Genomic DNA, 72,089 nt, shown 5'->3' with positions numbered 1-72,089 from the left:
GGTCGAGCAGAGGAACTCTGTGTTGTTTTTTTTATTACAATTGCATCCAATCTGTATTTCTGCACGTGCTGCATTTCAGACACTGAAATGCTGACCAGCTTACTTTGTTTTTGGATGCCAGACTGCTGTGACAATGCTGCTTTTGTTGCAGTTTCCTTCATAAACGGGCACCATATTCCATCTACATGTTCTGCAAGAAGTTGAGCAGTGATTTTGTTTTAAGCACGTCATTTCTTTTTACCTTCTTAACACCTTTTTTATCTCATCATTGTAATACTTTATCCATGTGTCCACGCTACTTCAGCAAGACAAAGAACGCAGTTCTTGTGGCTTATCAAGTGAAGCAAGGGCACCACCATTAGGTAGCACACAGTCGCTGTTGCTGTTTCCCTTCATGCCGATGGGGCTGTGGCTACGCTACAGCAAAATTGTGACTCAAGATCTGATTATACTGCAGAAACAAGCAAGCTGTTGTTGGCAAATGTATGTATTTTGAGCATTCCAATGCTCTTGCTAAGTACTTCAGCACAATAACTGGATTTTACTAGTAAATGTTACCAAGAATGGAAATAATGTACCAGTTCTCTGTGTCCTTCAGCTCAAAGGCCTAAAGCTGGTTTGAACTTCTAGTACTGCCAATGTAATCAAGTTTACCACTACATAACAGGCCAGTGGAGTTGCATCACAGTATGTAATGAACAAATCTGCGTATTGAAATAGTTGTGGAGATGCTAGTATCAGAAACAGAGATCAAGAGCCAGTTTATAAAGATACAGCAGACCTGTGTTCTTGTAGTGAGAAGTACCAAAATCTATTACAGTAGCAGTGAAGCAAAAGGTTCAACAGAAAAACCACACGGCTAACAGAACCATTATTGGCCTGAACTTCTGAAAACTGGGCGGGATTTGATTTCCTCGGAAACTTTTCATTTAACTTTGGATTCCTCAACATAGCCCTTAGGCTGTATTATTTACTGCTTTACCATCTATAGTTCTGCATAAAGATTAACACAGGAGATGCTGGTGGTGGGATGTTGGGGAGAATCCTTCTAGTGCATCTTTGCAGCCCAGGTTCCAACAGCACTTGAAATGGTCACATCCTTTCCCTGACCCAACTCAAGAGAAATTTGACTTAGTGCATGGAGGTGGGGAAGCAAAGTGAAGATAGAATTAAGACATTTCAACAGCAATAGATACCAGCATGCTTTTTGGATTAATTTAGTTCCTTCCACTAAAGAAAACCCACTCCCACTTCACAAAAGAAAACCCTCACTATTAGCAGACACTTTACAAACTTTTCTCAATCTGTAATAATCTGGAGTAGGCAGTTGTTTACAGAACTGCTTATCTCTTCCATTAAAACCTTACAGTAATAGCACAGGAAAAAGAGACATCAGGAGATCCAAAATTGATGGTTTATTTTAATTATTATCCTGCACAGTGACTTCAGAAAAATTGAAAGCATTTTCTGAATAAATTTTTTGTTTCAAAAACTCAACTGCATCTTCATTTGTCATTTCCTGAAACTTCTTGTTCAGGACCTGGAAGAAAGGAAAAGGAAAAGGTATTATATTAGTTCTGTTGTCTTCAGCAAACTACCCTGTCCCACAAACCAAGCACTTAGTGATGGGAAGGCCATAGGGAGTTGTATTTTGAAAACAAGCTGACTTGAACCACTCATTCTATAAAAATCTGGGAAATCAGCCCAAGTCACATAGGTTTTTTTAAGTAGAAAGCAATTCAGTAGCTTCTTTTTATTTGCTTACCAGAATCACATGATAGCCCAGTTTATTTAGATGCCGCCTCTTCATTGCCAGCTTCCCTTGGGGGTGCATCGTACCCACACAGAAGGCAGACAGAGGAACAAAGAGAAAAGCCAATCTGCAACCAAGAAAAGTAGGGAAGACTCCATTGTACAAATGCAGAATAAGCACTTTTAGGACAATGATTCAATGATGTCCTTTAACACTGCAGAATATACAGCTGTCTTTCTGCTGGTAAAATATTAGGAGTGCACAAATTTCATTATCCTTTTCCAGACTGAAGTAATTTAGAGCCTCTCTTCTTCTATGAACTTCACACAAGTATCAGCATCTACCCAAATTCCTCCAGCAGAATGAAATCCTTAGATCTCCACTTTTCCCACAATGAAAAGGAAATAGAGCATTCAAAATTCTACATTATTTTGACAGCTTCTGCATTTACTTTGATCCTTTACTAATATTCAGAATCAGTTACTTCCTGCCATAAAAACCTACTTGGAAAGGAGAGGAAAGCTGAAAGCTTTGGACGCCTGACAGTGAGTTTGTTACACAATTCACTAGCTCTCCTTCTCCCAAAAAGCAAAGTATACAACATACATTGCTGTGCAGTGATCCAGCACACAAATGTTAAGTATTACCTAATTCTATTTAAGTGTTACTTAAATGATGTATGTCCCACTTCAGTTACTGAGAGGTCATTCTTCTACACAAGATTAATTTAATCACCTAAACTGTGGATATGATGATCCTTTCTATTCAAATTATATTTCAGCAGCTGAATTAATTGCCATAACATTAGGAGAATAACTGAAACTTTAGTTGGACACAGAAATACTTGGAATTTTAAAACCATAATGCAGCAATTTTTTGGAAGGGATTTCAGTCATACTTCAAAACCTGTCTCCATTAAGAGAGCATCAGATTACTGGGATGTTTCCTGCCTCTTTCTCTGGAATGTTAAGTTTTAGGAGGTGGTAGTGAACTGGATGAGTTGTTGCTCTGAACCAGCATGGCAACTTTTGTACATTTCAGTGAGCACAAATATCTACTTTGCTTCTGCAAATCCATGAATCAAAGAAGTAACTGGATGGAACACATATAAATCAAACTAGCCTGCTAGAAAAAATATGCAGTCAAAAAAGACACCTTTGAACACTTGAGTCAGCACCATCATCTGTTGCAGTTATTGGAAGCACTTGCTTTCTGACTGAATCCATTCTGATTTCAAAATCTGAAAATAAAGCAACAAAACATTCAGCATTGCAAGAGGTTACAATTAATGTTCTCGTTTGAACATTAATTGTTCAAATTGTTTTCAAATGTCCAGCTCATCTGAAAAGGTAACAGATACCGTCACTGCTCTAGTTGCTGTTCCCTAATCATTTATATGTTACTGATGCCTTTTTCCTCCCTGCAACCAGTGCAGACAGCTATAACTTGCACATCTCCAGAAAAAACAAAACCAAAAATACATTTGTTTTTCAAAACTGTAGGTCTAACTTTATGGGAAATCATAGTTTAGCAGTTGGCCATATTGGATTTATATACAATTAACATCTGCCCGCTGAAGCTTAACAAAAAGTGCAAAGCAGTTTTGTAAACAGAAGTAATCATAATGTTTTAGTAAATTGACTTAAAAAGTTTAACAGAAGCATCCTAGAAGGTAGATTCACCAAGCAAGTCCATCACTAGTTACAAGGTTGTGTCTTCAAGGTGTTGCACTTTTAAGCACTTGTACTCTACGCAAATTTCTAACCTCCTTATTATTTTAGGGATTATAAACCTACATTAAAACCAATATGACAGTAATTTGGCTTCATACCGATATGATATTTGTATGGTAGCTGAACATTTTGCCGAAACATGTTCTCATCTCCCAGAAGTTCTATCAGTGCATCCCGAGCCTTTCTGAGATTAACAGATACTAATGAGGAGCCATTCTCAGTCGGTACGAATGCAGGCTTTGTGAAGGAAGGGCTGTCAAGTTCCATACATGTTTTCACACAGCGAAGCATCATTTCCTTTTGTTCTTTGTAAAGATCATCTGAAAAAGGACACAAACAAAAAATTACATCCAATGTATCATCTTGAGGGTCTCTTCCAACCAAAATGATTCTAGAATTCTGTGATCTCACAGAATTTTTCATTTTACTATCACTTATAGTCTATTCTGGCAAATTAATTTCAATCCAGAAATCAAAACTCAATTGTTTTTTTACTGAATATTATTGAGTATCTTCAATATATTGTTAAATATACACCATCAATTCACTAATTATAATATTAAAGACCATGGCTAGAACGTGCCCATTCATTCAGTCTTTCCCCCCTACTGTACACAGCTCTGCGCATGGTATTGGTTATTCCAGGAAACCTAAGGAGAACATGGAATGGGAGAGCATGTATAAAAACCATTTATAAAACCCAGACAAGCAGAAGGGTATTTATAAAACAAAGAAGGGATATCAGACTTGGCCATAATTTTGAAATGGTACTTTCAGAGTACTAAGCTGCACAAACTCTAAGCAGTTACAGCTTTGCAGCTTTCAGGTTCAGTTCCAGCAGGCCGTGTTTTACTGTACACTGCAGCTGTGCTCTGCTCAACTACCCGACTGGCTGTACAGAACTGTAATACGGAAACCAAATTCTCCTACAAACCATTTCAAGTTCCTCATTGTAACTTGAAACAGTCGAAAAATCCCTTTTACTCATGATTCCAGGTACTAAGGTTGGTTTACAAAGGTTCAGACTTCCTGTGTTTTTAAAAATTCCTGAACATCTGTCAAAGATAGAACCCCTGGCTCTTACACATTTCTACCGTTTTCACAAATCTCATATTCACCTCTCTCCATGTACACATCTACTATCAAACTACTGCCACCAGGGGACCCAAGACAATAAGTTGGATGCCCTAGCACAGAAACAGGTCACTTAGTTCACCTACATTAGCTTTGTCTTAAGGACTTCAACTTGAATATAAATCATTCTTTAAGTTCTAAATTTTTAAAACAATTACAACAAATTATGTACGGAGGCAGACTATCCTTTTTCAAACAAGAACATGACAAAGTAAGGCCTGACCTGATTGCAGAAGTTCGTTCCTGCTGTCCTTTTGCAGCAGCTCATCAAGTGCCTGATTAGGAAGATACCCTAAGATGCAAAGTGAATACGCTGCCTTCAGCAGTTCTGTGTTGGAAATCTGAGGTAGGTACTTAATCAAGCAGCTATGAAGAGTCTCAAAAAACCTTTTCCAAAAGCAGAAGAAAAGTATCTAAGTACACAAACAAGGCTATAGAAAATACAGATTTCAAACAAAAACACAAGTCAGAAATCTTTATTCTATTGTATAATTATATGTTGTGTAATCTAACACTAGCTTTTGATTCTTCAAGGACACAGCTGCCTACCAACAGATTTAGTAGCCTGGTCAGTCTAGAACCAAGGTCCCAATTTTCAATTACAGAGGAAAATTCCTATGTAGAAAAAAATTTACCTTACAGATTAATAAAACAGGATTATGAACTCTTTCACAACTTAGTTGCCATACATGACTGTATACTGACTACATAACGTATTATCAGGCATTCTAAATGAAAACCTACAGATTCTTTTGGCCTCTGGGAACATAGTAGAGTCTTGAATAAGCTCGGAGAACAATCAAAAGGCTTTTCAAGTTGAGGAATTCAGGGTCTTCTGTCACCTTCTCAGCAAAAACACCCATCAGCTCATGAGGCTGAAAGGTGAGTGTCTCAAAGGCAGAAAGGAGAAGGACAATCTAAAAGAAAAGATAGAATTATAAGGTCAAGAAAGCCAGTGGATCCTATCTGTTGATTTTGTAACAGGTATTTTTAATGAAAGCAATTTTTTCAAACTGTAACACCTCTTTTATTTCTTGTTTATTTATTCATCAATAAATAGAAGAGCATTTTAAAAAATTAACTCTATCAGCTTCATCAGATTGGTGTTCATAAAAAATGTGTTCTCTAAAGATCAAACACAAACTTGAAGTAAGGTAAAATGGAAAGCACCAGAAATGTCTTATGCTACTTGTACCACTCTAAACTATTTGGTCTGAAACTCACTTGTCTTTTGTCCCAAAGGCAGGCAGCAGAATGAACATAGTCTGCTAACGCTGAGAACAGTTTTACATTACGGTACTGGAGATTGTAACAAGTTTCCAGAATGAGGATTAATGTCCGAAATGGAACATCATGAACATTCTCTGCAACGAAAGAGCAAAAAAGGACAAATGATACAAAGCAATGAGAGTTGTAGGTTGGGAGATACTGTGGGAACAGTTTGGCTGAAGGATGGAGAAGGGGAAAAAAACCCCAACAAACAACAAGGAACTGTGGAACAGACTGAGGCTGGCTAGGCAAAATCAACTGAGCTAAATCACATGGAAGAAACAGAGGCAGAAGAAAACAAACCGAGTCAGGACCAAGCTAGAAAGCGATAAATCACCAAAAGGAGACAAATCAACAACAGAAGCAAGAAGACTGTGTTCCCAGAAGATCTTCTGTTCCAGGATTCATATTGCTGGACACTTTGACCTTAACTTCTCTCTTCTGCAGAATTAGAGAACTAGTATCATCACTAGGTCACTCCCTTGCTGCTGCAAAAATTAGCTCCATAAGTACCCATGAAATACACAGTTACAAGAATTCTGGTCAGGTCCCCAGCTATGGAAGAGAGGGCTGCGTTCTTAAGAGCCCCAGCACAGGATGTGAAGAACCTGCTGGAGAATTCCTTTGCCCCATGGTCCCCAAAGCGTGCCTCTCCCTCCTCTTCCAAATCCATCTCCAGCCTCTGACAGGGGTCATTTCTGTCCAGAAATTAATTGCACCGTCCCCAGAGCATAATTTACATGATGTGCAGCATGTAAGACCTGAAAACATGCACTAAAAAATGCAAAACAAATAGAGTAGCTGCTCACTCTGTGTATGCCATCTAGTCTGTGTACTCAGTGTGGAATACCCCAAATATGTTATTAAAGACAGTGTCCTAACACCTACAACAAACAGTAGCTGTACAGGCAGCCCAAACACTCCTGCTTCATTTCTGTTAAGAATGCTATTTTGCTATCTTACTGGTTTTTTACACACAAATTCACATGTATTTCAAGTCTGAATCAATACATACTGACCACATATACTTAAGAAATGTACTCTAAAGGTATGGAGAGAGGTGAAAGCATTAGTTTAACTTTTTTTTTTTTTTCTGGGCTGCAGCATGAGGTCAATTAAGCAGCATTCAATAATGAAATCCAGTTCACAGGGAAACACTGTTCCCTTTAGTTTATCAACTAATCACACTAAGCCACCAATCCGTCCTGTAAGATGTCCATTTCCAATTCAGATTTGTTTTAAAAGTTTATCTGAAATCTACTTTTTCTTTCTAGAATTCAACTCTTTTTCCTAAAAAGTAAAGAAAAAGATACAGTTCAGGTAAATGTTAAGAAGGCCAGAGATGACAAGAATTATTTGCTTTCATTATCAATAAGTAATTTTCTGTCTTGCTGCTTGTCAAATGGCTCTGCATTACTGTAATATCTTGTAAGGCAAAGATGTTTCCTGAGTTTTAAAGGAAATCAGAAAAGGGAGATGATACAATAATTAGGAAGAATTTGGTATAAGGAAAGGAAATGTAATAAACATGTTTTTTCTTACCCTGGATCTTTTTACTGCAGGCATTCAGGATTGGAATGGAACAATAATTCATTGCAGCAAGAGCCAAAAACAAACGCAGAGCATTCGAGAAAGTCAGACGGTCTATCTCTTTCAGAACTGCCATCTAAAGTGAATTAGAGTTTATGAATCCTTCACTCTTCAGGTATATTATCACTGCTTTCTTAGCCTGCTCAGACTTATATGAAAGAAAAAGGAGCAACAAACAGCAAAAGCATAAAGTGACTACTCTCAATTTCTTACTACACAATTATAGCAGATCAAGTGTTCTATAGCCATGTCACCATGCAAGTTCCCAGAAATTTGCCTTTATATGGATTTTTTAAAAGAAATCTCAGTAGAGCTTATTTCCAAATACTGCAAATATGTATCTTCTACCAACTCTTAAAAATGTAGCAAAAATATAATTGGCATAGTTGACTTATTTAATAGTGCTCCAATTACTGTTTTGGATGCACATGAAAGCTGCAAAGCCTTCAAAGTGATCCACCAGCACACTGAGTGCTGTACCTTTAATACAAACACCCAGCTACAAATGCAGACTGAGGCACAGAAGGTCAGCTCTGATGCCACAGAAGAGACTTCATTTATCAAAGCAGTAATTAGATTGAAATAAATGACAGTAAAAATGAGACTACAAAGTATATTGACTATTAAAACACAATATTCTTACTGCATGCCTATCAAAGGTTAAACATAAAACGCATCTACAATAGAAATTACACAGTATTAAAAATGGCACCCTGTAGGCTCACAAAATTAAGAGCTCCCTTCAGTTAACAAGTGGAAAGGTTACTTTCCTCTTGGTTCCACATTCCACCATATCTTCAGCCAGTTTCTCATCATCTTCTAAGTGGTACCTTGTCCAAGGTTTCCTGATTTACTTAAGTCAAACACATTGCGTGAGCCCCCTGCACTGCTCTATTCTTGCCCAGTTTCCCATCACTGGTATCTTCCCTCACTTCCCCACAAATACTACTATAAACTCTGACATCAGAGCCCTTTGCTACGTGATGAAAACCTTAGCAGACCCTGTTTGAAAGAAGGTTTCAAAAAGTGTCTATAATCAGGGGACGAAACCCACTACACTCTACCATAAAACCTTCTCCCAGCCACTATATTTCCCAGGGGACCTTTCAGACACAGAGAAAAGAGAAGGCCGTGAGCTAGGCGAATTCTCCTGGCATCTCACTCCCATCGGTCCTCTAGTCTGCTGTCTTCTGGTCTTCCAGCCACAAGCTGGGCAAGGGAATAGGGTAACAGCCTGTAAATGCTTCTATGAAATACCATGTAGCCAACCCAAACAAGAGGTGAGGGTGCTGATATTTTACTGGCTCGATTCCTTTTGTACCATCTCCATTGCTTTCTGCCCCCTTTCATGGTGGGATATCCCCAGTGTCCAAATTTAAGTTCCTCCTGCAGATATAACTGGACTATGACTCATACAGCAAATGCTATTAAGATCTATTAGATTTTCTCTTGGAGTGTCTGGAAAGAAACATACACAATTTATAAATGATGCAAGAGCACAGGCTTTGTGGAAGTAAAAATGAGCCTCCAACTAAATTTACCTCTAATTTCTTTTTCAGAAAGACTGGAGCATCTTTTCCCACGCATTTCATCAGGTTTTGCAGCATAAAGATGTCTCTGATACTTGGAATGCGCTGCTCCACTAGTAATCTGATGAAGAAACACACACAAAGCCTTCAGCTAGAGAGTTAACTGTTTGATAGAGTTTTCCTCATTTCAGCAGAAACAGGTAGGTAGCCCCACTCTGCCTCACTGATGGACTCCCAAGTTAAAGCTGTAATTCTCTGCTCCTCTCCCACTTCCTTTTATGCAAGGCTGGCATAACTCTACATATATAGCTGCAGCATGGATATTTTCCCATACAGAAATAGTTATTTATGCTTTCTTAATGTTATCTTGATAGATGAGTGTTTTTGCTGATACATTAACAGCAGTGGCACCTGTCCAGTCTGCACATGTGACTCTGCAGATGTGAGTGCTGTTAAGCCTCAAGGAATTAACTCTATTCTGCAGGAAGTCATCTATGTGCAGGCAAGTTCTGAAACTTGGGGACAGACACTGACAACAACTTGGTGCAACTGAGGGAAAAAAACACACAAGCAGTGCTGTGGGCTGCAGGAACAGAAGGGGTTATTGTAACACTGAGGGATGATAAGCACAAGATGAAGGAGTTCTGCATTCCCAGCACCTCCTGTTCTGGCTCAGCTGGAGGTAATTGTTATGTGTGAATCACCCTTAAATAACCCAGCTACAAAAATACGAAGTGTTACTTTCTAAGGCAGTGCACTTGCTCTGAAGTTCATCCCTGCAGATGTGGCTTCCTCCAAATGGGTAAGAGCTCCAGACATCAAGAGAGAGAAAAAGCTGTAGTTTGATCTCCTGCTTTCTATCAACTTACAAGAACTGTCTACCTGAGCTTCCAGGAGAACCTGATTTTTGCCTAACACATCCACCTTCTCAAAGTAGGACCTGACACAGGACCAGAAGCACTAATCCACGGCAAATTTTGTGACAACCTAAGTAAAAATCCCAGGAGTAAGCAGACTGGTTACCCATATAAAACCCATTAGCCCACAAAAAAAAATCACTACAGCCAAAGAAGTTGTTCTGATAAAGCACTACACAGGCAGCCTTGCTGGACACAAAGTCTAAATTTGTCTTAATCTTAATTTTAATTTACTAAATTAAAAGACTATATTCCCTTGCTGTTAAACAGCACTTTTCATCATGACAAATCAAAACACCTCACAAAACAAGCTAGTACCATTACCTCCTTTCTACACACAGGTAAAACAGCAGCATAGATATGCGAAGTAATTTGATTGGCATCACAAAAAAAACACAGTAGCATATGTAGCAGTCAGCATATGAATCCCCTGCAGAGCAGTCTAGTACCCTATGCAGTCGTAGCCTTTCAGTTTGAAACTGCAAAGACAACGCCAAAAATCAGTCTTGTACAGCTGCTATCTCAAGATCATTTAACTACTAAAACCACAACATGTGTTTTATGCACAGGCATTCCCCCAGGATTTCTAAAAGACATATATATTCAAACAATATTGAAATACGAAGAACATGCAAAAGATGTATTTTTCTCACTGTAATCCAGCTTGAAGAGCGCTCACATTCTTGTCTTTTTCCAGCACTGCTAAAGTAGTTGCCAAAACTGAGATACATCGGTTATCAAGTTGATTGAGCTTCTCCTGTTAAAGAGTTTTCACAATGTCAGATTACTTCAGACCAGTAAAAGTTTCAGATAAGCAAGTGACCACTCTTAATCTGTACCCACTGTCTTCTGTTTTCCCCCAGAAATCAATTCATAAGCTTTAATTCTGCAGTGACCTCCAAGGTCCACATCAGTCAAATTGAGTTGATTTGGAAAGGGTAATGATTTTTGAGATTTCTCCTGTATGTTAAATTTGCCTGAAATCAGGCAGTGGTTTCAAAGATGAAGGAAATTAGAAGTATACACAAATTAACTACGGGAGTCCTGTTTCCATGGAACATCAGACTAAGTGAGGCCTGCACCCCAACTCTCTCTGATGTTGCAGAGCCTTCCAGGATGAGCCCTGAGGTTTCATCCCAAGTTTTGGAGAATTTTGCTACTTACTTGGCACACCCTCACCAAAGTCTGGACTAAGAGAGTGTTCTGAGGAACGCCCAGTTTCACCGCAGCATGCAGACTGAACACCAGGTCACCCCGCATCATCTTTCGGGAGTCCCGCAGCAGCTGCTGACAAAGCTTGACGAAAGCTGGGTGCTCAAAGATCAGCTGCTTCTCGTAGCGCTGCTGCTCTTCCGACAGGTTTTTCAAGAGCCTCCATAGTGTCGTTAAACAGTTTGTGAAGTGCTTAATAGAAACAGCAGACTCTGAAGCCAAGTCCAGTACATCAGATGGGCAGGTGCAGTTCTGGAGGCTATTAAAGAATGGTTCACTCCGATCCATTGTGTGCTTCCCTTTGAAGCTCCCAGAATCATCCAGCTTTTCAAGTTCCACGGAGCTTTGGGGAGCCCCCTCACTCATCAAAGCCTCTGTGCTCTTCTCTGGTTGTGTTTTAGCATCCATGCTAAAAACATCTATCTTTTGAGACAGAAATCGCAGAGGTGATCCATGCAGAGAAGGAAATATATTTAAAAATAATTTCCTGAAGTTCACATTTTCCAGGGGATCCCTGTATGTGCCAATCCATAAAATGTGTTTTCTTGTTATAGCTGAAGATTTTGGATTGAGCACCAAATTGCATCTATGCATGCATCGGGCAGTATTTAACAAATAACTTATTTTATTATTCATTTTTGCTAGTGTCTCATGCACAGAATTGAAATGCCAACTCAAAGTGAGGGGTTCAGGGAAATTCTACTGGTGGAAACAGTCGCAGAGAAACCGCATAAGATCAGTTATCTGTAAAGACAATTGAAAATTACAGATTAGTTACCAGACTTTCCTAAAGCAAACCGCCAAATCTATGCACAGCATTTGCAAGAAAAAAGAAATATCTGCAAAGTGGTTTGTAGAAGGACTTTTATTGTGTCTCATTTAAGTCAAACATCTTCACACAAATCTAACTCATCCTGGGTATCAGCTTTGTTTTGTTTTAACCAAAAGCTACACTGGGATGAAGAGTCTCTTCCCAAATGATATTTCTCCGAGGAGACATAACTCCTGACAGGGCAACAAAGATGCTGAAGGGAGTGGAGCATCTCCCGTGTGAGGAAAGGCTGAGGGAGCTGGGGCTCTGGAGCTGGACAAGAGAAGACTGAGGGGTGACCTCATTAACGTTTACAAATATGTAAAGGGTGAGTGTCAGGAGGATGGAGCCAGGCTCTTCTCAGTGACAATCAATGATAGGACAAGGGGTAATGGGTTCAAACTGGAACACTAGAGGTTCCACTTAAATTTGAGAAGAAACTTCTTCTCAGTGAGGGTGGCAGAGCCTGGCCCAGGCTGCCCAGGGAGGTTGTGGAGTCTCCTTCTCTGCAGACATTCCAACTCGCCTGGACACCTTCCTGTGTAACCTCATCTGGGTGTTTCTGCTCCATGGGGGGATTGCACTGGATGAGCTTTCCAGGTCCCTTCCAGCCCCTGACATTCTGTGATTCTGTGAACCCCGCCGGGGCTGGGAGAGCTGCCCGGGCTTAGGGTAGGGTAGGGTAGCGGTGCCGCAGGCCGGCGGCCCGGCCCCAAGGAGACCGAGGCCCTTTGCGCGGCTCCACACGGGACTCGAACCCGCGGCCCCCGCAGCCCGCGCCGCGCGCCGCCCGCCTCAGCCGTGCGGGAAGGGGAAGGGAGAGGACGGGCGGGTCGCGCGCGCCTGGTCCCCGCGCGCCCGGTAGCCGTTACCTCGCACGCGACAGCGGCGCCATGACAGCGGGGCCCCGAGAGCCCGCGCGCTCTCGGCGGGCCTCGCGAGAGGTGACGGCGCGAGCCGAGGGTCAAACCGCCGCGGCGCGCGGCGCGTTGCCGGGCAACGACGAGGCGGCCGTTGCGGGGCGGCGCGCGCATGGCCAAGCTCGTGCTGGCGGGTGAGGCGCCGTTAAAAGACGTTTGGACCGTTAAGCGCTTTTACCGGTCGGTTGTCACCAAATGTTCTATAGACCGTGTTGTCGCTGTGTTCACAGGTAAGGCGAACTGCCCTCACTATGCCAAGGCTGAGCTCCTGGCTGACTACCTGCAGGCGAACCTGCCGCACTTCAGGGTCCACAAGATCACTCAGCACCCTGACAAATGGGAGGTAAGGGATGGTAGATGTCCCAGTGCTCTACAAAGCAAGTAAAGCGCTTACCTCTAGTATACCTCTTCTTGTTCTGTTTTGGTGTTTTGATATGTGTATAGAGTCTGATGAGGAGCAGCTGAGGGAGCTGGGGCTGTTTATCCCGGAGAACAGGAGCTGAGGGGGAGGCCTTATCACTGTCCACAACTGCCTGAAAGGAGGTTGGAGCATGGATGGGGTTGGTCTCATCTCCCAAGTAACAAGTGATGGGACAAGAGGAAATGGCCTCAAGTTGCGCCAGGGGAGGTTTAGATTGGATATTAAGAAAAAATTCTTCACGGAAAGGGCTGTCAGGCATTGGAACAGGCTGCCCAGGGAAGCGCTGGAGTCACCATCCCTGGAGGGGTTTAAAAGGTGTTTAGACGAGGTTCTTAGGGAAATGGTTTAGTGCTAGAGTTGGTTAGGTTATGGCGGGACTTGATGATCCCGAAGGTCTCTTCCAACTGAAATGATTCTATGATAGAAGTGCTGCGGGAGCAGCTTTGGCTATGAGCGCCAGCCAGAGGGAAGGTTTGAATGTTGTGAGGGACCGGAATTCTCGTGAGTCGTCCCACAGAAGAGGGGCACAAAATGAGCACCGGCCTAAACCCATTTTGCTAGTAAGAAGTTCAAGTTCATTATTTTTTATTATGTATAAGTGACTGCTCAGCCTATAAATCTTTAGCACCCTGTGACTGCATATGCCTCAGAGTTGTTACTTGTCAAGAACATTTCTGGCATTCAAGGGCTTTGAATTACAATAGAAGCCTGGAATTAAATCTGATGTATTTATTTACAAGGTGGATGGGCCTTTCTGAGTACTTTTGTTGTAGACCTGTTGCCTTGACACCTTAGTTCCTATAAGAAATGGAAAAACATGCAGTATTACTTCATGAGATAGACAGTACTATGATGTTTATTACCTCTTAACATTTTAGAATAGAATCATAGAACCATTTCAGCTGGAAGAGACCCTCAGGATCATCGAGTCCAACCATAACCTAACTCTAGCACTAAACCATGTCCAAAGAGTCTCATCTAAATGTCTTTTATACCCCTGCAGGGATGGTGACTCCACCACTGCCCTGGGCAACCTGTTCCAATGTCCGACAGCCCTTTCTGGGAATAATTTTTTCCTAATATCCATTTTGCTTGGTATCTGAGCCAAGTAACTTAGTTAAGGGAATAGCAATTAACCTCTGCAGCTTATGTTCCTTCTGCAGCTAAATAGCAATCCTCAGATTACTGGATGCTTCACAACATTGCTATCTTTAGTACTGCTAAGACAACTGAGCAAAATTACAGCAGCAAAATCAGGCTCTTTCACTGAGGTATCACAGTGTATCACTATACCTTGCTTTATGTTATTCCTTCATTTTGTGCACACTGGTACATAAGTGGTGAAGCACCTTGTAATTATGAAGTAATATTTATAGCTGTAACATTTAAGTGTTATCAAATGTGAAAAACTATTAAAACCTTTTGTTGGGAATGTTTACATTAGCAGTGGCTTCATGACATTTGTGAAACGAATGGATGGAAACACAGCCGCTCTCCTATCATTTGGAGAGAGCTGTTGGACCGTGGAGGGAAGGGCCTGCTTCTGGGAGGCATTAATGATTTTCTGGAATATGCTCAGGTAATGACTGTAAACTCGTATTTTCTTAGAAGATTGTTGTTCTACGTGCCTCCTTCAAATGTAAAATAAAGCTCCTCTTTCTAATGTTATCTGTGTTTGGGTTGTCATTTGATGAGAGAGAATTTTTTTTGTTCTTAGCACTATTACGGTGTCACCTCAACAATGTTGAGCGACGAAATGTTAGCCATTGCTGAGGAGAACCTGCAGGCGCATATTGAAATTGAAAAAGAGGAGGAAGAAATTAGAAGTCTTATCAAGCCTTTGCAGATCTGGATCACCAGGTGAGAGAAAAAGAATATCTATGAAGTTTCACTCAACTTCAGAAGAATGCACTTTTTCCTAGCGCATATAACAGGTGTAACCATCTGAAATTATACACGAATCCCCGTAATTAGCTGATTTGAATTAGGTTCTGGACCCCTCACTATGAGCATTCAGTGTATAATTTAGAAATTATTTCTACTTTTGTTACATTTTGTACCAGTTTAACTGAGGGATGTGAACAGGCAACATTTAGGCTGAAGATCGCCTTAGGAAAAAGCAAGTATTTACAAAATAAGCTAGCAATTTTGTAGTGCAATTATCTTGCATTAAATGTTTTGGACATATTTAAATACGTAAAGAGTATCGTGCAGTTTTTATTTGAGAAATTTCTGTATTTCTGGTAGTCCTAACAGAGCACCTTTAAAAAAGTGTGGTTTTTAAAGACACCAATTTTTAAGTGATAGTATTGACTGAAATGGGTAGGATGGAAAAACCCTCAAATAAAAGGAGGACCCAACTGTTTTAATTTTTAACCTGTTAAAATGACAGAAAGAGCAGTAAAGGATCCAAGCTAATGGTCTATTTAAACATAATCAAACACAAAAGAAATGTCTTCGTGTTTATTTATGTAATCCTTCCAAACAAGCAGTGGTTAGTTATTAACTATAATTTTTCTATATCCTTCTCTTATCAGTGCATCAGTTCCCATCTGTTACCAGCTGATCCCTCTGTTGGCAAATGGAGAAGTGTTTGGGATGACCACCGAAATCAGTATCCATTTGCTTGATACTGCCCAGTTTAAGGAAGTTCTTTGTGGTATTGTGATGGAAGCTGAAGACATGGGATTCCCACTCCTCCGCAGTATTTCACAGCACACAGAAATAGATAAGGCTTTTATTCAAGCCGATGTTGTCATTGTTCTTGATGATGTCCTCTTAAACTGTGAAGACCAGCCCCTTGAGTACTACATGAGAGAAGTTAGTGAGATCTGTCAAGTGTATGCTCACCTGATTGAGAAGAATGCAAAGAGTGATGTCAGAGTAATTTCATCCGGAAAAACCTTTGTAAACCTTAAGGCGATGATGATGATGACATATGGCTCATCCATTAAGCCTGAAAATGTCATTGCAGTTGCAACATCCTTGGAAAGTGCAGCTAAAGCCATGCTGGCCAGGAAGCTGAATATGAATGCAACAGGTAAATATTTATGTGTTTGGGTAGCATTTGGGGAATTCAGCAGATGGACATGTTTGAGACTATCTGTTTCATTGCAGAACACAGTTGATGTGTGTGCAGAAGTGCAAGCACAGCAGTGCACCCACTGAAGTGCATGGCAGTACAGAATGCCAGGTTGTGACTAGCAGGTGCTGCCATTCGCTGTGCCTACTGCTTTCTGGATCTGTGCCTGATCCCATGAAATTCTTTTTCTAACTCTTGGACACAGCCCTGCTATTCTGGTGTGTATTTCAGGCTGAAAACACACTAAGGACTGAGCTGTGTGGCAGATCAGGAATAGGACTTCGAGATTGCATTTGTGTTCTGCAGCACGTTGTTGATTTGGAGATACGCAAACTAGCTGTGAATAAACATGACAACATTCTACTGTGCAGATAATTAGAGTATAGTACAACTGTGTTGTCATATTATTTCTAGGTTAATTAGCTTTGTTTCTCAGGTCAGTTGTTATAGCTTGGTTGTATTTGCACAGTTCTGCACTGCACAGCAAACGTGTGCTCCAACAGCCTGCACAGCACTAGGATCCTTTCAGTGTTGCAGGGATAGGAACTGGTCATCAATTACAGGTCTAGATATTCTGGAGCCTAATAAAATAGAACAGTTAATAGGCTGAAGAGCCTGTCAGCAGGTTATCTGAGAAATTACTTTTGAACCAAAGCAGGTAGATTTATTAAATTATTATTTTTTTACTGTCAGGCATTCTATATTTACATGTACAGGATTTTAAAAGAAATGTTGCAGTATGTTTGCAATATGATTTGTTTTGGTTTTTAACAACTAAGTATTTACTAGGTTTTATCTGTTATGTACAATAATATTATATGAATTAATATTCATTTTTCAGCTTATGATGAGGTTTCATGTGTTATGGAGAACATGGTTGCATTTTTCAGATGCAGTCATTTCTGCTGTCAAGGCAGGACACAATCGAAGAGTAATTCATCTTGAAAGTGACTTCTGAAGGTCACCTAATCAAGCCTACATTGTGAAAATATTTTTCTTTTTATTAATCTATGTATTTTCCTGTGTTACAGGAGTTAAAGACGTGATTGTTTGGGGTAATATTACTGGCTGTAACTACATTGATTTGTCACATGCAAAAGTTTATGGATATGAGTCTGCTATTTGGGGCCCAGCTAATTTTTCACGTCCTGTGTTGAATATGATTTATGATAGGTACAGTACAGATTTGGTTTTGTTTGGTTTGTTGTTTTTTTGGTTTTTTTTGTTTTTTTTTTTTTTAAGTAGAACTAAAGAACTGCTTTTAATCCATGTTTATCTGAACTGTTTAATAAACATCAGGAAAGGTTTCTGTTTTCAAGATTCATCTTTACTGAGTAGTGCTGCACGTGAAGGAAAACTCAAGTTGAATTACTCAGTCTGCAAAAGAAGTTGAGTGGTTTCTAGTGCTAAATATAGTTCTGATTCTCCTGCCAACTTTGTTTATAACTATATTTTGCTACATATTAAGCATGTTTCCCATCTGTGGTATCCTGAGCAACCTGTAAAAGTAATACAATGTTGATAGATAAGTAGTGCTTGTTGTTAGCTTTTGAGCCCCTTGTTAGACCCTCTTTTTTTTCTGTCTTTAAGTGCTTTGCCTTCAGCAGTGAAGTTTGAGTAAGTTTTGACTATTTTCCTCCTTCAGGTTTAGTTTTTTTCCCTCTAGAAAACTATCCTTCCTGCAGTCATCTTATTTTTTTCTGTCTTCTTTTTTTTTTTTCTCTTTCTCTTTTTTTTTTTTTTTTTTTTTTTTTGATAGTGAATGGATCCATTCAGAATTTCTATCTGCACAGAGTTCACTGAATTCCCAGGTCTCTCATTGTGCAGGAATGTTACACGCTCATGCGGTAGCCACTGTACTGAGATACTGGTATCATGGCTCTCCCCCTGGGGAAATCGTTTCTGTGGGAGTACTTACTGCAGGTAAATATACTTTTCCTTCTCATATCCTCTTGTAGCTTTCCCCAGGAGGTATAACGTTATTTGTTAAAAAAACATGTAAAATTGTTACAGAAATTGTGTTGTAGCACAGGCAAGACATAGACCTGTTGGAGTGGATCCAGAGGAATGCCACGAAAATGCTCAGAGAGGTGGAACACCTTTCCTATGAGGACAGACTGAGAGAGTTGGGGTTTTCAGCCTGGAGAAGAGAAGCTCCAGGGAGACCTTATTGTGGCCTTTCAGTACTTAAAAGGGGCCTATAAAGAAAGATGGGCCTGTTGTGATAGGACAAGGAATAATGGTTTTAAACTAAAAGAGAGGAAATTCAGACTAGATATCAGGAAGAAATTTTTTACGAGTGTGGTGAAACGCTGGAACAGGTTGCCTAGAGAGGGGGCAGATGCCTCATCCCTGGAGATAGTTAAAGTCAGGTTGAATGGGGCTCTGAGCAACCTGATCTGGTTAAAGATGTCCCTGCTCATTGCAAGGAGGCTGGACTATTCTACAATTTTATGGTTCATGTACATCTAACTAAAATACAAAGTTACAGTAAAAGGGTAATTCTTTGGTCTTTGAACTGTACATTGAAAAGGCAGTCTCCATTTATACTAAGATCTTACAGCTGCAGACTTTTGCGAGTCTGTAGGACTTAATTTTGATGCTGATGAAGATGTGTTTTTTATGCAGAAATAATGAGTCGTTTTTTTCCTCTTCTTCAGGTCAATTTTGCGTTCCTGAAGGAATTGTCTTCTCTATGCCAGTGAGGTTCCAGAATGGTACCTGGGAAGTCATGACAGAATTAGAAATTAATGAAACGACCCAAGAAGTTCTGGACCGCTTAGCCCATGATCTGATTCAGGTAAGGATCTCTTCTATCCAATAGTATGCCCAATCTGCCACCTATGGGTACATTGCAATATAACAGTGAATACTGAGACATTGACTCCAAGTGTTAGATGTACAAACTGCACACAGGCACTTATGCATGATAGATACCAGATATTTATAAGTGTAAGGTACTATTTGTATATTGAAATGAACAGACAACTGTTCTGTTGCCCAAAAAGGAGATGATAAAATAAGTTTAGCCTTGTAATTGTAGAATTTGCACCTCCAAGTTCTGCAGGCTTTATGCAAAACAGAAATATTAGCTTTAATTTAATATTTCTGTGTTCTGTGCTGCTGATGTAGATTTTGTTTGTGTAGTATACAAAGTTGTTCTATGCCAGGAGACATCTTTTGGGATCCTTGTGGCTGTGATTCTGCACTGATGAAGGGTAAATTTTACTAGAATTAGGGATTTTTCAGGAAATACAGAAACAGCGAGCAGTAATTTCATCATGAACTTCTTGTCACTTAGTGAGACAAAAATAATTTAATTTCACTAAATATTAAAATACTAAAAAGACTGGTCCCAAAATCTACATTCTAGTTTCAGTCAGATTGTGTGATCTTCAGTTATATTAGTAACATGTAAGGATTATTTTAATTTAACTTCTATTAAGTTTGTGCTAGGAATGACAGTGGGTGAAAAGAATGGGTGATGTTAAAATTGCCTTTTTTTCTTTTTTTCCTCCATTCAGGAAAAGCTTGTTGCACTAAAGGAAATAAGAGAAATGCTTCCATATGGAGCTGATAAAATCACTAGTAAAGAATATTTGCGGCAAGGTGCGTTTTTCTCCCCATGAAAGATGAGATCAAGTTTTAAATGAGAATTTGAGTAAAGGATTCTTATTTTATGACCCTTTCATTTAAAATTGATATAAAATCCTTCAGGAAGGAATAGAAATAACAAGTGCTTGTCTGATGTATCCTGACCATTCGTGGGGCATGGTGATAGGAATAGCATACCTGCATGGTAGCAACCTTGTTTTCATAAGTTTCTACTCACAGATCATGAATATAAAAGCTGAGCATAAATAATACATTTAGCGTGACATGTTTTATCTTAGGTTATGAGTAAATATTTTTTTAAACTCAAGTAACTATTATTAGAAAAGCACTTTCACCATGTCCTACTACTGTATGTTTTGGAAGTTATTCTTTACTATACTCTAATATTCTTTACTAACTAGTTATGAGTTTAATTTCTAACAGAGAAGAAAAATACTGTAAATTGGAACTCAAACTTCTCGTTGTTCTATTTGTTACAGCACTAAACAGTTCATTCAATATCTTTAGTCTATAAGTCAGTCAGAAAAAGAAAAGGTTGAGACACCCAAAGACAGTTGGCTAAAAAAAGAGACATTCCTGCTTTCTGTAGAGGTGGCAATCTTGGTAAGAGGCAGCCACATCTGCCACTTCTTGCAATTACAATAGATGAAAGATCTTTTAGAGATTCCCTACATTATAAATTATTAAGCCGTTTCACTTTGTTAATGACACACCAAGTTTATCATTACTTTGATTTTTTAAATGCACAATGATATGAGAAATTTCAACTAAAAATCTATAGAACAACTCCAATGTCCCTTCCTAATATCCAGAAGCATGTGGGAATGCTCTAGACTACCTGATACTGCCATGGCAAAACTCCCTTCAATCCACAGTCTGCTTTTTCCTTGCAGAATAAAACCTCATCTTCCCCAAGTCTCTCTGTGCTACTTTTCCTACATATTTTGCTTTCCAAGTTCTCTGTCCTCTTAAGATTATATAAAGGAAAGAAGAATCATTCATCAAATTAAGAACAGATGAACTTTAAGTGTGCTTTATTTTTTCTCACATTTTCCTTATTCTCAGGTTCCCAAATCCCTGCACTTTCCCAGCCATTCCTTTCTAATTTTAGGTCTTATAGGCCTTTTTCCTAGTTAGTTTTCTTTCTTCCTTCCTTCAAATTCTTTCCAGTACTTTTATATCAGCACTTACCATACTATGAGCTTTTCTTCTGCATTAAGGTCAGGCTGAAGAATGGGGAAACTATTTGGAGCTTAATGCCCAGGGCCTTTAGTGAGCACATAAGCCTTTTGGTTATCTGTGCTTATTTCTCAGGAAAGGACTACAGGCACAATAATATTTTATTGATAAATACAGAGTTTAATTATTCTACTAATCATGACCTTGATTAACCCAAACAGAAGATTCCCAATTAGATAGGAGTGTTCTTCCCTGCCTGCTCTTTTCTTGTGTGGCACTACTTTTCTGTAGAGCTGTCCCGTTCTTGTAGCTGCTTTAAACACTAAGCAGACAGACTTTCCACTGCTAGCAGCCAACTGCTTAGTTGTGGCCTGCTCTTGTGACCTTAGGTGCTATACTGTTCAAGTATTATCTAAGTGCCCTGTTTATCTCCTTGCATGTATAAGTGTTTTAGGAGGTTAGCAAAAATATGTGCTTTTTGTTCTTTTTTTTACAGAGATGGAAGTCTTGCCTTCTGGCTCACATTAACCAGAGTTCTCTGGAGGAGAGAATGCTGAAAATTCCCATACTAAAACAATGTGCCATTGCTCAAAAGAGCAAATTACAAAGAAAGGCTAAGCATTGTCATAGCTTTTACAGTAACTTCTTCATCAAAAACCTGGAAATCTGTAGACAGAAAAATATTTCAAAATGAGTGTGAATATAGTATTCTTAATCTGGAGACTAAAGCAAAATTCCTACTGACTTTAACGAATCTCGAATTTCATTAACATCCAACAACTTATTTCTTTGGACCAATAAACTGTTTCAAAAACATCATTTAATGTCTAAAACGTTCATATTAAGATAATTTTGAGCAAGATTGTCACACATAGAGTAGCTGTTTTATAGCTCTGAATTCTTGTTTCAGATGGAATGAAATACAGTATATGTGTAAGAATGGATATTCTCAGGCAAAAATTATTTTTAACCAAAAAAATTGACTCTATACATCATTTTTATCTCTATCTTTTTATTTATTTCTTGAGTTTCATAGGGACTACTCATATGTGTTAAGGCAAACATGCAATTAATTAAGTCATTGTCTAAACAAGGTTGTTGAGGAACCACTCTCACTTGCATGTGTTTGGTGTCTTAAAAGATGGAGACTGTGTTAAACGAAGTATTATTGTACTACCTAATTTTTTATCCAAAATGAGTGTTTAAGCAAAACAAAAAGTTTCCTGTTCAGTTGGAATAAATTCGTTATTCAAGAGGAGGTTCAAACTCTGAACAGAGATAGACTTCATCTTACGTGAGGAAACCAAGAGGATTTTGTTTGTTATTTATCAGCTGGTATGGACAGAATGAGGAGGGGGGGGTCTCACTTGTCTTAGAAAGAGGAGCGCAGGAAACTGAGATATCACAAGGGAGTTGGAAGAGTCTCGTTTCTTATGTGAAATGTTTAAGGGAGAAGCAACATTTACAGGAACTGAGATATCATTGTTACAAGTATGTCCGTAGGAGAGTTTGTCATAGGAGCTGTAGAGGCAGGTGTTGTAAAAAGTCTTGAGGAAAGTGGTAAGGAATCATTCCTTTCATGAGGAAGTGGTCTCCAGGGCATTCGTTTCTAGTACTGTATGCACAGAAAATTGGCTGAGTCTCTGAGGAGCATCCACAGGCAGATGTCTCAGGAGAGCATAGTAGGGAAGGATGCTACCAGTAGTCTTGACAAACTACCTGGTTTGTTCCATAGCTCCTTGAAGAGAGAAGAAGAAAAGTTAGCTTCTCTAATGTGTATTTACATTTGTTTTCTTCTATATGGGATATGATTTGACAGTCTTTTACTCTTCAAATTCTTTTATTCTATCTGTGGAGACAGTAGTTCAGACTGCAGTTGCAGCACCAACACTGCACTGCTTTTAACGAGAAGGAAATCAACTGTTTCTGCAATATATAAGCAGGCTTACCGGATTCTGAGTCACCACCTGAAAACCACAAAGAATTTCTTCTCAGAGACTGGGAGGAGAAAGACAAAACTAATGTCTTGGATGTCTCTTCTATCCTAAATTATTCAAATTAGATTTGCCTAATGGCCTGCAGGTAAATTCAGGTCTTTCCTTATGAAAGCATAATAGCATGCAAAGGTTTCTTTTCCTAGCTTTTACTTTGGAGAGAAAGAATAAAAATAATAGGAAAGCTAAAATATGGTAACATATTCAAAGCTGGTTACAGTTGTAACACACTGATCACTAAGTTTGGGTTTTCTATAAGTAGTAATTTCTGGTACACATTTTCTCACAAGTTACTGAGTAATGCTATGTATGCGGGATATTCATAACACTGATGAATCCTACTACCTGGATGTTAGAGTAACTGTGGAAAAAAATAGAAAAAGGGCTTTAAGATAAATATTTGTGTCTTACAAATGTTATATATGTTCTGCATAAACCTTAGCATCTGGATGTACTGTAGAGTGTGTAAGCTTTCTGGTTGGCCGGAACAATTCTCATTCTAGGACATTACCACTAGACTTACTATTTTTCCCCTTTGTTTAGTTGCACCAACTGTTTGTTACAGCACAGTGTGCTTTCTGCTTTACTGTGCCAGCTTCCACCTCATTTTCAGTCTCTATAGCAACAGTTTCTCAGCAGCTAGGAGATACTTAGTAAAGGTCCCTCAATTTAGAAATATTGCACTCCAACCATAAGAAAAAATTGCTTTGAAACAAAGATCAAAGAAATTTTCTCTTTAATAATTCAGGATATTTATTACTAATTAATTAGTGTTCTCTGTTTTGACTGCTTAGACAATTACCTGATACTTTGATCTGGGCCTTTGCCAGGCATTTGTTGTGAACAGCATTCATTTAAAAGCAGAACCTTTAAAACTGTGTCTTGAAGTCAACTTTTAAGTGCTATAGAACTACTGGACTTCTCTGGTGGTATCATCTGCCTTCTGGGCTTTTAGTAAGTAGCTGAGAGGAAGGTAAGTGTCATTATTGTATTTAAGAAGAGACAGTAGTTTTGGACTTGAACACAACACAGAATATTTTCACCCCTCATAGGGAACAAAAGTAATTGTAGTTTATTTTATGCGTATTTAAAATGCTGATGAAATGTTGTCTGATTTCAAAAGAAGGAAGACCTCTGTGATCAAGTGAATTGATCTGTCGGGAGATTTCTGCCTTATTTGATCTGTTTGTCTTTCTCTCTACTTTAACTTAATTATGTAGCATCTTTAAAAATGCATTTTATTTACTAAAGTACAGATTCTGAGAATCTGTATAGGCAAACAAAACACATGTAAGTAATCAAACATTACTTTTCTTGCACATTCCAATAGGATTAAAGAATAAGGCTACTCTTGTTCTGCACATAACAGATCAGAGTTCTTAATTGTAAAAATTTATTTCCTTTACATTTGTTGTTTGGTTGGGTTTTTTCGTTTTTGTTTGGTTGGTTGGTTGGTTGTTTTGGTGGGTATTTTTTTTTTTTTGTTTGGTTTGAATTTTTTTGTTGGTTTTTTTTTTGGTTTTGGCTTTGGTTATTGGTGGTGGTGGTAGTGGGGTTTTTTGGTTTGTTTGTGGGTTTTGGGGGGTTTCTTTGTGTTTTTTTTTTTTTGTGTAAGTATTTTTAATCATAAATAAAAGGCACGTGTAACTGAAATACAACACGCTGACTGAAATAGTCTATCAATGAGCAGAGTTAGTTCAGATTTGAAGTTTTGGCAGGCAGATGCTGCTTCTACTTTCATATGGTTTTCAATATAAAGTAGACGTGCTAACACCAAAGTACATCCTGCTCATTTCACCCAAGCACTCCTGCTACAGTCAAGATCTAGACCCTCCATAGAGTTTTGTGTATAAAAACATGGACTGTACATATGTTAATAATGCCTCACATAACTTTATGGAGGGAGGGTTCATAGATATGATGTTATGATATTGCACAATGACAGCCAGTTCAGTAAAACACATACATACATAACTTTGGGGCCACGAATAGCCTAGTACAAGAGTATAGTGTGCTTATCCACATGGATAATTTAAAGGTTAGATATTGCACTGTGCTGGATAGAGAGCTTGTTGTCTTACAGTAAGTATCAGGTGCAAATAGATTATGCATGCTGTATAACTCAGTGATGTCAGTGGATCTGTTCTTATTTGAATGAGCAAATTCTAATGAATGAGTTCTAATTTAAGTGAGTTTCAACTCATATTTTTACATTCATTCTCTTGCTTTGCGTTTATGTACCTTTGGTGAAGAGAAAAAAAGGAGGAAGACATGAGGCAAGCTGCAAGTTTGTAAGTCTATCTTTTAGTTTGCTGCATGTAGCTTTCAGTAAACACTTATGTTTAATTCATTGCTTAGAATCTTCTGATTTCATTGATATCCCTACATTGACTTTTCTGTCAAGCTATGCAGAGGCATACACTGTTGCACCCATTCTAGGAGTAATTGTATAAGCAAATTTACATGCCTATGTAGAAGTTGGGCAGAACTGCAGTCTTGCAGAACCCAGGGTTAAGTCCAAGCTCTAAACCTTAGTAAGGAAGAAAATAAAAGAATAGTGAAAAACAAGCATAGTGGTATTTTTTCAAAGAAGGACTTTAATGAAAACTGTGGCATTGTAGTCTTTAACAAGTTATTACAGCAAATCTGTATCCCATCATTTAAAATATTTATAGGTTATTTAGAGACAGAAACACAAAGTTGCAGCTTTCACCAATTAAAATGATGAGCAGCACATTTATGGTAGACTCAATAATTATAGGTCATTGAATATTTATGCTTCATAATTGTCCAGTATCCTGTCATGTTTATGATAGGCAATTAATGAATCTCACTGGAAATATGTAATAAAGTGAAAGTTTGGGTAAATTTAGATTTAATAACAAATTTATTGTTTAAGTTTTAGATAGTTTCCAACTATTTTTTATTTATTCTAGCAAATTACATTTTTTCCCCCACTAAAAGTCATATATGAGACCTTTGGAGTCTCATGTAACTTAGATCTGTTTTACCTAGTCATTTTCAAATGTAATATTAACTGAAAGATAGTTACTTTATTGAATTGATGTTTAGATTTTTACATTTAAAAAGATAGTGTAGTTTAGAGCATTAATGAAATAAATCCTGAGAGGAGACATTCAGTTTCTGTTATTATCTGGGACATGAAGACTTTTGCTTTCAGGGTTGTGTAAAGAAATAGATTCATGGTTATGCTTCCTTTTTCCCTTCTCAGCTCAAAAAGAAATGTCAGCTCAACTGAAAACTTTAGTTCAGTTTGAAAATTATAGAAAAGAGACTTGTGAGCAATTGCAATCAACAAATTTGGGAAGAGTCTGGTGTAAAGGTATTCTCTCTCTCTGACCTGAAATTATACACTATGGACTGTGTAGTAACCCTGTATGTAAACACTGCACTCTGCAATAGTGAAATATCCCATTTCCTGTACTTGAAAGTGTTTTGGGGACTTTTTTCACCTGATGCAATTCTGCGTTTACTAGAGTTACTCCTACTTTATTGTGAGCAGAGACCATGCAGAGCATGCAATTTTCTGGAGTTTCTCTACACCTGGCATCAAAACTATTATGTTGTTTTATGTCATTATGTTTAATTTCATCTCTGAAATGCGTCCACTAAATTGTTCAGATTAAAAGGTTTGATTTGAATGATCTGATATGTCTCTATCTAGAAAATGTAGTTTTACACTTCGGTTTGTTTCATTATAGAACGCCTAATGCCATCTGTTCATTTCAAATGGATCCAGATTTGCAGGGTAAGGATTTTTCTCATTTTTTTGCAGCTTTTCTCAAGAGACATTTCTGTGTCAGTTTGGACAGAAACTAATGAATTGTAGTGAAGCCATACCACTTGCAGAATCTCTGTGCCATAACACATAAATGACAAATTACACAGCTGTGCCGTCCTACCTTTATTTTTTCATTTGTCCTGGTGCCTTCTCTGCCGCTATCACCTTGGCTCACAGAGTGGTCAGGCACACAAGGGCCACATTCCCTAATTTATAATACAGGAGATGGGTTTTTTTCTCATATTGTAGGATGGGCACAAAGGATGGCCATATGCTCCCTTTTTAAATGGAAAATCTTAATGGATACTTCAGCTGCAAAATAACAAGTAGTGCAAATGCAGAACTAGCAGGTATCTATCTGGAGATGTCAGGAAACAAGGGTCTCCTATCTGTGTAGTAATTCCTTCATCAGCTTCTAAACGAAGGGCATTTATGAGTCTTGAAGTGAAATTTGACCCACTGCAGAATGATTACATGCTGGTTTTGTGTACAAAGGTGAAGCTCCATTCCTATGAGAAATGAGAGAGTTTAGTGCCCCTAAATAGCCTCTTCATAAATAATATTCCTAAAACATATTGTATTTTATTGGGGCTTTTGTTCTTTGTCTGCTGTTTTACTTGTGTAATCTTGCAAGTTAATTCTGGAACTGTTGCCTGACAGGCACATAATGCTGCACTTTGAGACCACATTTTTTGTAAGGATGGCCTTGAAGTGAGGAGCAGATGGTTACTAGAACAGATTCCTTTCACTTAGAAAGTCATCTTGCACATAGAGGGTGTTTGAGTGGGATCATGTGTATGTTTCCAGCATTTGTATTTGAAAATACGCATTTGGAATTTAATCCATAGACTAGTGAAAACTGTGGGAGTCTCTCTGTTACTTTCAGAAGAGATTTGGATCTTTTTATTGAAGAGAGTAAACTGATGATGCATGGAAGTCAAAACTCATTTTTCACGTTGTATGGCATGCTACACTACATCTCCAAATAATATCACAAAACATAGTATGACAAGAGCAGGACTAAACAGATGGTATAGCAGATATTGGCTTATTTCAGGCAGCATCTGGGAACCAGCAGGGCCCATAATTTGCTGACTATTAACATTAGTCTGGTACATTTGTGGGAAACCAATGCACACAGATTGGCTTATTTCCAGACTAAATAGGTAGAGAGTTTTGTGAGTTATTTCTACTCAGTTACTCATATTTGTTGCTTATCTTTGACCTGAATCAGCTGTAACTCTTCCTCTCTGAAGTACAGGGAGAAAGAGGACAGAAGGATAACTGATAAATTCCTTTCTAGTTTCTAAAGCTGTTGTGAAGAAGCCTTTTTTTTTTTTGTCTTGAAGTTCTAGGTGTGTGTGTAAAGTACCAGGTATAGGTCATATTCGGAAGCCCTTACTTCCCACTCAGGAAAAGATTCTTTAGCGATGTGAAAGCAATGAGCTGAAGTCATATAAGGGTATAGGATTTAGTTGAGCAGCTTGAGTGGGATTACTAAGGAGAGATGCCAAAAGCCAGTTGCTCTGGTAAATTGCTTATCTTCTTCTGAGAGAGTCCCAGATGTTGATCTTGACAGTAAATTTGTTTAATGCTTGAAACACTATGCATCCCAAACAATAACCCTGCTGTGCAGACTGACAAACTGTTCCTTGTAGAAGAGTCACGTCCGATTAGGAAACTGTTTTGCCTGAAGAAGTGTTATTTTATTATGACCTTGACTAAAAGTATGCACAGTGCATATCCCTTTTTCTGGTCTATGAGTAGACTTGATTCCCAAAGAAGCAGGTGTGCTCTCTGTGATAAATACCATTTTTATGACTCATCATATCACTGGTCGTAAGAAGACCATTTTCCCCACAAAGATATTGGAAAAAAAAGAAAATGTTGTAATTTTTTTTTTCATTTTCTTCAGAATTTTCCTTCAAAGTGCTGTGGGTTTTGATTAAGTCCAAATTTGGTTATTTTACCCTTTAGTTAAACAATTTGGTTTTCTTTATTTATTGTAATGTGTGTTTGTTTTCTTCCACAGAGGCTTTCAATGATGTTCAGAGCTCTGTCTACAGAACAGCCCTAAAACTACGCTCAGTACAAAGTCTGTGCCAATGTTAGTAGATGGAGAGACAGGGAGAAGTACCTGTAAAAATGTTGTGGTGTTGTCACTATGAGTTATTATGCTATTTTGCTCTCTAATTTTCCACCTGAGAATCTCAGAATGCATTATGAACACTTAAGAGCTAGACAGTACTTCCTATATAGACTGTTTTCCCCTCTTTTGAATGTCAGTGGAAATACATTAGTAAAAGTCTAAAGGCATGGGAGAATCAAGTTATTATTACAATCTGCAACACTGGTATGTAGACATCACTGGCAATTATGGATCTTTATATTGTTATTCTCATTTAATGTCAAATTCTCATGTGTTTCTTAAGAGATGATTTATTGGAAATAATTGTGGATCATCGAAAATGCATTGATAGGCATTATTATTAATACTATAAGTATTAATGAGAACAAAATAAAATATGATAGATGCCTCTTTGGTACTGAATGTGACTTTTAAGAAGTTGTAGTTCTCTCTTCCCACCAGATATTAGTTATTCCATGGTACATATATAATACAGCCTGTTTGCCCCTTTCTCGGTCATAGCATCCCCCTTTTCTTTGTGCATGAGGAGGAAGCCCATATTAAAGCACAAATTGTTTCCACAGTCCCAGGTGAGCCTTATTTTGAAGTACTGAATGGCGCACAGTTTTATAGTATCTATATGTAGAATTAACGTTAGGTTTATAATTTGGATGCAGTTCATCATGCTATTTTCCTTCCCTTCTTATCTATCCCAAAATCACATCCAGGGAATTTTAGTTGAGCTGTTCTGTCTTTGTAGCCTTACAAGTTTTGCTACATCCTTAAACGCAGTAAGACCTTTCCCAGGTTATTTCCTTTTTATCTTGCATGATGTTTTAAACATAATTTTAAAGACTTAGCTAGGCACTACTAGTAAAAAATGTTGAGCTTCTATTCATGAAAAGGTAAGGATCCTCATTCATTTCTCCCTTCATTTTCCCACAGTGGATTTGATTGATGTTTCTCTGATTCAGCACATTCTATCAAGTGAACAGAGCCAGAAGGAAAAGCAGAGTTCTCTGAAAGTGCAGCAGCTGTTTGGAATGCTGACAGAACTGTTCCAAAGGGCAAGATTAGAAAAACCAGGCCAGGTAGATCCAAGAGCCGCTGAATTCACGTTGGGCCTGCTAACTGCGATCTATGACAGGTGAGAGGAAGCAAAATGTAAATCAGTCCTGAAGTACTGCTAGACCAAGTCTGTTTATATTGCTCTTACACCATTTCTGTGTGAAACTCTCCCATTTTTATGTTATCTTGCTTGGTATACACCATGGAGGTAATTCAGCTGTAAAGATAAGAGGCACAAGGTTTTATCAGAGAATCAGTGGTCAGATGTTTCCAAAATTATCTGGAGGTCCAGGATGTCTGCCTGTCCATGCTAACTTCTGTGGACAGCTTTACAGAGAGTATCTCTTCTTTTGACTGCCAAGATATTTTGATGCACTCCCGGAAAAGAATCCATCTTTGCCTTTCAATGACAGTATCCACGCACAGGTCAAAAACTTGCCAGTCACTTGGTATTGTTCATTTTTCTCCAGCTTAAAAAGTTCATCAACTAGTTATGAAACAAAGCCACTGTCTCATAACTAAGCTGATCAGATAGCTCCTGTGAATAGCAAGTACTTTCTGGGAATAATAACGAAGCAGCTCACAGAGTGTATTTTTCTCATGTATTGTTTGTGCATAATGAATTAATTCAGTAAAGGCAGAATGAGTTTGTGATTGTATCAGATTTAAAAGACAAGTTCATTGTACAATTTATTCATTACAGGTGAATTCTTTTTCCCTTCAGAAAAAAGTTTTTTACTGGAAGTGAGTGAGATTTAAGTGGTTTGCAAGACTTTTTCTTGATACGCTCTTCAGTAATAATATGATCGCTACTGCTTAAGGTCCCATCTTATGAATTTTTTTGTATTTAAAACCATCAATTAAGGCTAGGAACAAACTGGTGTATTACAAAAAAAAGACAGAAACATCGAGAGTATTTTGCAATTTGTGTGCAGTGTAGGGGAATAATTTAGAAGATTTTTCTTAATAGGACTATCTTGGACTTTTCTTCTCTTTTCTTAAGACGATGTGTCATTTCTTTTTGCTGTAATTTCTGTTTTTTAAAAAGTTCACAAGTTTCTTGCCATGTATATTGGACAGAAGAAACTTCTTACAATTTTCTTCTAATAGTGTTTTCTCCGTACAGTGCTGTTCTCCATTATCAACAATGGAAAGTTTTTCATTGCAAGAGCAGATTATGGCTTTTCCATGTTTGTGTGGTAGCTTACTTAACAACTTTGCATAAAATGTCATAAGGGTTTTTGATTGTATACTTTAGCTTTAATCTTGGCCTTTATTTTCAATGAAAGTTATGGACAAACTGAAAAACCTTGCAACTTTTGACCAGTGATTTCCCATGCAGCTCATACTTTAGAGACTATATTGCAGCTTTATGCAGTATGGTCTGTAAATATGCAGTTTATCTAAAGACTCTTGAAGACAATTTTATGTAATGATATTTTGAAGTACAATACTGCTTTGATATCTTAAATATGGAATTCCAGGCTTTCATGATTTTTGGTTTCTGATTGATGTCTGCTTTGTCTTCATATAAAGAAATGTTTCTTCATCAGGTGTCTATGTCACAAACTTGGGTTCTAAATTAAGCTACATTCTTTATGATCTAATGGTCAAAACTGAAGTCTTAGCCCTGCATTTATCCTTTTGATTAAATTGAGCTGCAGCAGAATTAAAGGGAATCAGCCGAAGAGGAGCTCAGTGCATGTTTGGGGACACAGTAAAGCTGCCCGATGATATAATGCAAAAACCAGGTTCTAACCCTGCTTGTTCTTCCATATTTGGGAAGGCTTTCCACAAATGAAGAGCAGAAAGTTTTTAGGACATATATTGTAAATGTAAAATTACATTTTACTTGGAATGTGAGGTCTTTGAAGGAGGTGCTGTGGATTTTTTTAAATTTATGATTGCATGGTATCTTGAACAGTTAACTCTGTAGTTATGTTCAGTGGCTAAGCCTCCTAGGTGTAAAATATCACTAAAATGTGACATCAGTTATATACATATCAAAGGACACAAGTTTTTAAATTATCTTCCGACACAGCATGTTTTTTTCTTTAGAGGTTTCAGTTTTTACATCCTCAGTGAAGATAATGTAACTTGCTTTATTTTCCTAGATCTGGAACAGGTTGTATCAAACCTAGATCTGCTGCAGCTGCCTTAATTGCCCTTTCAGGAGACACACTACTAGCTAAATACAGAGGTGGGAAATGCATGATTTTATACACTGCCTAAAATACTGAATGTTGAGAAAACTCTCCATTGGAATTTTTTTACTTTAAAACAGAATATAGTTCTGCCATGCAAAAAGGCAATTTTCTTGACTTCTTAGTTGTAGAGAGAGGCTAATGCAGAAGAATACTTTTCCTTCAATGTCCATAACCGTATTTGCATAAACAGTCTCAGACGAAGTCACAGTAAAGTTTAAGATAAGTAGAGCTTAAAAATGAAGGCTGAGTTCCATTTGCCTGGCAGAAAATAACAGATTACCCCTAGTTTTAAACTCAATTGGATTAGGAAACAGTTTTATATTGGATCCAGGAAGCTTTTAGAGGCATTTTAACATTAGACAAAAATGCTTAAAGAACTAAGTATAACAGATAAAGGTAGCCCAGTGAATTGTGCAGCACAAAGATTTCTGCCTGAATTGAAGGCTCAAAATGGAGAACAAATGGACCACAAGTGGCATATTGGCCTCGTACATTCCCATTGCACTTTGTATATTTCCTTCCACATTATTATTTGGAAGTAAGAATTCACAATTTAAATAGGGCATATCTTGTAGAAATGTATTTAAATATGTCGAGGGTTAAGATTGCGGGGTGACAATAAAACCCTGGCAGATGTATTGTTAACTCCCTCTTCCCCCCCCCACTCCCCCCTTTTGCCCCTCCCTCTCCCCCCTTCCACTCAGGACAGGTGATCGGGAGAGAAAAAGAAGGACAGAGAGAAGAGACTTAAAAAAATTAAAGATGTTTTACTAATGCTACTAATAAGAATAGAGAAAATAATACAAAATATACAAAACCAATCTTGAAAGTCTCAGCAACTGCAGAACCAGCACCCAAAGTCCTGGATTCAACTCCACAGCCAACCAGAGCTGGATTCAGTCTCTCACTAGGCCTGAGTTCACAGGGATGACTAGCAAGGTCCGCTCCTAATGTCGGCCATAGGGAAAAGGGAAAAGAAGGGCCGAGATCCTCGTGATCTCCCATTTTATATGAAGTATTCACGTGAATGGAATGTTATACACAGTTGGTCAGTCGTTTCTCGTCGCCCCTCTCGCGAGATGTCCATCCATGCTTATCATTAAGTTTGCATTCCATTGCTAGGTTTTACCAAAACATGTGTCTGGTTCTCCAGGAAAATGCAGTTAATATGAAGGCTTTAGCTGACAGGAAAAAATTCACTGAAAGAGAAACTTGTTTTTAACAAAACCAGGACATTCCACTCCTTATAATATGCCATTCACTGAATGCTTAAACCTTATCAATGCAATCTATCAACACAATCTAATTAATCACTACTACTATATATATATATATATATGTACATATATACCCAGGAGTAATTAATCTTAATCAGTGGACCATCCTTTAAAAAGTTCATTAAGTTCATTTTGTCACAACAGTCTCCCAGGGCAGGAAAAATGGTACAAGTGCATTTCATGACCACTGTTTGTGGGTTAAAGACATCAACTTCGAAGAAGTTGTCAGGCGCCACTCAAAGAAGGCTAGCTCTTGTTTCATTATCACTGTCTTGACCTGAAAGACACTTATTAAATACTGTTAGTACGACAATTCACATCATGCAGTTCAGTATTGAATATTTTCACCTAAACTCAAATCCCCTTGAGGTACACACCGAACTTCTCCATCCTTAAGCATCACCCACCAGGTGCTGCCAGGTCCCTGGGCAAAAACAATCCCACGAATGGGCTTGCCTTTGCCTGAGGCAGGAGTAACCCAGACTGCCTTTCCTAACATATTTTTCATGTGTACTACAGGGACTTTATCTCCTTCTACAGTCCGTAGAATTTCTGATTGGGCAGGCCCGGCTCGATTGGTTGATCCCCTGGTGTTGACCAACCAAGTGGCTTTTGCTAAATGTGAATCCCAGTTTTTAAAGGTTCCACCACCAAGTGCCTTTAGTGTAGTTTTTAGCAAACCATTGTACCTTTCAATTTTCCCAGAGGCTGGTGCATGATATGGAATATGATATACCCACTCAATACCATGTTCTTTGGCCCAATTGTCTATAATACTGTTTTTGAAATGAGTACCATTGTCTGATTCAATTCTTTCTGGCGTACCATGTCGCCAAAGGACTTGCTTTTCAAGGCCCAAGATAGTATTTCGGGCTGTAGCATGAGGTACGGCATATGTTTCCAACCATCCTGTGGTTGCTTCCACCATTGTAAGTACATAACGCTTACCTTGACGTGTTTGTGGAAGTGTAATATAATCAATCTGCCAAGCTTCTCCATACTTATACTTTAACCATCGCCCCCCATACCATACAGGCTTTAACCGTTTCGCTTGTTTGATTTCGGCGCAAGTTTCACATTCATGAATAACCTGTGAAATAGTGTCCATAGTTAAATCCACCCCTCGATCGCGAGCCCATTTATATGTTGCATCTCTACCTTGATGCCCTGAAGCATCATGGGCCCACCGGGCTAGGAAAAGTTCACCTTTATGTTGCCAGTTCAAGTCCACCTCAGCTACTTTAATCTTAGCAGCTTGATCTGCTTGTTGGTTGTTTAGATGTTCCTCGGTGGCTCGACTTTTAGGCACATGAGCATCTACATGACGAACTTTCACAGACAGGCTCTCTAGCCGAGCAGCAATGTCTTGCCACAGTGTGGCAGCCCAAATGGGTTTACCTCTGCGCTGCCAGTTACTTTTCTTCCATTGCTGTAGCCACCCCTACAAGGCATTTGCTACCATCCATGAGTCAGTATAAAGTATTGGCCACTTTTCTCGTTCAGCAATGTCCAAAGCCAGCTGGATGGCTTTCACTTCTGCAAATTGACTAGATTCACCTTGTCCTTCAGTGGCTTCTGTAACTTGTCGTGTGGGACTCCACACAGCAGCTTTCCACCTTCGATGTTTTCCTACAAGACGACAGGATCCATCTGTGAACAGTGCATACTGCTTATCAGTCTCTGAAAGTGTATTATACGGTGGTGCTTCTTCAGCACGTTTTACTTCCTCCTCATCTGGAGACATCCCAAAGTCTTTGCTTTCTGGCCAATCTGTAATCACTTCTAAGATTCCTGGACGGTTGGGACTTCCAATTCGAGCTCGTTGCGTGATCAATGCAATCCATTTACTCCACGTAACTTCGGTTGCATGATGTGGAGAGGGAACCGTCCCTTTGAACATCCAGCTCAGCACCGGCAGTCGAGGTGCCAGGAGGAGCTGTGCTTCAGTACCGATCACTTCCGAAGCAGCTCGAACTCCTTCATATGCTGCTAGTATCTCTTTTTCAGTTGGAGTATAGTTGGCCTCAGATCCTTTGTATCCTCGACTCCAAAAACCTAAGGGTCGACCTCGGGTTTCTCCTGGTGCTTTCTGCCAGAGGCTCCAGGTAAGTCCATTATCTCCGGCTGCAGTGTAGAGCACATTTTTAACATCTAGTCCAGTCCGAACTGGTCCGAGGGCCACCGCATGAGTTATCTCACGCTTAATTTGTTCAAAGGCTTGTCGTTGTTCAGGGCCCCACTCAAATTGGTTCTTTTTACGAGTCACTCGATAGAGAGGGCTCACAATCTGGCTGTAGTCAGGAATATGCATTCTCCAAAAACCTACAACGCCCAAGAAAGTCTGTGTCTCCTTTTTATTAGTAGGTGGAGACATTGCAGCAATTTTGTTGACCACATCCATTGGGATCTGACGACGGCCATCTTGCCATTTTATTCCTAAAAATTGGATCTCTCGTGCAGGTCCCTTGACCTTGCTCCGTTTTATGGCAAAACCAGCATCCAAAAGAATCTGAATTATTCTCTCACCTTTCTCGAAGACTTCTTTCGCTGTGTCGCCCCATACGATGATGTCATCAATATACTGCAAGTGTTCTGGAGCTTTACCTTGCTCCAAGGTGGTCTGGATCAGTCCATGGCAGATGGTAGGACTGTGTTTCCACCCCTGGGGCAAGCGATTCCACGTGTACTGGATGCCTCTCCAGGTGAAAGCAAATTGCGGCCTGCACTCTGCTGCTACAGGAATAGAGAAAAATGCATTAGCAATGTCAATTGTAGCATACCACTTAGCTGCCTTTGACTCCAGTTCAAATTGCAGTTCTAGCATGTCAGGCACAGCAGCACTCAGTGGTGGCGTAACTTCATTCAGGCCACGATAGTCCACAGTTAGTCTCCACTCATCACTAGACTTACGCACTGGCCAGATTGGGCTGTTAAAAGGTGAGCGAGTCTTACTGATCACACCCTGGCTTTCCAATTGACGGATCAACTTCTGGATAGGAATCAAAGAGTCTCGATTGGTGCGATATTGCCGGCGATGCACTGTCGTGCTAGCAGTTGGCACCTGCTGATCGTCAACCATCAGCAGTCCTACAACAGAAGGATCATCTGAAAGACCAGGCAAATCAGACAGCTGTTCAATTTTCTCAGTGTCCACAGCTGCTATACCAAATGCCCACCTATACCCTTTTGGGTCCTTAAAATACCCTCTCTTGAGGTAGTCTATGCCAAGGATGCATGGAGCATCTGGACCAGTCACAATGGGATGCTTTTCCCAGTTTTTTCCAGTTAGGCTCATTTCAGCCTCTACAACAGTCAGTTCCTGGGATCCCCCAGTCACTCCAACAATATTGATGGATTGCGTTCCTTTATAATTAGAAGGAATTATTGTGCACTGTGCACCAGTGTCCACTAAAGCTTTGTACTCCTGGGGGTGTGTTGTACCAGGCCATCGTATTTGTACGGTCCAATAAACTCTGTTATCCCTTTCCTCCACCTGGTTGGAGGCAGGGCACCTCTAATTTCTGTTTTGCACAGTCTCTGGGTGTGAATTAGAGGTTCCTTCAAGAGCATCAGAATCTCTTCTGCTCCTTTTGTAAACTGGAGCAGCCACCTTCCTAGGAGTTTTTCCTTTGATCTCATGTACTCGTTCTTGAAGTTCTGAGGTAGGCCTCCCATGCCACTTATTCATGTTTTCTCCCTGCTCATGTAGGAAGAACCACAGTGAACCTCTTTTTGTGGGCTGCCTTTGTCCTCTCTCTCGAGATTGGAAACGCCTTTTCCTAACAGCTGAAACATAGGTTTGTGCAGGTCGTGAATGGTATGTGTCTTCTCTGAGTTCTTTGATTTCTTGCAATAGCTTTTCAAACCGGTCATCAGATTTTTCACACAGTCTCTCTACAGCAGAGACACAAGCCCGTAGAGAACCAGCAAGGCTGTCCTCAAATTCACGGAGCTGCTCAATCACTTCAGTAATATCTTGTCCGCCTCTAGATGACCAGAGCATTCCTGCCAATGACTTAGCATATGCAGGTGATGCACTTTGTACAAATCTGCGCCACAGAGGTCGTGTACAATTGATTCTATCTGGGTCTGTTCCCTCTTGGCTGTTTGGCCCAAAATAGATGATCTCTCGCACAGCTAATTCTCTCAGGAACTGAATACCTTTCTCCATAGTATTCCATTTCCCTAACCTGGATATACAATCTTCCTTGTAGGGAAATCTTACTTTCATAGCTGCCAGGAGTCGGGTCCAGAGAGTAGTGGCGTTAGACTCTCTTGAAATTGCCCTATCAATGGTGGAATCTCTTGACAGAGATCCCAGCTGCCTGGCTTCACCACCTTCCAGTTCAATTGTATCTGCCCCATTGTCCCAGCATCGGAGCAGCCAGGTTAAAATATTCTCGCCTTCACGACGACTAAAGTCTTTTCGCAGATCTCTCAGCTCACCTGGAGAAAAGGACCGAGTGGTGGTCACTTCATCTCCTCCCTGTCCTGATGGTGCCCCTTGAGTTGATGTTGGCCCTGTGCCATCATCTGCTGCACGGGTAGTCTTTCTAGTGACTTTCTTACAACCAGCAACTGATGCTGATATGGGTTTACCATCATTTGATTCATTTCCAGAGTCTGAATGACTGTCACAGTGATCGCTATGGTTACAGCAGCAACAGTGCCCAGTGTGTGAAGAAGGGGGGGCTGCCTTTAAGGCTGCAGAATTAGTGTTATCAGAAGTGACCTTGGCACTCTGTGTAGGAGCTGTACCTTCAGCCTGCGAAGGCTCCGTGGCGGAGGCAGCAGCTGCAATGGCAGCTTTCCCTGTTTTGCTCTTTCTCGAGCGGCCAGGAGTGCTTTTTACTAAAATTTCGGAAGACGCACCACAAATCTCAGGACAACAAAGAGACGCAAACCTCCTGTTGAACGCCATTTCTCTTAACAGAAGCACAAATTGACACACATTCAGCAAACCAGATAACACCATCACAGTTCTATCAAAACTCCAAGGATATTCAAAGCTCTCTAAAACATTTGCGAACTGTCCTAGCGAAAAAACGAAAGTATTGTTAGTCAGCCTTTCTAAAGGTTCACTTGACCAATTAGCAAACACAGAGCCGTACGGCTCTTTAATCTCTCCTGGAGGCTTTTCAAGGTAAAGCAGAAGCGAGTAGAAATTCATTAGCGGCTGCAGTATAATGAAATAAACCAGTGACAAACCACACAGTATCATCATGAGCATTGTCCAGTTTCTTGTTGTTATATAATGAATACTTCGATTTAAAAAGAAAGCCCAACACAGATATGGAATCAGTGAGCACAATGCAGAAAATAACTGATACAACTTAAGCCATAACATCTTTAAATCAGTGTAATTCACTTTGCCTTAATACCACTAAATAATATCCGAAGCAAACAGACGCGTGAATATCACAACTCTATGAGTTGGCACCGTGCCAAGAAAATTGAAAGGTACGTCAGAGCAGTAGAAAAGCCAAAAATCTCCAAATTTACCCCTTTCTCTGGCCCCACGTTGGGCGCCAATTTATCTGTCGAGGGTTAAGATTGCGGGGTGACAATAAAACCCTGGCAGATGTATTGTTAACCCCCTCTTCCCCCCCCCACTCCCCCCTTTTGCCCCTCCCTCTCCCCCCTTCCACTCAGGACAGGTGATCGGGAGAGAAAAAGAAGGACAGAGAGAAGAGACTTAAAAAAATTAAAGATGTTTTACTAATGCTACTAATAAGAATAGAGAAAATAATACAAAATATACAAAACCAATCTTGAAAGTCTCAGCAACTGCAGAACCAGCACCCAAAGTCCTGGATTCAACTCCACAGCCAACCAGAGCTGGATTCAGTCTCTCACTAGGCCTGAGTTCGCAGGGATGACTAGCAAGGTCCGCTCCTAATGTCGGCCATAGGGAAAAGGGAAAAGAAGGGCCGAGATCCTCGTGATCTCCCATTTTATATGAAGTATTCACGTGAATGGAATGTTATACACAGTTGGTCAGTCGTTTCTCGTCGCCCCTCTCGCGAGATGTCCATCCATGCTTATCATTAAGTTTGCATTCCATTGCTAGGTTTTACCAAAACATGTGTCTGGTTCTCCAGGAAAATGCAGTTAATATGAAGGCTTTAGCTGACAGGAAAAAATTCACTGAAAGAGAAACTTGTTTTTAACAAAACCAGGACAAAATATTTTCATTACAGCCATGAAAATGAGCTCATTGTTTCCTTCATCCTTACCTGCCTTAAGTGCCAGGAATAAGGAACTGCCATAATTTTCTTGCTTTCCTTCTCTTTCCCCCCCAGTCTGTAGGAAGAAACTATTTTCACAGCAGTCAGTCACTGAGTGCCTGTTAGATAGACAAACCTTCTTGAAAGGTTTATTTGGTAGGCTGCAATCATGTAGATAGTATGAGAATAAGTAGCCAGAAGACACTTCAAGCTCTGACAGGATTCCAATTTCTTTCCTCTGGTTGTTTTCAGCTTTCTTTCAATTTTATGCTGTCCCTGATGGGAAGGTGGCCTTGATTACCCGTAGTAACCTGAGAAGCCTCCTAACAGACTTAAATCAGGTAATGCCACTGCAGTGCTGTTACACTTGTAGGAGTACCCTAATTTAGAAGAAAAAAAATACATAGTTGATATATTTTATGTTTGATTACCCTGTGGGCCTGAAGTCAGTAGGGCACCCTGTGGACATAGGGAGCTACCATGCAAAGTAGATAAAAGAATCAAATTCTGTAGCTTTTCTCAGACAGAATAACCCCTCCAATCAGTGCCTCTGTGCATTTTTTTTTTGCCTGAGCTTACAGGTCGTGGGAACAGCTGCATACAGCTATTCCTAAAGCGACTCTAAACTTCAGCTGTCTGTACGCACTAGAATAGCTTGCAATTGCAGCAAAATGTCTTAGCGTACAGGTCTTTCCAGCTGAACTGGCACTGAAAACGGGATCTCAAAACAAACCCTGAGGTTCAAACCTGCTATCCTTCAGTATTCTAGTATGGCAACATACTATGTTAATCCATTTCAGTAACTGAGCTGGAAGCAAATAATTCTGACACATACTGAGCTATGAAATTGCATACTGATGGTATGAATATGAACATGTTTTCCTCAGAACAGTATGTGAAATGGCATTTCTAGAGATGCTTCACCATCTGTGTGCTGTCACCATCTCAGCAGAGCATGATGGGAACATCTGGTTTTTATTGAGGTGTTTCTGAGCCTTTCTTCCTGGTACAGATCCCAGCCATTGTTGGAGAAAGCTGCACTCTGTCTTGTGTGGAAATTGCGATACACAACTGTTTCCATGGGGTGAGTGAAATTCTGATGTCCTGGGAAATTATGTTGAAGGTTGCTTGTTGATTAAAATTGCAAGTGTATCACCATATAACATCCACCAGTATCTACTTTTTAAGGGGCAGGCCTGTTCATTAATCTCATAGTATAGGAGGATTTATACCTATAGAAAAGATGCTCAGTAAGATACTACTAAAGATTCTTGCATGTATTCCAAAACCTTTGTAAACCAGTAACATTTTACATAAATGGAAAAAACCTATGCTAGCAGAGTCTGATACCAGAGCTTTTATTAGGAATTGTAGGTGAGACACTAGTTCTTTTCAAGTAAATGGCTGAACTTTAGATGTATTTTTTCCAGGTTCTGAATTCAGCAATTGTTGAAGAAAAATTCCTGTCTTGGCTGAGATCAGAGCCTGCTGTTCTCCTGTGGCTCCCTACATGTTACAGATTATCAGCCACAGAAATGGTTTCTCACCAAGCTAGATGTAGAGTCTGCAAAATTTTCCCCATTACAGGCCTCAGGTGCGTCAGTAACTCCTATAGTCCACATCAATAACTCTGTAGCATCCACATAAATAGTTCTTACCACTGTTTGCATACTTTACAGGCTCCAACTGCTGTATTAAGCAACCAACTTTGGACATAATCTCATTTAACAAGTAAGATAAGGAGAGAGCCATCACAGGCCAGTGCTCGGGCCTGCATCCTGTTTCTCTTTAGTTCACTAGCAGAGACATGATTATGGAGACTTACTGAAAGTAAACTGGCAGTTCAGTGGTAGAACCAATTAAACCTGTGTAAAGTTGTGTATCTCATTGTGTAAACTTGTGTATCTCATTTCTTAGTTCTTTGTCCCATAAGCAGGTGTATTAATTGGCTAGTTAAGTTATCCATCTAGCATCTTACTCATCTAAGTAATGGTATAAAATGGCCTAATGGTATAAAAAGAACACGATCCATTACTGACCAGAATGCTCATAAAAGCATTTTGCTGTTACTCTCTTCTCACTAATAGAAAGCTTGCAGGTTTATTTTTTGCATTTTTAGGTTTTTGCAAAGTTGCAAATCCTATGTCAATAATATAGTGATATTACAGTTTAATGAGAGCAGCAAATAGAGGTGAGCTGGTGCCTAAGAAGCATATGAAGATATAACTGTAATCTCAAAAATGGTGCTTAAACAACTGTTTCTTCCTTGGACTGAATTTCAATGCAGCAAATAAATAATTAAATCATTAGAGAGTTGTGGAGAATAGTCCACTGTCATTTGGACAGAATATCTCTAACACTCAGAGAATGCTGAGGAAAGTATTCTGACAGAGGTGCTTTGCTACATTTCCAAATCCAGGGATCTGGATTTCTAGTAATCAAACTCACACCAAGATTTCCTTGTAGGGAAGTAACTTAATCTTGTTTTCCCTCATAGGTATCGCTGTCTGAAGTGCCTCAATTATGACCTTTGCCAAGTCTGCTTTTTCACTGGTCGTCTCAGCAAACCACATAAGAGTTCACATCCTGTTGTGGAACACTGTGTGCAGGTAGGATCCCATTGTACTGATTCATTTCCCTGTTCAGGTTTTTCATGTAAGCACGTAGGCAGTAGACTCTTGAACTACGCTGATTATGAAATTATGTGTGTGTTAGCCATAATGGCCATGGCATATTAGCATTATTAATCTGGGAACAATGAGTCAGGCAAAGGCAAACAGGGGGCTTCTGGCTTTAGAAGGAGTGTTTTGTTTTGTTCTGAAATAACTGAATAGAGCCATGAAATGTCATAATATAAGTCCTCTTCTTAAGGAGTTTTATGGCAAGTTTGCCATTTGCAGATCATCCTTAAAACTGTGGAAAGAGCCCTCAGAGTGTCCCAGTTCTCCTTTTTCCCAGCCCTAATGCAGACTCATTCAGAAGTTAACTCATCCTAAAGTTGTAAAAACTCCTGCATGAAACTTCACTTATTCCAGATCTTTTCCACTGCATTGTAAACCTTTTAGACTCATTTATCTCTGTCAGTTAGAGATGCTGCACAGAAGCAGCATGGGTCCAGCTAAGCTGACCTACCTGGGCTCCATTACAGGGACAACTTGTGCTTTCATCACACTAATGACAAAGTTCAATCCTGGGAATTTGTGTTTGGAAGATCATCTTCTCCTTTGAGCAGGAGATTCCAGATCTTACACACAGCAGCAGACAGGCTTTTTTGTGGATATATGTAACAGGATCTCCTCCTGCTCCAGTAAATGAGCTGAAAAGTACCCATGAAATTTTCCCTAGTAAGCTGTACTTCATTGCCTCCATCCTGAAACCCTGCACTAAACATAAACAATATCTGGGTAGCCAGTGTCTGCACCAAAACTAAAGAACATTAGTTGGACTGCTCTTGTAGTCACCCTTTGTCTGGGGGAACATTAAACTGTAGCCATTTCACTCCTCTCTGAAAACCAAATCCTATTGCTAACACTGTGAGAAACTGTATCTGGATGCTCAATATCTGCATTAAAAATAACAGATAGATGTTAATTCCTCCAAATAGTCTTCATTGTCCTCTGTCTTTGAGAAAGTAGGAGAATCAAATGGCAAGTGATCTCATGTAGAAATTTCTAATGGAGACATTAAAATCAGTGTGAATGGAGAGTAAATGGGAGTATGTGGAAGCACCAGAAGGAAGGGCAGGAGGGATATAACAAGGCAGGAGATGATGCAGCCTAGATTAGCTGATCAGCAAGATCACAGCACTTCCATACATAGCTGCTCAGGACAAACAAATCAGGAAAACAAAAGGTAGCCTGAAACAAAGGACACATTGCCTTTTGAAGATACCATCACAAGATGATGATGTGAACAGTAAGAACTAGACCTATACCTATAAGACACCCAAATAAGGAGACAAAAGATCATAGTCACTGCCGGATCCTAAAGGAGCTAAAGGCACATACAAAAAACAGCACATGGTCACACTAAGATGAACTCCAAAGGCTTAGGGAGAACTGACATCTCTTATCCAACATGTCACTGTAAGTCATCACGGCCACACCATGTGTATACATACACCTTGGTGTGTGAATGCTGGAAAGACGACTTGGACACATGTATGTCAGTGCTTATGAGTAAGTGAAATCGATTTTGTTTTAAAATGAAGTCCCCTTCTTCTCCTGTACTGTTTGACATTGAGCTTTCCCACATTGTTGCTGTAATATTGCAACTGGATCACTGAGCTTCAGTTTCCTTTGTGAAACCCTACTCTAACACTAACGCTGTAAATTTTACTTTTGTGGCCAAAATCTATACCAAGATCAAAAAGATAAGCTACTCACTATAACAGATACCATTTTGATATCCTTTGTATGGGACATAAAAGAATCAGTAGTAAGCCACTTTTCCTATACCTTCCACTCTTAGCAGATGCTGTCCTTGGCTGGGTAAATTGTCACATTGTCTTTATTAGAGAGTGGGCTGCCAAGTGGGGATTTGGAATATCAGCACTGTTTTTCCTTACCGTGCTGACACCTTGTGGTAATGTTATTAGCAGGTTGAGAAATTACCAGGAGGCACGCTGTATGTTTTCTTTGCGTTTTCCTGTTCAGTCTGTCAGGACTCAGCCCATGTTCCGTGGCAGTCCCGGAGCAGAACTGGTTTGTGTCCTCCTATAATACAGCTACTGAGCTTAGTGGTTGTACCTGAGCCTGACACTGCTGTGACAAATGGAAGTGTGTTTTTTACTGTATTATATAAGAGGAGGATGTGAGGCACAGAAGACTCCATCTGTTAACACTTCATAGAAGTATAAAAGTATTTATTTCCATTGGTCAAAAGGGAACTTAGATACTAGTTGGGCAGAATTATCATTGTGGCTGTGAACTCAACCGTTGCAGCTGACAAAATTCTGCATTCAGAGTTTCCAGGCTGCCTGAATTTGGCCCAGGCAGAGTGTTTTGCTTACTTAACAGAATTAGAGTCATTCTTGCCTGTGGTCCTGCATCATCATCCACTTTAACTCCCTTTCTGGGATCAGACAGCAGCCATTAACCTCTTCAGTTGTTGAAGAGGTGGACCTTTGCTTTTTTAAGTATTTCCTTTGCCCTGAACAGTGTCTACTTCTGGGCACAACCTGTTTAAAAATTCACTCCCTTCTTTATTATCTTTCATTCCAATAGATGTCAGCAAAGGCGAATGCAAAGTACTTTCTTCGCACCATCAGGAACAACCTGTTTCAAGAGTGCTGCAGAAGAAAAGAGGCTCAGAGAAGGAGGGCTCTGGAGGTAGTGGAGGAAAGGCACTTCCCTACTCACAAAAAGAGTTTGTGAGTTTCCAGTTAGTTTATAGTATCTGAATAGTATGTCAGGCTGTGGGATATTGCTTGATTATGTCCTTTGAATAAGTGATTTTGTTATGACAGACAATGTGTAATGATTTTTCCATTAAAAAGGGAAAGCATAAATGGGAAGTTGCTGCACATTGTTCTGTAGCTGAACTGTGATTACCGCGCTGACAACCTAATGACCAGTTGTCTTATAAAATATAACATGCTTCTGCCTTCCTTCCTTCCTTCCTTATGCGATCTCTTTCTCTCCATGCCATTTCCTATGCTCATTCTAGGGTCAGGCATTGCAAATATTGTACCTGTCACAATTTCAGGGGTCTTTAAGCACGTTCTCTGTGACAAATTAATTGGAAATTAACTGTGGGTACTTTCCACATGTGATCCACAGTGCGTTCATTGACAGTTATTCTACTCAAGTCCCACTGAATTGCAGTCCTGTGGGGCTACTTGCAATAGCGAGTAGCTGATCTCACCATTCCACTTCTTTCAGATCAGTTCTGTTTTGTGTGCCTTTAGTTAATGTGTAAGTTCACTACTGTATTTCCACTGATCACAGTGGTTAATAATGAGCATTGGAGATCATCTTGTGACTTTTCCCCTATAGTTGTTCCTTCCTTGGTCTGAGATTTTAGTTGATATTTAGGTGTAGAAACTTGAAAGGAATGATTATGTGAAATAAGCACTACAAACGTGTGAAGAGTGAGATTCCTTCCTAGTTGTATAAAGACCTAGCAACTCTCTTGCATCTTGCTTTCGTTCTCCAAATGAGGATTCAGTGAGACTAAAATAGGAAAAAATGGTCACTCCTGTCTAAAAGGATAAATTTCATCCTTGTGTGAAGGAGGAGAAAAATCTATTTATACAACTTGATTGTGCTACACTGCTAGGTAAGTACATTGCTATTAGAAACCATTTTTTCATATACAGTAAGACCAATGGAAGGTAGTTACAATGATTCTCACAGAGAATATTATTTCAGTGTTTGTTTTTTACAATGTGGTGGAATGCAAAACATTTTCCATTGATAATATTTCCTCACTTGTATTCAACAAGAAAAATCTTTCTTCATTTTTACTGTAATTTAATCCCTCTGTGAGCAACCAAGATTTCTCTGATATTCTCTGGGGGCTTGCTTACCTAATGCTTGGGTAGCAATGAGAGAAAGGAGAACTTGGGCTTGCTGTTACAGGTGTCACTGTTAGGATAGGTTTCTGGGCTTTTCCTGGCATAGCATGGACTGAACACCTGAATGTCTGGCCATTTGCTATCTTTCTGTACTTGAATTTCCCAAGATATTGCTCAAGGAAGCAAAAAAAAAGAGAAGCAGCAAATTGCAATGATACTAAATGGGTGGAAAGAAGAACCTGTTGTTGAGATTCTGTTGAAAGAGTGGAATTTGTTTTAAGGAATTTCATTCTTTCAGCCCAAATATGCCAGCAGGCATCGCTATACTGTACTTCCTGCTTGGTCAAGAGCACGGCTTCCTGTCTACTTACAGTGCATTAGTTTTGCTTTGATCTTTCTGGGTACCTGTCCCATCCCAAAAGATGGGATGAGCGGTGAATTAACTCTGAACGTGACACGCGCCCTGACTCAACAGCAGAGATCAGGTGCGAGTTAACTGCGGGTAATTCTGTGCGGCAATACAAAGTAAATGACAGACAATCACTCTGGGGGTCCAATTATGAATTTACTAAAAGCACATGGTGGTATACAAATTACAGCAATTAGTGACTTGTTGTTTAGTCCCACAAAACTTATCGATACATTGACACCAAAAGCCCTTCTAAAAACGGTGGATTGGCAACAATTAGTAACTAATGCAAAACTTAACAAGACTTTAGCGGCAGAACTTACAATGATGTTACTTTATATGTTTAAGAAAAAGGAAGAGAGAGAGAGAAGAGGAAAACTAAGATATCAGAAAGAGAGAGAGAGACAGAGAGGAAGAGTAAGATATCACCACTCCACAGGTACATCGGTCCTGTGACAATCTCTGGAGGGGGGCATGCGTTGAAGATTTACATGCCACCAGCCTGTATCATACGTGACGTTGTTCTATAACCCAGTTCATTCACATGTGAGATAGGAGAAGGCGGTTCGTCTCCTCCCTCTGCTCACTCTTCATGCTAATTTAGGAAGACTCTTCTGGAAATGGGTCTGGGGTCTTCAAACTAGGGGAAAGTTCATGGTATTGACCAGAAGTGAGCTGTCTTGCCCGTCAGGGGTAGCTGTTGCTTCGTGGTTTCTTCTGGTAGTTGTTTGTCCGACAGATGGTTCATCTCTGTCATCTCAATTAGGCCATGAGACCTTTTACAGCAACACTGTTAATTGTCTTTAACTTCCAAGGTGTCTTCCTCCATGGCCATAAAACTTCGGGAAAGATAAGATGATGTGTCATCTATCTCTTCCTTGCAAAGTAACAAAAACCAGATGTTTAAGGCATAACAAGGTCTTTGTTCTGCTATGCATGGGGCGAGTGCTTCAAGGTTGTCACAATACCAAAACCATATAAGACTCAAACCTGTCTCTACTCAATATTTCTCTGTTGGTGCACAGACTCCCTGCAGAACTCAGTGCTTCACCAACACCTGGACCTGAAAACCTGTCCTTCCCAGTGGACAGACCTGTCGTGGAGTCACCCAAGTTCATATCTGAAAACAGATCTGTAATGCAACAGGATGAGAAAAACAGCAAGATACCAGAGCAAGGCAAGACGAAAGCTCAGGTGAGCAAAACATGAAGCTGTAATAGTGCTAAAGCTGTGAGGAAGAGCTACCAAATTAACTATCTAATTGCCTTCTAATTACCAATGAAAAAGAAATTTAATGGGCAGTTTCACCTTCCTGTTAATTTCTCACTTACTGAAAAAATGGTGCAATCTGAAAACTTAATGAAGCTTGATTTTTATACCTTCCCAAGATTAGTAACTAACTCCTTGATATTCCATGACTTGTAGAAGTATTTGTAAGAATATTTGCTGTTAGTTTTTTCTTTACGAGTTGTCCGAGAGTAGCACATTAAAGCCTGGCTAAGACTGGAGTCATTACTCTATTCTGACAGTAAAATATGCTGTCATGTTCTCCTACTGCAAGCAAATGTCAAGGAAAAATGCCTTATTTCTTATTATGTTCAGGCCATTTTTGTCACCATGGCAATAGCAAGAGGACAGAATGGGCCCTTCTTAAGGATAAACCCAGAGTGGTGTCCACTCCAACTAAAATATCTCATGCATAAAAGCTCTCCACTAATCCATTTCCAGGTTCCCTATATAGAAACAATGCTAGAGGAGTGGGTAGAAAAGTATAGATAAAAATAATTACATAGCAGTTTTTTGCTTCTGTTCTTCATTTGAGAGGTTGGTAACTCTGGACATACTTGGAATATAGGGAACACCGGGTTGTATTCAAACCAGTTTGTGTCATCTACTTACCTTGTTCTTCCCAGAAGCTAAGGGTGCAGTAACTAAGGACTAGCCTGTGCATGTCAAGTCAATCCTTTGACTGCTTCTCTTGTGCTGCCCTCTGAAAGACCTGTCTTTTAGGACTCTGCTGCCCAGCTTGAGGTATAGTGCCAGCCAGCACATATCTGTCGGAGAAGTTGTGGGCAGACATTGCTTAAGCATGTCATTTTGATGGCTGGCATTTGTTGTTTTAGAGGACAGCAAGACAGGACTTGCATCCCTGTAGTGCGATTCTGTCACATGCGTTGCTCTCTTGTTCATTTTCTTTCTGGGCTAAGAATTCTTTCTGAGCAGTTTTATACTGATTTCCAACATTTACAGTGTAGATTATTTCAATGTTGCTTAAATAGATGCAGACTGTCAGTTCAGTTAGGGCTTTTAATAAAATCCATGAGGTTGAACGTCCCAGGAACCCAGATCCTAGTCTCATAATTTCCTGGCAGCCCACCTTATGCCATGGCTCTATGGCAGTTACCTGGAAAGTGTTTGTCCCCCTGACTTGTCCTCCTACTGTCCCCTGCGTGGCCCACAGACTATTTCCTTCCATCCAAAGATCAGGAATTTTCTTCTCTCTTTTACATGCAGTCTCACTCCATGTTCTTGTCCCAAAGCAGTGGTGTGACTTGGGAGAGGGTGGTCCCAAATCAGAATATTCTATTTTGCAGGAATTCTAGGGAATGAGGTTTTTGTCCTAATCGAAAACAAAACAAATTCTCATACACTTAGAATTGCTGCAGAACAAAGAATTTGTACTCTAGAGTAAATGTTCCAGTCCGTTCTAATAGCCATTAGAAATACTTTAATGCATCAATTGATTGCAGTCAGTTCAATAAAATAGTTAACTGGTAAAACTGTAAACCAGACCAAATCCCAGATGTGCTGTGCCCTCTTATAGCAAAATTTGCATAGAAAATGAAATGTTATTGCTGATAATATTACAAACAGATACTTTTTTTTTTTTTATAGGTGATAGCTTCTTTTGAAGCAGATGTGTTAAAAATGCACGAATCCATCAAAAGCATTCACAATGAGAGCAGGTAGGTAAATGCAGTAGGATAATAACTGAAGACTGGTGGGCAATGCTGCTCCAGTGAAGAGCTAGAATACAAATTATTCAGAGTTTTTGAGGTGTTGTTTTTGGTTGTTATTTTGTGGTTTTTTTAAAATTCTGTCAAATAGGGATGAACAATAGAAAGTCAGCAACAAAAAATTGTAAATGGAGATCACTGGAAAAAAAAATTTGGCAAAGCAAAACATTCTGGTTGGCGTTCATTGGCATTTCTGCAGTTGTTAGATTATATTTCTGAAAGTCATTTTTAAGGGAAAGAATGTTCATTCACATAAAAATATCAGAATATTGTACTTTTTCAAAGTTTTCTCTGAAAAGGGCTTAATCAAAACAAATTTCATAATTCATAGGACGTTTTTAAATCAAGGTAGAATATCTTTCTATAAATATCTTGTAAGTCTTTTTCTTTCACCTTTGCTTTCCCCTCCTTCATTTTTGTGAATATATGAATGTGCTGTAGATATAATGATGTCTGTGACCACTGAAACCAATGGAATTACAGCAAAGTGTAGAATGTGATCCTGAATATACTCTCTTCTTTTCCTTCAGTATGTTCAGTTCCCTCTGTTTCCATTTAGTTTCATTCTAAAAAGTCAATGTACAGTTGCTGATCCAAATTCACACAAGTGCACTCTGAGACAAAGGCAAAGCAACTGCAGTTTCATTGTAAGTCTGTGTCCTTACCTCACTCTCTGTTTTCACATGGGAAAATAGAGAGATATGGTAAAGATCTTCAGCTTTAGTTTAGATTAGCAATAGGTGAGAGGATATCTGGGAAACCTTTTTCTGAAATACTGCATCATCCTCTGACCTGCTGCTTATCATATAATGAATGAATGAATGACATTACTCATGGGAAGCTCTTTGTTCTTCTTTGTGGACTAACTTCCAGCATTTATGTGCCTGTTCAGAGAACCGGGCTCTGAGTTTGTTGAAGGTAGTCAGCATTTTACAGTAAAGACCCATTAAATGCTGTTATAAGGGAGCAATGTAATATTAATTTTAATTTTAAATGGTCTGACTTGTTATTCTATTCTTGCATAATTCCAGTGAAACTGATGGGGCTCTTGTCTGTCAGCCAATGCATACCCAAAATAAAGTGGATCAGATGAACTTCTGAATATAACTAAGCAAGGGAGAAAACTATTTCACCTGTGTGATATGAACCATTTGGTTTATTACTGTAATGTTAACAAGATTTTCTGTCTGTCTCCACCTCAGGTGTGTTTCTACCCTAACTTCTTAGATAAATCCCAACCCTAGAACAGAGAAATAGGTGGGAGTTATGTCATACTGTGCTCTGAGTAGGTAATTTCTAAATCTCTGGTGTGCATGTAAGGGTGGCATTTCTCATTGCAAAAGTCACAGTTTCTGTTCAAGGACAAGTGACCTGTGCAGAAACTAATGGTATCATCAAACAAGCTGCACAGAGTAGCAGTAGCAACTCAGTCCAAGGGGCAGAGAGGCTGCTTTTACTCCTTTGTTGTCAGGGGGAAATGACGGGAATCCTTGGCAGGTCAAGGTGTTGCCATAAGTAGTTTCCTTCTACACAGAGGGACTGCTATGATGTCTGTCCTGTTGCAGCCACCTTTGTGAGAAAGGGAAAACCCTAAGATGCAAGGCTCAGTCCTGGCCACAGTTCCTCTCAGCTCATATCTTTCTTCATCTACAACACTCCTGTTCTTGCTAATTCCATGAATACAACCCAGTTCCTGAACTACTGGCCTCTAACCCCAAAGCTGACAAAACTTTCCTTAACTGACAGAGAAAGTTTGTGCTACAGTGTGAACTCTTTTCCTCTTGTATTTGCATGACCCAGCAAAATGATTCTGTGTCCCTGGCAGGTACATGAAGAAGCAGTTCAGCCAATGGAAGGATAAAATGCAATTTCTTCACAGCTGCCAGGAAGACAAAAGATGCAAAATAGAGGCAAAGCTCCAAAAACTGCGAGCAAGCCATGAAAAACTGCAAATGAAGCTGCAGCAAATGAAGCAAGAAGTAAAGGTATAGTGATAAATATACCAAGAATCTTCACAGCTCTGGGCAGCTACTGAACATTAACTACTCCTTGTCCTGCAGACAAGCACTCTTGATACTAGTTTGTGCACCTTCTGCTTGTCTGCTCTGTCATCTTAGGTTCTTGTCTCCAGAGAAAGCAGATAGGCTCTTTGCAGCACGGATTGTCTTGTCATTCTGTATATATTTTGCATTTAGCACAGAGATCCACGTCTGGGATGTTTAGATACTACTGCAATGAAAATAATGAGAGGGTTTTTCAATAAGAATGAGAAAATGCTTTCCAATAGAAGTGTTAGATACTTCATTTCAGTCTTTTCTTTAGAGAAGAATCTTGTGTTGGCATTGTATAAATAAAATACTCTTTTGTCATTCCTAATTGCTGTCTCGTACTGGGATGTAATATAGACCTCTTACAGAAAATATTTAATTTCTTTTTTTTTATTGGCTCTTGTTAATTTCAAGTATCTCTGAGGTTCTAAAAAGGCCTTATTTCACATGGAATTCATACATATTTGTCACCTACAGCATTTTTGTAGCATTTTCTGCAATGCTGCTTTTAGAGTGTTTTTCAGGGATAGTCCAACGTAGAGAAAAGCCAGATATGTCTGCAGTGCACGCTTAGCTTAATATCACTTACACATGGCGTCCAGTATGAGCTGGCATGTCATACCATCCTGTGTATACACTGTGACACTGACCTGTCCACGGCATGTGGGAATGGCTGCACACACGCCATTAACTGCCCAGTGCATCCCAGTTACATCAGACTCAGCATTCACGCAGTGGATGGTGTTTGCCATCATAGTTCTGTCCAGAAAATCTGAAGTATATTTGTGGCACTGACAACTGACCTAGTTTTGGAATTTAGGTGTGAGGTGTTTGATATGTGCTTAATATACACATATCTTTCCCTTAGTTTAATATTTTTAGAAAAATTTTCCTGCAAATTTGTCTTGGAGTATTATTATTCCCACTTTTCAATGGCAGTAAAGCCAATGTCTTCAGATTTGAATTGTGGGAAAAATGGCCATGTAGATTTGTCCCAACTCAAACACAAGGTTTTTTTTATTTCTGAAAAGAATTGGTTTAGTTCAACAGAAATAAAAAACAAATCTGAACCAAAATTATTTTCTTATTTTAGTACTATCAGCAAACCAAAATATCAATTATTTTCACAACATAGTTTCTGTGTTTTATCTATTGTAGGTGATATTACAGTCATCAGAGCATCCTTTTACACAGTGTCAGAATGTGATGCCAAGAAATCCACATTTCCAGCTGGAAAGGAGAAAGCAGGGTGGATTAAGTCCTGCCAGGATAAGGCCTGCTTCCAGAACGTGTGCAGACTGGAAATCTTTGAATCCCCACAACTCTGCAGATAGAACGCAGCCTTTACAGACACCTGAGGTTCCCACTGCAGTGGACTTTATGTTCTCAGAAGACCCACTGGAGTCAGTGTCCCTGCAGAGTGACAGACCTTTTATGGGACAGTATAAAAAAGCAAAAGAGAATCAAATGTATCTGCCTGAATTGACAGAAAATTCCCTCAGTGGCACTGAGAGAAAAACAGTTCTTACTCCCACTGCAGTGCAGATACCACCTGATGAGAAGGAAGTCAGTGAGGAGGTGGAACTGCAGCAGCTAGTGATGAAACTGAAGGATGCATTGTCTCTCCGAGCCCAACCAGGTATAAGTTCTCCCAGTTATATCTTGACACTGTCTTCTCACCTTCATCCAGTTTACTCTGTAATGTTGTTCATAATAATTTAATCCTCAGAGGAAACTGAGAATCTTGCCTTTGCCATTGTGGAAGTATTCCAGCTCTATAGTGTAAGGCAGAACATTTTCTGGTGAGGTGGACTCTAGCCTTTAATATTTGAATAATTTGAAACAGGACGAGTCAACACACATAAGAGGAAATAAGTCTCCAGTCAATGAAGGAGCAAACATACTGATGAGGCCACTGGAGATCTTTTCCATTGCCACTTCTGTGACACTGTAACTGTGACTCTAGTCCCAGGCATACTTCCAGCAGTACAAAATTCCTTGGTAATCAATGGTCATACACAGCAGGGCTTTGTTCAACACTCAGAATGCCTCAGGTTTTATGATGAGGGTGTAATAAAGAGAGTGATGGAAAAAGCTGCTGTTTCTACAGGGTTATCTTAAATTAGAGATTTATAAAGAGTTTTTGAGGGCTCTGGCAGCATCCAAATGCTCTGAAAAACTTAAAATCTGTTCTACTTTTCAGCTCAAGAGTCTGCTTTGCAGCAGGAGTTCTTCTCTACAGCTGAACGGGTTTGCAGATCCTTTTGTGACCTCATCAACCAAGTAACTTCACCAACATGTAAATGATGGAAACTACTATTCACTTTACAGCTCCACTGAACTATTGAAGGTAACTGTTGCCATGTCAGATTCTTTAAAGTGTCACAAATGTTGCATTGTAATAACTCAGCATAACAGATTTCTGCATTTACTAACTTCACCATGAACCATAAATACTGTTAAAGAACAATGCTCCTTTTCTGCTGGTGGTTTCCAGCTCCGATGTGGTAGATGTTGGCCCAGCTGATAAAAATCAGCATGTCTTCATTAATATTGCACTGGCTTTCACAGCTGTCCTGCCCTGTCCTCTTTTCATACTGCTATAAAATTGGTAATGACTTGTGTTTCAGAAACATTTATTTTTTATATGAGAGTTGGCTTGAGTCAACTGGTTTCAGTGATGTATTTTCTATCATATCATTGTTTCTTAGACTAAAGGAAGGATTAAGTTCTTAACTGTTAGACTTCTCAATACTTGGTATTTACATATTCATATTTTTCCAAACTATTGAATTCACATTTAAAGAAAAAGATGCTTTGAACATTTAAAGGAATTTGATTCCTTTAGAAAAGCCCTTCCATTATCAACTTATATTTTAGTATAGAATGGTTAATAAGAATGTAACGTTCAGTATAGAATGGTTAATAAGAATACAATTTTACCTACAGCATCTAAAATGCGAGAAAAGTAAATTTTTCCTTAGTTACTAGTACTTCATATTTGATGGAATATCTAAAACTTCCAGAGTGTTAAAAATACTTATCAAGCCTATACACATACGTGCAGGCATATATATGCATGTAAGTAAACATAAGCTGCACAGAAGTTTGTAAACACAGATTATTTGCTATAGGTAGCAGGTTAGTTGAAGTTGATTACAAAGCATCTATTAGGCATCAGCAGGGAAACAGGCTGGGATTTAAAAAGAAAGGAAGATATCACACACACAAAAAAAACATTGCATACTGCTTTGATCCATTCGTAAGGTCTAGGTTCATTTCTTATAATGATGGGTGAGTGAAGGCCTTCGAAAGAATTTAGATCACTCATAGAAGAAAAATAATAGATGCTCACTGCTCTCCTTTCATTACTTCTTGTTTGCTGCCTGTTTCCTACAGCAGTACAACTCAATGAGATACATTGGTATAATCTGTGATGATAGAGAGTGTCATCAAATGCATATTCGTTAAGTGACCGCAGCTCTGAAAGTTGAGATAAAGAGTTGAGATATAGCATGTTAATGCTTTGCATGTTATTTATTATCAGATGTTGTACTTCTTTGGATTGTTAACTGTTTGTTAAGTGACAGTGTAAACTAACGGCAAATTTACCAAGTGTGATTCTTCAGCAGCGCAAATCATTGCCTGTTTCTCTCTTCTTAACTGTTGATACGCCATGGTCAAGTTTTCCTTGGAATTGTGCTGTCTCTCTTGTTGGTGACAGTAACAAGGAGAACATTTTTTTCTGATAACGCACAGCAGTATTTTAAAGATCTGAGAAATTGAAATGATTCAGTACCACTTCAGAGAAAAAAAATCATAGATTCAGCCACTTACTATCATTGTTCTGCAGGAGGTACATAAAAAGTAGTGAATGAGTATGTGCATGTGGGCTCTAGACCAGTGATGGTTCAAGAAAATTTGCATACTTCTAAGGATTTTCATTGAATCACTAGAATTATACCAGCTTTCCAAGAGAGAAAATAGTCCTATTTTTAACAGGATTTTTTCTATGATTACTAATAAAATAAATTTAGTTTGGGTAAAAGCAAAATCTTTTTGGAAGCTTTTGGAGAGAAGGCAGGTAAACTACCTATTCTGAAGCTTTGTTTCCTGTATACTCAAACAAGATTTAGGCTGATGTGATTGAAAAGGCCAATGAAAAGTGCAGTACTTAAGAAACGCTGCTCATCAAAACACTTTATTTTCCAGGTAGATTTTCCCGGTCTTGTATTTTTCAGAATGCATTATGATCACCAAGATAAAGGGATTGTCTGACTCTTATTAAAATAACTAGAAAACTTGTTTTCTGTTGGTAGCACCTCATCTACCTTCTCGAAAGACCTTACACTGTGGTAGTGATAGTAAAGAATATTTCTGCTAGTTTTGGTCACAGAGGGCCTTAATTACAGATATTGCAAACACTCAACTACAGCAAAAAATAATTGTATGCAACTGGAAGATAACAAGCAGTTTGTCTCTAGCAAAGGAAGAGTGAAGAGGGTGAAAAGAAATTAATTGAGGGAAGAGGACCCTAGAAGACAAATAGTGATGAGGCCACTAGAATGTGGGTACACTAATATTATCACATAAACATATAGCGTGAGATAGAAGCTTAGTAGCTTTTGGAATATACCAGTGCCAAGACCTACAAACAACAAACCAAGGACCTTAACTGTTGATTATGGGAAGACATTCATCAGCTTCTCATGAGGTTTTAAATCTCCTTCAGAGTGAGTGCATCTGAAATAAAATTGATCGGAAACAGTGACATCCAACAAATTCCAGCTTGTACCATGCAACATAGAGCAGGTCTGGAACACAAATTCTCAAAAATAGATATTCCTGAAGCATCATGAACTCTTAATTAATGGCAGCATGTAAAAACTCAAGGAAGTGTTTTCCCTTGCTATTAAGCAGTTGTTTAGCTGCCAGGTCCCTATAAGATGAAAAAAGACAAAATCCGAAGGCCTTTATTTTGTTGTTACTCAGTTCAGCTAACAATGAAGCAACCTCTGACAGACATGTTCATCCCATTTTTCTTCAGACACACTCTGACTAAGAAACAGTAAGCCAGGAACAGTATCTGCAAAAACAGTTGTAGCTCACCCCAAGATCTTTTTCAGAGGAGAGTGGTGGGAGGCAATATCCTGCCTGTTACCACAGGGACACTTTGAATTATTCCTGTACAGCAGATCTACTTGCATCTCATACACCACTTGCTTTTTCTTAACACAGCTGTACTAGAAGGTCCCAATTTATAGTCAGTGAATCAAGAGCAAACATCAGCACCATCTGATTGTGTTTTCATCCCAAATTGTTGAGACTTGGATTAAAAGCAAGCAAGACCTAAGTTATAAAATAGACTTGAGCTCTGAGACCTTCAGAAAGAAGAAACTGGCTGACATAGGAGGTCCTTTGGGAACTCTATCACTTGCAGGTTTACATGTAATTAATTGAATTCCCTTTTTTATTTCAGCACAATTAATAACACAGGTTGTCTCCTTTACATCACCAATTTCTAAATGTTGTCCATAGTGTGACCTATGCTAGAGATTCATCTGTTTTCTCACTCTTTCTTCCACCTACTAATCCTTTCCTGCCCATTTCCTCAAAGGCCTAATGATGCTATAGCCTGTTAATTAAGAAGCCTGCTGAAGCAGAGAAGTATTGCAAATTTGTTTCAGCTCAACATTAGCTTGGCCCACAGTGGAATTTCACTATCTCTGGTGCTGTCTGAACATTTAAATGGCTTGTTGCATGCACGTATTCAGTGCCATCCAAGCTGACTGCCCTCTTATAATTTTTGTCTGATCAGGATTTTACCCATTAGGAACTATGTTTACGCTATATTTTGTTCAGGCCCAGTAACCATTTTAAGATTTGGTTTACACACTTTGCTATTTGAACCTACTTCTGCAAGCTAATGAATACTCAGCAAATTAGTTCTTATTTTGGGCATTTTAAAAAAAAAAAAGCAACCATTGAGCTACATGGTCAGGGAAAGAAACTTTGAATGAGCAACTAAATGTTGTTGCCCTAGAAAGCTGAACTTTGTAGTTGCATTCAGCCAGGCAATGGAAATATTTCATTTCATCAAAGCATCAAATGTTACCTGCCCGAAGTTATGCTGTATTAGTTTAATATCAAATTGCCTGTTAGAGTGATCAATAACAGACAGAGAAAAATGATTTGTCTACACTTGCAAACTAAAGAAGCAAATTCAAATTATGTATGAGAATCATTTTGATTAAACACTTTAAGTGAGAATGAACATTTTAAGTGACAGTTTTAAGAATTAATTTAGGGAAAATACTGTAAAAATATGTGAAAGCAAACAGAAGAGCTAGTAAAACCTGTTAGCGCTTTTACTCTTGCTGGAAAACTGGAAATTTTTTGGAAGGTATTTTAAATATAAAAATATGTACTACTTTAGTAGGATGATGTCTTTCAGCAGTGTAGAGCTATGCATTTGATAGAACATCACCATCTCAATTCTAATCCTGTCTCGGAGCCAGCGGAGCTTTTTGGCAACTTCCTGCCCTGCTCATCCATGTCTTACTGAAGGATCTGTTATTTTCTGGGTTGGCACCCAAAAGACAATAGTTTGAATAGGCCACATGCATTACAAAAAACCTGCTGTACACACAGATTAAAGTAGGCAACTGCTTATAAATCATGCAGTTTATTAAGGAGACTGAATTCATAGGTAATTAAAAAAACCCACAAGTCCAAGTTAATCAGAGATACAGTGCTTGTAGTTATAGGCCTTCTTCCACCATCAGTGAGTTAAAATGCAAAAAATTAAAGAGAAGTAGTTAAGATCTTGGGCTAGATGTGTTGTTTCCTCTTCTTCCCTAGCTCTCCAACAATTTTTCCAAGTAATGTAGATCTACTCTTATGCACGTGGATACTTGTTAAATCTTTGAGTGAGTCTTTCTTCTTCAGAACTGGTGACCTCTGAATATGAGAAAACATTCCTGAAAAGTGACATAAAATTGCATATAAGTAAAAAATTTCCAAACAGCAAAGAGTAGCTGAATACTCCATCTTTAGTTGCTATTAGCACCCATTATTAGCAGCATTGCCCCCTCAAAACTCTTGTTTTGGTAATTGCCATATCCCTCCATTTGCAAGTTGCCTTTCAGTGACAAGTTACTTTGATCTTTCCCCCAGCATGAACCTTTTCCTTCAATCTTCTTATAAAACTCCTCCACTTGCAATTAGCAGTGTCAAAGCACTCAAGTCTCCTCACAGTCTTACCAACTCACCAGCTTGTTGTCAACCTCCCTGCACAGTGGCTGAGATTTCTCACACTGTTTAGTAGCACATTTGTTATTTCCTTGAAGAAGTATAGGGCATTTTCTTTGCAATAATCTCCAAAAGTGAGCAGACTGGCTTCATTTCTTTTCAACACATTTGTCTTCCTAAAAAGTAACTGGTTAACACAACATCTGTTTATTTACCAGACCTCAAATGCATAATCCAGCAGCACTACCATACAGCCCAGCAGAGCTGGGACAGCAAGTACTGTCTGTCTTGAACCAGGTGCAAGGGCTCATCTGAGCTGAATTACCTTCAGGTGTGCCAGAGGTGTGCACAGCTGGGGTCACTCTGAGTGATGAGGTAGCTGGGGGACTGCTGGGTGAGGAGAAAAGAAGGCAGAGAAGCTTTTGTGTATGTATTCTTCAAATGTTCATACTGAGGGTGTGCTATGTGGCTTCCTGAGGAGGGTCTTCTTGTAGAGCTGCTCTTCAGGAAGATTTGCTGTGAGTACAAAAGCTATGTTTTCCTTGTGGTTCTTAAGTCTTATTTGGCTTCATTAAGAGTTGTTACATCCATAATGTATTTTGTTGTAATATGTTGGAAATGTTTTTATGAAACTGGCTTTTTCATAGTGTTTGCATTTTATTAGGGGAAAGGGATGAGTTGCTAAAGATACCTTGGCTACCTCTCCCTACTTGTCTCAATTTAAATCTGACTAATGCTACTCTGCTGGATATCCAGGGAAGTTGAGAAGTTGCTGAGTTAAGTAGGGTATTAGCAGGATGGAGGCAGTTTGTTAGATAAGTCATATACAGCTGTTCTGATTTTGTTGTGTTTTTCATGGATTGTATGGAGTTCGAAGAGTCTATTCAGACCTGTTAGTAATGGCCATGGGGAATGTGGCAGGACTAGATTGGTTCAGAAAACTGTGCTTGAAGCCATAAGTCTGGATGCGGGCTACTTCTAGTATTGTCTTGGTGTCAAACACACTTGTTTCCCAGGAGGGTGAGAAGTGCTTCTTGGGTGTGATGGAGTAGTTCTGTTCAGTACTACTAAGAAGCTTTACCAAAGACTTCATTAACTATTTTGGCTTGGAGGACTTATCTTTTTTTCTTAGAAAAGCTCAATTACTGATCCTCAATTTTCATAGTGATTTCATGGGATTTATCCTTTATTTCGGAAGTCTGACACTGGAATATGACACCTTAACATCAGCATTTCTGTCCCAAGTTCAGATCTCTGTCTGTCTTTTCTAATTCAATGATATGTTTAAGGAAGTACAGTGAATGCAGCTTACAGATTGCTCCTGATATATGATCTTGTTTGCAATTTAAAAAATGTGAATATTTAAGAGGAATAAAGTGAAAAACTTCAGTATGAAGTAATAAAGCCTTTATCGACAGTTACAAAAGTAACAGTATAAAGCAAAACATTGTGCCTTATTGTTTGACTTCTAAAACAACTCTACTGAAAGCTATTCATACTTGCCTATGTAGACATGGAGTGAAGTACAAAAGGTCATTCAAATGCCATTAGTTTTGCTCTTTGGGCTGAGAAAGGAGGCTTGTACATCTCTTTATGCATAAGAAGCAGTAATTCTATTCTCCACCATTTGCTAGGATGTGATTTCTATCTGCAATTATTAACAATAGATTTCTGTTTTCATTGGCCAAACAAGGTAGTGGGGTCAAGGGTTACAAAGATTAAACCAGCTGGCTTTGTTAAGAAACTGGGAGACCTGGATGAGAGATTAGATAGCTCCTCCAAAAAAAATTTAGGCAGTCATGCTGTAAGCTGCCTGCTAGTGACTGATATTAATCAATTGTACAGAGAAAACAGATTAACTGATTACAATTCACAAAACAAAGGGGTAAAAGAGAAGGGGACAAATCCTTGTTTGTCTTATAATGTGAACACTTAGTAGTGTCTTAATATCTCTGTAGCAGTAAACAAAAGTCAGTATTAACCACAAAACCCATAATGTTACTCTTAATCTTGTGTGAACAAAAGCTCTTTGTTTAGGAAAATCCCAGTGTGATATAGGTATGAAGAGCTAGATGTAAACAAAAGGCTAAGAGGGAATTTAGTCCCATTCAAAGCTGCAATCCTGAAAACAAAAATTCATCTGGTGTTTTAGCCTGATGAGCATCTCAGCTTTTCCTAGTACTACTGCCTCATGCGTCTAAAGCTGCATTCCAGTTGCACCCAAAAGTGCATCAGTCTGGTCAGGACTGAGCAACTTTTTACTTTTTTGATGTTTAAGGCCACTTGGGAACCAGAAGGGTGTTCTGTGCTGCCTGCCATCAGTGTATCTCAACAGAGCAAAGATCTTCTTGGAGCTATGTGACAGCCCACATGCTTTGCAGAGCAGGATAGGAGCCACTCCTTGCTTTCAAAATGCAGATAGTGGTTGTTTGGCTCAGAGTTTAGAAACCGGCCTTGTGTATGTGAGGAGTTCCTCAGTCTGAAAGGGTTGGTTCAAACACAACTCCTATCTCCTGGCTTAATGGCTAGGATACTCTCTGCAGGTAATGGGGGTGAGGACCTCTTGATCCTTCCTATCTCAAATCCTATTGTTCAATACATATTGGTATACCAAAACATTTTAAGGTTTGTGGGCAAGAGCTGGAGTGGTGGTATAGTGTCTCTGGGGTGGAAGAATCCTGAGTTCAAGTCCTTTTTTTAGAGATGCTCTAATGGATAACTGCCCAGAGATGTTCTTTATTATTCCATGGACATTTTCCTCCGAAACATCATACTAACTGAGACACTGGTCTAGGAAGTGGAGATAAGGGTCTAAAACCATTCAGCTGGAAAGGTGGTTCTGCCTTCTCCCTGTGGGCCCCATGTGCTACTCTATTGGTGATGGCAGCAACACTTCTACCCCTCTGTGAAGTTATAGCACCTGCCCCTTTCTGAAAGTGCACATTCTCAAGGGAAGGATGCTTCTGTTGGTAGCAGTATCAGAACTGAAGTCTTGGAAGAGACTGAGATTTAGGAAAAGATATGCTGTATATTCCTTCTGGGAATGAGGAATCTAAGTGTGAGACACTTTAAGCCTGGGGATTCTGCTCTGGGGCTTAGAACCTGGAGATCAGGATGAACCTGTGACACTAAGTGCTGCAATTTCTAAAGCTGTAGCTGTGCCTGAAATCCTGTGCACGTCTGAGTCCTAGGTTTCTGTTGGGTTTTGGGTAAACTTACCAGTATGGAAATAGGAAATATCTAGTGGTTGACTGCTAGATGGCAAGTAAACATATCCTTACTCTTCCGCTGAAAGGCTGCAGTTCTCCCCAGCAGCACCAGTGCAGCACATTCCCACGGTGATGCACCTCTTGGAATGAGGAATTCAGAAATAGCCTGTCCATGGCACAATTGTGGTAAAGATGCTGGTGTGGAAGAATAACTGTGTATGTTCAGTTGATGAGCTGCCTTTGTTGTTTGAATTCTCCCGTGTTTCACTTTCTGCTGCCCCTCCTCTCCCACCAATCTGAAACGTAAAAGCTGTCATTAGAGTTCAAGTTATTTGGAGATCAAATTTTTACTGAGATCACTCTGAACATAAATATATTTCCATATTGGATTGGTGGGGGGTGAGGGGCGGTTGCAGCACAGTCCTCTGGTTTTGTATTATTACCACGTAACACAATAAGCCTGAAGCTCTTTTCTTTCCTGCTAGACTCTAGTTATTGCCCATGAAACATGTATTAAAGGAGTGGTAACCTTGTTTTCTCCCTGTGAACTGAGAACGTAGAGTAGCGATCTTCTGTTCAGCTTCTGCTAGCTGTCTTCTCCCTAAGCCATGGGTTCTGGACAGCATGCAGTCCACGTAGATATCCCAGAAGATCTGAGCTAAGTCCCAGAACAGAGCCCCATGTTTCAAGTTCTCTGATGACTTCAGGAAGATCATGAAGTCCCAAAAGCCACTGACAGAGTCAGAAATGCGAGGCTTCCTCATCTCCAGTAAGACAGCTGAGGAGGATTCCCAACACTGGGGGTCTGCTCGCCCAAGAGCTAGTGGATCAATTTGGCTATGGCAGAGGAAAGGTGTCACACAGAATGCTCCCATGATTAGCAGAGAGCAGGTGAGTCTCATGTTGCAGTGGATTCTTCCTCTGCTCCGAAGGTCCATTGTGTCACTGAAATGTAACAAAACCAAAAGCTGAAAAACTTGATGTTGGATGCAGGAAGAAAGGCCTGGTTGGTATCTTAAATGATATAGAAGGCACTTCAGATATTGATAACTGTTTTCCTGCTTTTTAAAACTCTGTGTATGCTTTTTTGCATGTATGAATATAAATACTAGTGGAGTTGCATTACTCTGTACAGCAGAAGCGTGTGTTAAAATTTGTAACTGATCCTCAAGTCCATATGATGAACTCTCTTACCTGGAATTTCTTCATACTGAATGTTTTGGAAGTTCTTGATTTACAGATCTCTACCTTTTTTTCAGTAAAAATCCATTCCTTCTTACAGGGAATTTAAGTCTTTAGGCAGTCTTGCTTTCCTTAAAATTTTATGAGCCCTTTAAAATAGTCTGCAGACTTGCAGCGATCTGCAGAGTGCAACTGAAAAACTATTTGTTGAAAGTGTGTTCTAATTAATTAATAGTAGGTTGCAAAATCAGCCACTGAACAGGAATGTTTTACCTGCTAAAATGCAGAATAGCTCTGAAAACAGGGTATAGCAAAGCCACAGCACAGCAGCTGTTTTGTACAGCATGTATACATGCATATAGAATAGTTTGGGTCAAAAGAGACCTTTAAAGGTCATCCAGTCCAACCTCTCTGCAACGAGCAGGGACATCTTCAACTAGATCAGGTTGCTCAGAGCACTGTTCAACCTGACCTTGAGTATCTCCAGGGATGGGGCATCTACCACCTCACTGGGCAACCTGTTCCAGTGTTTCACCACTCTCATCATAAAAAATTTGTTCCTTATATCTGGTCTGAATTTCCCTTCTTTCAGTTTAAAACCATTACCCCTTGTCCTATTGTAACAGGCCCTGCTGAAAAGTCTGTCCCCATATTTCTGTAAGCTTCCTTTAAGTATTGAAAGGCTACAATAAGGTCTTCCTGGAGCCTTTCCTTCTCCAGGCTGAACAACCCCAACTCTTAGCCTTTTCTCATCAGAAAGCTGCTCCAGCCCTCTAATGGTTTTTGTGGCACTCCTCGAGACCCCCTCCAACAGGTCCATGTCTTTCCTGTACTGAGATTTATATGAAAGTACACGTTTATTGCAGGTCACTGTAACAATTGTCTGTTATGTTAAAATTGTGAAACTTGGTAAGTGGCAGCCATAGTGGGGAAAAGTCCTAGAATGATAACTTTTTGAGGACAGAAAGGCTCAGCTATCTCCATCGGATTTCATTTCTAGTATGTCCTTCAGTTGTGCAATTTCTAACATGTTTCTACTATTTCTAGTGTTACATTTCTAACCTGTAACAGGTTTGGGGTTGTTTTTAGGCATATGGAGAACCTCCTGTTTGTGGAAATCAACATCTGAGATCAGCTTTTGGGACAAACAGTTCTGTTTAATGTGTCTGCTGATCTGTTGAGTATTCATGCTGTTATGTTTTTGGTTTGATTGTTGGAGGGTGTTGGGGGTGGGGGAGAAGCTACCTCTCTTACTGAGCTTAACTTAATAGTCAACTGGCTTTTTGTGTAGAAAGCATCTTCCATGAGTGATCATCAAGAGCACAAGCAACATTTCTCTATCTGAAGAAAAATGCCAAAGGCAGGATACGTGTGTGCAGCCAGATTTCATGTGAAACGTAGCCCAGCTACAGCCAATGTGCAAGACCAGGGAAGGGTAGGCTGCTCTGTGGGACATAATTCATTGCAGAGCTAAAGGACTCTTCAGAGATTTCAGTCCTGGCAGTGATGTTGTTACCTAGCCATCTATCTGGCTACCTGGTCATGTTCTGGGAACATTTCGGAGGCATTCAGACTTTACTCTCCAACTGCTTACAGTCACTTCTTAATTTGAGTTGGGATCTCATGAGGAGAATTGGCTTGACAGCCTTGGATTTGAATGTTGCGTTTAATGAATAGGAGAGAGACAGCACACCCTTCCCTCACAGCTCTGCCTGGTGGGATGCCACTTATGACAGTGGTGGTAGTAATGGGATTGTCCTCGTGCTGCTCCCAAGATCTCCAGAAGCATCATTCTTCTGTACCCTACTGCAGAAGGCAGGTTTCGATTGCTTTCGTAGAAGCAAAACCAAAGACATCCTGTGAGTCAGTACTCCATTCTTACTTGTTTGTGCATCAGAGCCTTTCCACTGGGCAGCAGACACCTACCTGTGCATATATGCTATGCAATATGCATGTTATCTGTTTACTGAGATTTTTTTCAAGGGACATAATTAACTTTGTTTATCAAGCCTCTAGTTTTTAAATCAATTCAGCAATCTCAGATATGGCCACTGGAATTAAAAAAAAAAAAAACAAAAAAACAAAAAAAAAACAACAACAAAACACCACCAAACCAAAAATCTCACCAACAACAGATAATTCAAACAAAGCAGTAGTACTAAAACTGGCTTTTAAGGGTGGTTCTGTCATTTGGACAGGAGTCATCTGGTTTGCCCTGGGTAACCCATTCAGGGTTGCTTTGCTTTTTCTCCCCCTTAGACCCTTTGGAAACTTTTTAAGTTACAAAACTGGCTAAGACAAGGGGAGTGTACTGGTTTTTCAGAGGTGTAAGCAAAGGGACTCTGCTGGGCTGGGAGCTCGCAGGACATTGATATGAGGCTGGGTGCCACTTAAGGTGTGTTGTGAATGGTATTGGTCAGGACCAGTAGCCAAGACCACTGGCCCTTATGTTCTGATCAAAGTCAGGCAGCATTTTGCTGTGAGTCTTCTACAAGGTGCAGGATTTTTTTTTGTTAATATTTTACCTGTGCTTGTGGTGAATGTTTCCATCTATTTCCCTCCCTTGCCCTTCAATCTTTAGGTCTCTCTGTCCATAAACTGAAGTTTGTGTGTGTGCACTAATTACACCTTCTGGCTCTGACTTTTAATTCTCCTAGCAATTTAACCCCCCCGTTCCACTCCCTTTCATGAATAGTGCCTTACAATAATAATTATAAAAGTTAATTAGCCCACTCGTTATCACTAGTCACTCCCGCCAAGACCCTGAAGCTGCCGCGGCCGATCTCAGGGAGCGGCGGGTCCCCGCCTGGGCGGCGTTTGCGGAGCGTCCGCCGGGAGCCCGGTGGGTCCGCGCCGCTCGGCCCCGGGCAGCGCCGCCGCTCTGCCCCGCACCCGGCCCGCCCGCTCCGCTCCGGCGCCCCCGCCCCGCCCGCAGCCCCAGCCCTTACCTCGGTGCTCCGGCGTGCAGGGCGGGCCGGGCAGGGCTCTCCGCGCCCGCCACCACCGCCACGCTCCTTAAGAAGCCGGAGCGGGCAGCCCCGCTTAGTTTTTACGTCAGGGCTCGGGTGAGAAGCCCCCACCCCCGGGGCTCCGGCCGCTGCTGCCGGCCACCTGGCGCTGACTCCCTTTGCGGAGCTGCCCCCGCTGCAAGCGTGCTGCGCTCCTCTACCCCGCCTGTCCTCCTATCCCTGCGGACCGTGGCCCCCCTGGGGGCCAGACTAGCAGCAGCGTTGTCTCTGTGCGCTGGGGCGGTGGAACAGTCCCAGACCTGGGCACCTGAGAAAGCTGCAGCCCTCCCCTTGCTCCCTCTCCTAGCTGTGCTGCAGCGGGGGAGCGGGGGCAAGGGTAGAAAGCAAGTCCCCACCGTGGAGCTCAGGTTGTCCGGACCTAGCTCAGCCCCCAGGCACCTTGCTTTGCTGTGCTTGGCTGCTGGAAGTGCCTTCACCCCAGAGCGGGAATCTGTGTGGCACAGCTAGAGCTATTTGCTCGCTAGCGCTCAGCCCAGACAGCGGGTCCAGCTCTCCTGGGAAGTAAAGCAGAGACCCTGAGAAAAGCAGAGCCCCAGAAGAAAGGCAGTAAAGGCATTAACTGCAGCAATGGGGCTGAGCTGCTCATTGCAGCTCAATTCATACAACTTTAGGTAAAGGAGGAGGGCTGCGCACCCTCCAAAATGTGTGTCCAGTCCACGTAAATGGACTCCATGTAAATAGGGAATCGTGTTTCTTTCCTAACCCGTGGTCCTACAATGCAATACAGTAAAAACTGTTGTTCTTTCCTTTGTTTCTTTTCTCAATGAACAGTCCACGTGAAAGTGTATTTTGTATAAGTAATGTTACTTTTTAACAGAAGTAAAAGGTACTTTTAAGGGGTGAGAGAATATCTGACTAGAACCAACGTAGGTGACTATATTGTAGGACTTGGCAAATTTACTAAATTTCCATTTCTCAAGAAGTGTGGGGTTGGGAACTGGGGAATAGTGAGCACCAACTGCTGAAACAGACCTCAGGAGGAACTGAAGAGTGCAGTGCCTTGCAAGGAGCCCTTGCAATGTGGCAGGAGGAAGCTTCTCCTTGCATGTAGGATCTCCAACGTTTCTTCTCTGTGCTATCAAATACACACTATTCCAGTAGACTTCCTTCTCCCTGGTTCTAGGGCTAAAATGATCCTTAAGTGCCTTTTCTCTTTCCAAAAAAAAAAAGTCTGCTCTGTAGGAGCTGATTGTTGGCCTCTGTGCTATCTGGAGTCCCCTTGGCTTGCAGAGCTGGAACCTTTCTGGATTCATTGTTAAGAAGTGAGTTTATTTAATAGAGTCCCCGTCTAGGGGAGCACTTTATCTGGTTTTGGATCAAGAACATCATTGGTTTCATACCACTCAGAATCCTTCTGGTAGACTCAAGGGTGCCAAACCAGGGGTTCTCAGAGAAATGGGAGTCACTGCTCAAGGGAAATACTGCTATGGATAAAATACTTGGCTCCACAAATACTTCCTGAGCCTACTACACTCTGTTCCCTCTGAACCAGAGCACTCACATTCTATTTCTGGGAAAGAGGTTTTTGATGATTGGATTCATCACCTTAACCTCCTAGTGGAGAAGAAACATAGCAAGATTTGCCATCTCATTCAGTTCCACGTGCTCTCCCTCAGTAAAGCTTTCTGTGCCCTTTTTAGGCTATCAGTAATCTTTCTTTCATTGCACTGCACAATGTATTATTCCCCTGACAGCCAATGTTCACATCTTCAGTGGGTTTCCATATCTTATGAATGAATTTAATTCAGCTGGCCTGTAGGTCATGAACAGAGTCATTTGCGAAGGGAATTTTTTTATCAAAAAATTGATTAACTCCTAGATAAGAGATTTCAGATCACGTAATGCTACAGAAATCATGTTATTTCTTCCAGAGAAATGTAAAAATAAAATATAAGCAAATGTTAAAATGATCAGGCTGTAAGAGTAGGGGATGGGAAGAGAGAAAAGTAGGCGGCCATCTCATTGGTATTTGTATCTTGAATAGTTTTAAGGCATAAACACCTATATGCAGTGTTGCTTCCTCCAATGTGGCTTAACATCAGCAGTTAGGGGGCAATGGCTTATGGTCACTTGAGCTAGTTAAGCATTTGCAAACAGCAAAAAGTGACTTTGGTACTTAGTGCTTGCCTGCACCTCCATAAGCAGCCACATCTGGGCCCAGTGTTAAGCTTTGTACAGTGATCTGCATGATGAAAGAAACCTGTTTAAACCTTAACCCAGAAAATACTTTAGGGGCATTCTCAGCTGAAAGTTTCTGTTTTGCTGAATTGGGTTACAAATTAGCCCAGCCTGTCTGAAATCTGGCTAAGTGACAGCAAAGGTAAAACTAAAGACTTGAGTTTTTCGTCAAAATCCACATTGGCAAAGCAGATTCTCTTTTAAGCAGGAGGCTAAAATATACTGAAAATTGGCTCCATGACAAATATACCTAAGAGCTTCTTGGAAATGAAATACTCATGCTTGTTCCAAAGTCTGTCTGTGGGTATTTTTTATTAATTTTTAAAATGTTGAATGTGGGCTTTGAGTCAGGAATCCAAGTGGACTCAGAGTTACACCACTGCCTAGTAAAATACAATGAAAGCTTCTGAACACAGAACTTGTTTGAAAAATAGAGTATTGGGGAACAAACCCCCCAACAAACACAAACTAAGAAATTGTATAGGGTGGTGAGCAATCTGTATCAAATTAGCAGGAAACTGATGTTCTGCAAGTAGAAAGAGGGCCAAAATTAAGCAAAATCTTCACCAAATGTTTTGATCACACCCATACTCCTGCATCCAGGATGGCTTGTGTAACTCTTGATAAACAGTCTGTATCAAAGTACTGGTATCAAAACTTTTTCCTTTTACACTTTCGATGTCTTCAATATTTTGTCATTGGTTTGGATTTTTTTTTTCCTGGTGGATTGAATATGCAGCCACAAAGTGTCTGACCCCACACTGCTCTAAACAACCCTCTGGATCTATTCTCTGTTGAAATGGCCAGCAGGAGAGTCAGTGAACAATAGTTCAACCAGTTCTAAGTGTGGAGAAATGGACTTGCTTAAATCTAGAAATCTTCAGTGGTATATACACTGTTGGTGATGACCTGAAACACCTTCATGGAGCTAGAAGATGATGTTGGACAGGCAGGAGAAGTGTAGTTCTGGGCCAGGAGCTGGAGCCTGTGGACTCCAGCCCCTGATGATTTACCAGGCTTTGTGGTGCTCTGCTCCTGCTGCTTTCCTCTGCCAGGACGTGCTTCTGTGCCCTCTTGGGTTTCATGGAATTTGAGAATTGTTTGTGAACACAGTCCTCTGGAGACCGGAGTTGAAACTTCTTGAAGCAACACTAGCTGAAGTCAGCTGTGGCTGGACTGCTGGGGGAAAGCTTCTTCCTATCTAGCTTGAGTTTCCTAATTTGTGGCTATTGCCCCCCATATGTCTCTACAAAGAAGAATTTGGCTCTGTTATCTTGTTTTAGTTGTTTTTTAGATCATCCCTTAGCCACCTCTTGACCAGGCCTAACAAGCCAAGTTACCTCAATCTGCCTTCATGAGGTAGCAAGAGCCCATTTTGGTTGCCGGCTGTTGTTTGGCTCTGTGAGAACATATAGAAACACCATTGTCAAAAGGCTTCAGTATCTCCCCTGACAGAGCTTGCTGCTGCCTCCGACTGGTTACCTTCTTTGGCTAAACTGTAGTCACTGATAAACTGCAATATTCTGGTATTTCTTTCCTGGTACATGCTATAGCAAGCTATTGTATGATTCATTCTATGATTCTAACCTATTGTCATTGTCTGTAACTTTAAAAGGCAATGTTCTCATTGCTATTAATGCCTAGAATGTGAAGCCTAATTTCCTGTTTAATTTCTAGACAGATTGAATGCGTAGATTTTTGTGACACTTAAGTTTAGAACACAGCTTAAGGTATGAGCAAGCATTTGTGGTATTTGTCTGGAGTATCACTGGGTTTTGCCAGTTACTACTAACTGGTAATTGCTTGTGTGCTCAGAGAAACATCTGTACAGATCTCTGCTGTGGGCTGGTGCTGCAGTTAGTATTTCATATAAGAAAATCAGACTGAAGCCCATCTAATTTTTTACAGGATTTCTAGTTCTAATCTCTTTTTGATAAATCTGATGTTAGGCAATTATTTGTGTGGCATGCAAGCTATGCAGTATGTTTTGTTTGCTTCCCTACTTGTCATCAAATGGGTTGTATTCCCGTTCTGGTTTTACTACTGTGCGGCAGATCTCTAGGTCTTGGCACTTAGAGGTGAGCAGGGTTGTGACATGGGCTCTCCTCTCTGTTCTTGCTCAAAGGCTGTTTCTTGCCTGCAGCTCTTGGGAGAAAAGGGCTTTGAGTCTGTTTGCCTCAAGTGTCCATATGTAGTTTGTGCATAACTTACTGACAGGGACATCTGCCTTCCTGAATGAAGAGTTTATAGATCATGGAAGGAGGGGCTGGCCACTTGGGCATACTGGGGTGGGTTAGAGGGGGAGTGGTCAGTAGGTCAGAGAGGTTCTCCTGCCCCTCTGCTCTGCCCTGGTGAGACCACACCTGGAATATTGTGTCCAGTTGTGGCCCCTCAGTTCCAGCAGGACAGGGAACTGCTGGAGAGAGTCCAGCGCAGCCACCAAGATGCTGAAGGGAGTGGAGCATCTCCCGTGTGAGGAAAGGCTGAGGGAGCTGGGGCTCTGGAGCTGGACAAGAGGAGACTGAGGGGTGACCTCAGTAATGGTTATCAATATATAAAGGGTGAGTGTCAGGAGCATGGAGCCAGGCTCTTCTTGGTGACAACCAATGGTAGGACAAGGGGTAATGGGTTCAAACTGGAAAAGAGGTTCCACTTAAATTTGAGAAGAAACTTCTCAGTGAGGGTGGCAGAACACTGGACCAGGCTGCCCAGGGAGGTTGTGGAGATGACATTGTTAGCATAATTTTAAAAACAGTATGGCAGTAACACAGGCTGCCCAGGGGGGTTGTGGAGTCTCCTTCTCTGCAGACATTCCAACCCGCCTGGACACCTTCCTGTGTAACCTCATCTGGGTGTTCCTGCTCCATGGGGGGATTGCACTGGATGAGCTTTTGAGGTCCCTTCCAAACCCTGACATTCTGTGGTCTTTCGAAGTGAAGTAGTACATGTGGACCAGACAAACCCCATACATTTTCAGTAAGGAACACCATGATAGAGGCACATAAAGCATTTAAAAAAATGTTTTTAATTTTTATTCTTTATTTTTTATTAGCTCAGACCACTCAGCCTTTGAAATGCCCATTTTTCTTTCACAAATGTACCTTTTTGAAACCTGTTCTCAAAGGAGGTGCTACAGAAGTGACACTAGAGTGGAAATTCTATTTAGTAAGTTTATCCTTAAATAGCTTCTGGAGAGACCATGGTTTGATTTAACAAGGTCCTTTCTCTCCTCTTCTGTTCTTAATGTAGAGTGCCTAAAGAGCAGCATATTTCATGAAGAATTATAATATTTTTGGATGCTTGTGTGTAGGGTTGTCATAAACATACCAGATGAGCAGCTCTGTCTAAAATCAGAGCTCTCTGGGACAGTTCCTGTTCTAG

At 40.1% G+C, this 72,089-nt stretch overlaps 4 protein-coding genes across 4 annotated transcripts; 2 read left to right on the top strand and 2 right to left on the bottom strand.

Annotated features, from left to right (window-relative positions):
• Window positions 1-1,420: 1,420 nt before the first annotated feature.
• Window positions 1,421-11,773, bottom strand: FASTKD2 (FAST kinase domains 2; the record flags this gene model as incomplete). Its single annotated transcript, XM_080347231.1, has 11 exons — window positions 1,421-1,540; window positions 1,766-1,880; window positions 2,909-2,993; window positions 3,585-3,806; window positions 4,844-5,007; window positions 5,365-5,537; window positions 5,845-5,984; window positions 7,432-7,555; window positions 9,021-9,129; window positions 10,579-10,682; window positions 11,090-11,773. 11 exons carry the CDS (start codon window positions 11,771-11,773, stop codon window positions 1,421-1,423), a joined length of 2,040 nt encoding a protein of 679 aa, XP_080203357.1.
• A 1,207-nt stretch (window positions 11,774-12,980) lies between these two features.
• On the top strand, window positions 12,981-21,693 carry MDH1B (malate dehydrogenase 1B; the record flags this gene model as incomplete). The annotated part of the gene is made up of 9 exons (XM_080346665.1): window positions 12,981-13,211; window positions 14,734-14,868; window positions 15,007-15,149; window positions 15,827-16,329; window positions 17,403-17,544; window positions 18,131-18,294; window positions 19,032-19,171; window positions 19,896-19,980; window positions 21,662-21,693. The coding sequence occupies 9 exons, from the start codon at window positions 12,981-12,983 to the stop codon at window positions 21,691-21,693; spliced, it is 1,575 nt and encodes a 524-aa protein (XP_080202791.1).
• A 5,159-nt stretch (window positions 21,694-26,852) lies between these two features.
• Window positions 26,853-54,166, top strand: DYTN (dystrotelin; the record flags this gene model as incomplete). The annotated part of the gene is made up of 14 exons (XM_080347005.1): window positions 26,853-26,928; window positions 28,994-29,068; window positions 30,035-30,236; window positions 32,272-32,357; window positions 40,121-40,209; window positions 40,881-40,952; window positions 41,299-41,462; window positions 42,366-42,477; window positions 45,094-45,239; window positions 47,820-47,988; window positions 49,690-49,760; window positions 51,637-51,796; window positions 53,018-53,498; window positions 54,063-54,166. The coding sequence occupies exons 1-14, from the start codon at window positions 26,910-26,912 to the stop codon at window positions 54,164-54,166; spliced, it is 1,950 nt and encodes a 649-aa protein (XP_080203131.1). The 5' UTR covers window positions 26,853-26,909.
• A 4,524-nt stretch (window positions 54,167-58,690) lies between these two features.
• FAM237A (family with sequence similarity 237 member A) lies at window positions 58,691-63,257 on the bottom strand (the record flags this gene model as incomplete). The annotated part of the gene is made up of 2 exons (XM_080346908.1): window positions 58,691-58,839; window positions 62,849-63,257. 2 exons carry the CDS (start codon window positions 63,255-63,257, stop codon window positions 58,691-58,693), a joined length of 558 nt encoding a protein of 185 aa, XP_080203034.1.
• Between the last annotated feature and the right edge of the window lie 8,832 nt (window positions 63,258-72,089).

This window comes from Nesoenas mayeri, assembly GCF_963082525.1.
Source record: "Nesoenas mayeri genome assembly, chromosome: 6".
Taxonomy (NCBI): Eukaryota; Metazoa; Chordata; class Aves; order Columbiformes; family Columbidae; genus Nesoenas; species Nesoenas mayeri.
The sequence above is the reverse complement of the archived record's forward strand: the minus strand, read 5'-3'. Positions and strand labels throughout refer to the sequence as shown.